The sequence below is a fragment of the Helobdella robusta genome (genome assembly GCF_000326865.2).
Source record: "Helobdella robusta unplaced genomic scaffold HELROscaffold_4, whole genome shotgun sequence".
NCBI classification, from domain to species: Eukaryota; Metazoa; Annelida; class Clitellata; order Rhynchobdellida; family Glossiphoniidae; genus Helobdella; species Helobdella robusta.
Window position 1 is genome coordinate 5,086,086 of NW_008704902.1, and position 72,089 is coordinate 5,158,174.

Consider the following 72,089-nt stretch of genomic DNA (forward strand, 5'->3'; position numbering starts at 1 on the left):
CACACATATATATATATATATATATATATATATATATATATATATATATATATATATATGTGGCTCGCAAACTAGAGAACATCTTTAGATTAAAACGAGATGATGAGACTCGTAGAGCTTGGACGACAGTACTGAAACAAAAACATGATCTGTTCATGCAAAAAGAAAGGATGTATTGGCAGTCAGTTGTTTCATCGAATGTCAAGAACCCTAAGGGGCTGTGGAAAGTTATATCAGCATTGCTCGGGAGGAATGAAACTTTCAAGCCTAGCAAGATTTCTGCAGAGGAGTATTTGAAATATATTATTAAAAAGACAGAGCCAGCACATATCGATGATCTTTGTAGACCACAATCTCCTGTCATCAGAGAAGTTAGCTGTCATTTTGACCAGTTTGAGATTGTCGCACCAGATGAGGTGGCAAAATTAATGTTATTGATGCCAGCAAAAAGTTGTGGTACTGACCCTGCACCATCTTTCTTGATCAAAGAATTTTCTGGTATTCTGATGCCATATCTATATGCATTATGTAATGCATCACTACAATCGTCATGTCTGCCGGAGAGTCAAAAAAGGGCTATCATACTTCCTAAGCTAAAAAAAGCTGGTTTCGATGCGAGTGATGTTAGGAGCTATCAGCCGATTTCAAACCTCACGTTTGTTTCCAAGCTCATTGAAAAATTGGTGGCCAAACAATTGATCGCATACCTGAAATTAAACCGACTTTTCCCTGAACTTCAATCAGGTTTTTGCTCTGGACGCTCAACTGAGACAGCGATTCTAAAGGTCTTCAATGATGTTTATGAGGCTATTGATTCTGGTAGTATCTCTCTCTTGGCTCTGCTCGATGTCGGAGCTGCTTTCGATACGGTCAACCACAAGCTCCTTCTTGATCGACTTGCAAAGTCATATGGCATGGGTGGAATGGTCCTTGCCTGGTTTGAATCCTATATGTCTGACAGATCGCAAACGGTATGTGTTGATGGCTCTGATCCTGCTTCCTCCCCACTGTTGAAAGGAGTTTCACAGGGATCAATTCTGGTCTATGTTTTCTATACGGCAGATATTGTGGAAGTTGTTGAATCATCGGGTTTGAAATGTCACCTTTACGCAGATGATATACAGCTGTATAGTTACTGTAATATCAAAGAAAGACAGGAACTAGCGGACAGAACTCAAACAGGTGTCAGAACTGTCTCAGAATGGATGCTGGCAAATGGATTGAAGCTGAATATTGACAAGACACAATACATCTGGTTGGGTACTCGTCGAAAATTAACTGGTATTCAGGAATATGTAGAGCCAGTCAAAAATCTTGGTGTTTGGATAGATCCTGAATTGAAGGTGAATAAACATGTGAAAAATGTCTGCCGATCATGTTTTTACCAATTGCGCCAAATCAGACGTATAAAAAAGTACCCGACAAATGAATGCTTAATTTCATTGATGCACAGTTTCATTTGTGGAAGAATAGATTACTGCAGTTCAATCCTCTATGGTACAAGCTTGTATCTTCAAAACTGCATACAGTCTATTCTGAACACTGCAGCAAGAATAATTGCTGGTGTAACAAAATAGGAATCTGTTTCATCATATAGAGCTTTACTGGTTGCCAGTTTGTTATAGAATCGAATTCAGAATAGCAATGTTTACAAGAGACAGTTTGATGGGGCTTGGTCCTCGATACCTTCAACAGCTGATCGTGCCTGTCCCTACGGCTGCCGGGGGGGGGCGAAAACTCAGATCCTCTGCCAAAAAGAAACTCGTTGTTCCTAGGTTCAGGACAGAAAATTATGTACGGCGTCGTTTCTCCGTGGCTGCAGCGGAGGTTTGGAATAAACTGCCCGATGATGTCGTTGATAGTATGGATGAAAGAGACATGTTCCGAAAACGACTTAAACATCACTTTTTTGATCGGCAGCTTCTCGAACAGCGCCTCTGAGTTTTACATAGAGGGGTGCTATATAAATTCTCCATACCATACCATATATATTTATATATATATAGATAACGCACAAACATCACGTTATACCGTAATTTATTTTTAATTGACAATAACTAGGAAGAATCCATTTTACTTGATTAAATATTTGATGACTATGAAGCATGCTGCTCTGATTGATTGCACAAGAGCAACACGGTAATTATTGGTTACAATTTATATAACTCCAAAATTAAACATAGTTTAATAATAAGTTATAAATTAAACCTAAAAAAATTAAATGAAAATAAAGAATGGGACAGATCCAAGAATTTGAAATCTGCTGTATCCAGATAGAATCGAAATGATTGATCTGAACAGATTCTTTCTAATCCAAGCTGCACAGTAGTTAAAATTTTAGACATGTCTCTACCAAATATACCAAAGGTTCATTCAAAGAGAAAGAGACACATTCAGGCAGGAGAATTGAACTAATTACTTATAATTAAACTAGAACCATAAAAAATATAGTTTAACTGAAAGTTAATCTTCAGTTGTAAAATATTCATTATATGTATATGTATATCAAATGGAATCTGAAAAGTGTCCAGAAATGAAATGTTTAAAGTGATGAATAATAATAAAATCTGTTCATCAACTGCTCTTGTGAAAACAAATAACCTTCCTTCGAATGTTTTTATTGTTCTCTATTTTTGCAACAAGTTGATGTTAGCATCACAACTAAAATGGCTAATTTGAGTTGTGAATTTGATTAAATGAAAAAAAATTGAAAAGAAACTGATATAAATCCATGTATTCTTGCATTTTTACAAAACTTAGACTTAATTTTTGTTATATAATCTGTGCCTAACAATAATGCTGACCTTAAAGATGACCATGTGCTTAATCAAAGCATATGGTCATTACCCTTTTTAAGAATAGTAAAACAATTTGAAGTGCAGCTAAACACAGCAAGACAGCTCATTCTCTAAAACATTGCATTTCGACACGACTAAGCAGCTGTTGCATGGTCAAATATGTTGATTTTAGCAGAGTGAAAAATCTGCAATTTATGATTCAACTTAAGCCATAGCATCATGTGGTTTATAAAATTATAAATATGTAAATTATACTTCATATAATTATTTATGTTATCTATTATATTGCATAAAGTCAATTATCACTCCAAAAGACTTACCAGAAAGCAATTTTATTGCAGATTGAATATAGGCCAGTAAGAATTCTATGCGAAATTTTGAAATAAACAAGAAGAGATTTGACAAAATCATCAAGAATACAAATTTAAAGTGGGCTACCAGGTCTATGTCCAAAATGTTTGTAAACTCAATCGAAGTAAAATAGACAAAATAAGAGTTGGCCCATTTAAAATTTTTAGAAACATTTCACCATCGATTTTTGAAGTAGACTATGGAAAGAGGAAGAAAGAATCAAACTTTTTTCACATTAATAATTTGTCATTTTATGTACCTTGAAAAGTGACTTGAAGGAGGGAATTGTAAATTATATTTCATATAATTATCTATTTATATAAGTATTCCTTGAATTTCTATTCTTTGTATCTTGACTTTTACTATCTTCAATTATATTATTACTTTTTTATGTATTGTCAATTTTATTATTGTATGTTATTAGCTTGGTATTTGTACCTGGTATGTGTACCTGGAATTAAATTTTTCTATAAATCAGGACTTTCAAAAGCAAACTTATAATATAAATATTTAGTTAAACTTTAGAGTTTGTAACTAAAATTTTTTAAATAAACTATTTTTAATCTAAACTTTTATTGTTTTTTTAACATTAGCTTCGACCTGTCAATCCAATTATTTCAGTCAAAAACAGTTATAAAACATTTTATTTTTATATTTTTATTTAATTTTAGTATATATTATACATTTCATAGTTTTATAAAAAATTTTAAATTAATTAAACCTTAGACTAGAAGTCTCCAGACTGGAAAAAAGAAAGAAGCCTTTGCAGCTTTGCTCTTTTTGTTTTAATTTTAAATTATTTAATTTTAAATCTTAAAAAAATAAGCAAGGTAAGTAACAGGCAACAATTTAACTATATAAATAACAGTTTTAAAAATAATAGTAAGCCATATAAATTATACACAGTAACTATAGACCCGGTCGCCGTTTCTGAACGTAAAAATATTACAGAAACGGCGACCGGTTAATAAATTTTTAGCCCGCTAAAAATTTGAAAAATGGCAAAAAAAATCAAATATATTTATATTTTCTTTAGATATAGTGACAAATTTATTTTTTTAACATAAGTTTTTTAAACATACGCTTCGTAACCAACTTTTACTACGTAATTTTGTGACGCAATATATAGAGTATCTTTGGTTATACATTTCGTTCTCCATTGTTGCTCCTCGTGCTCCGTGTAGAGATTTAAAGTGTTTTAGTAATTTAGTAATTTTGACGCAAATTTTCTTGTTACTTTGTTTATTATGTCGCTTGTTGAAGGAGAAGAATTTGTTAGTTTTATAGATTTTAAGAAAAAATTATCTGAATATGAAAAAGAATCATTTGTTAATTATACTGTTGCTGATTCAACAATAACCCAATAAAACATTCAGGTGAGCAATTTATAATTATTTATGATAATTATTTTAATAATTTTGTTAAAAATTGTCATAATTCGTAACTGGTTGATTTTGTAATTAGCACACTTTTTTATCACAACATATCTTTGTCACTAAATTAGCACTAATTGTATTGTCTATTACACAATGAAAATCAGTTTGAGTAAAACTGCCATATGCCACGTGTGTGCTTATAATTGTAAAAAATCTAATGCTTTTTGTGTAGTGCTGAGTTGTAGTTTTTGGCACAAAGGTTTTGTTTAGTAATTTAGTTTGTTGAAACCAAGTAATGACAAATTGTTGGTAAATAATTACAGGATAAGGAATTATTTACCACAAAAAGATTATGACCACACTGCACTCATTGCTTATTTATAGTATCTAACCTCTCATGTTTTGTGAAAGATTATTATTAGATCATATTATTGTTATAATTATATCATATATATTTTATTTACAATCTTACCTTTATTTATACTTCAGTGATGATCTGATGTATTCCTAAATTAAGCTGGGTTGTCAACACTATGGCTCTTATAAAAGCAAAGGATCGGGTAAAAGGCCTAATCAAAAGTATTTTCATTTTTGAATTTTTTTTTTCATATAAGTAATGGTAAATGTTATAATTTATTTTTCAGTACCATCAAACGTGATTTTCCAGCAAAAATAGTTCTTGGAGCAAATAAGAATGGTGATAAATTAGTTGTAAGATCAATCATAAATGATCATAATCATGTAATAGTTCCAGAGACTTTTCAACACATCACAGCAAAGAAAATTATGCGAGGAAGAGAAACAACAAGCTGAGTTGATGATCGGTATGGGAGCCAATCCCACTAAGGTGAAGAGTATCTTTCGCAGGTATCTGGAAAAGTTGTAACAAGTGCTAATGTTCAAAACATAAAAACGTCAATGAGAGAAAAAAACAAATCGCAAAACCAAGTTGATAAGGTCTTATCAATTTTTCAAAAAATACCAGGAGCAACAGAATCATCATCATTGCCATGTTCAGAGCTTCTTTTTCCCCGAGCTTTTAAATCAAGAGGTTGACCAAAAGGAGCAACACTAACCTGTTTAGGTATGCCTTCAAAACATTGCAAATCTATATCTTTTGCTTTGAAGCCATCAAGAGAAAAGCAAAAACTGATGTTACAATGGTTATTTGGTAGTGGACAAGATTATAATATTAGCAATATTCAATCAGTACCAAGTCAGTTCTTAGATGGACAAGTACAAGAATGTCTATATTTATTGAAAGATTTTTTAGATCTAAATGTTTTGAAAGAAATGATAAATAAATGTTCCAATGAAGAATGGATGTGTGGAACCTGTAGCAATGATCTTAGGGATGTTCGAAGTGTTTCCTGTGATTCCTGTCTCAAGTGGTTCCACTTTTCTTGTGCAGGCATCAAAAGGCCTCCAAGTAAAAAAGAATGGTTTTGTAAAGCATGCAGGAAATAATAGCTGAACAATATAATAAAACATTTTATGTATGACTGTATATTATTGGATATAAACTATATTGTAGATTAGTGTATATATTTGTATTTTGTCGTCGTAATTCCTTTCAATGTTAAATAAATACAATTCGCCTAAAACGTTTTGAAAGTTTAAAAACTCATCCGGCAATTCGAAGTTGTATTTAAAATTAATTGGATAAGTGACATTTCTAACAATTTATGTATTTTCTTAAATGTGCTATAAAAAAATTTAGAAATTATAATTAAAACAAATAAGCAGTACAGATATAATATAATAAATATGTAATCTGTAAAAAAAGCAACCTGTGATTATAACACATAAAAAAACATTCAAAATCAATTAGATTCACTAGAAGCGAATATTTATAGAAAACATTCATTTATTTATGATTAAAAAATGCAATTTAATTAGATGATTTTTGGAGCATACCATGTACCTCCACGTAAAGTGAGCGAACTTTATTGAAAAACGGCCGCCGTGACCACAATTTTTTGCGTAAGGCCGCCGTGTCTATAAAACTTTTTAACATTTAAAATTGGCCGCCGTTTCTATAATTTTTTAACATTTGAAAACGGCCGCCGTTTCTATAATTTTTTAACGTTTGGAAACAGCCGCCGTTTCCATAATTTTTTAACGTTCGGAAACGGCCGCCGTGTCGCTAGGTTCGGCGTAAATTATAAATAAATTATTATAAAAATTGGAACCTTCAAAGACAACTGAACTTGAGTTATTTGCGTTGGAGTTACTTGAGTAATTTGTGTTGGAGTCCATTTGAATTGCAGTTGAGTTGAACCTTCACAATATTTTTTTCAAAATGTTGCAATGATGAGGAGTGCATAAAAAGGTTTATATTATCACTACGACCGGTGACTAAAACTAAAATAGAACCTAATCATAAGCATAGACATTTAAACCGTGCAAATCCGCGCATATACTAATTCTTACATTACATTACAATACAATATATAGAATACAATACAATTCAATACTATACAATATGATACAATGCAATTTTTTCAACCCCAAAACAAATTATTCATATTTCAATTCTTATAATTGCTAATCATCATCTTCATCATCATCATTTCTATATTACTAGATCCGCCACTTTACATATACACTTATATACATAGTACTTCCGCGTATGTTAAAAAAGGTTAGATTGATCACTTCTGATTTTACTTTCTCTCTCTCTCTCTCTCTCTCTCTCTCTCTCTCTCTCTCTCTCTCTTTATATATAGGTATTATATAATTATATATACCTATATTATTATTAATTAATAATAATGATAATATTATTGTGATTATTATTATTGCATTTAAGCAGCGCCAGTTTGAAAAAAATCGTCACAGGCGCTTCCATATATTAAATGCTATTACGAGTCGAACAGATAAGTTTTCAGCTGTCTCTTAAACTGACTTTGAGGGAAATCACCACTGCGCAAAGTGGTTTGAAGGCTATTCCACAACCCTGGTCCAAAACAGCAAAACTTCGAGATCCAATCTTGCCAGGTGCCTATAGGTAAAATTTGTGTTTTAGTTTGGTTAATCTGAATACCATTTTGTGTCATCATACATCTATGTCCGACAAACAATTTGCGAGTCGATCTGCAATCGGTCTAAGCATTTCAGGCAAAGTTCTAGCTACAATCTGGATATCATTCGCATAAGCATCGGTGTTGTATAGATTACTTTTGGAAAGTAATCTGATTACAAATTACAAATTACTTTTAAAATTAGCTTGAGATTACAAATTACAGATTACTTTGCAATGATGTGTCCGATTACAGATTACAGATTACATCATCAAACTTTTTGAAATTACAGATTACATCATAAGAATTTTATTTAATGAATGTCACATAGTTTTATGAATTATTGAATTATTAAATTGTAATTATTCATAAAATAATTTAAAAAATTGCATTTTTTTTAAATTTCATGAAATTTCAAACAAGTTTGAACCAGAAGCGACTTTGCTTATCCTGCTTCATAACGTTCTTGAGCAGTCCAACTTTTTAACATTACATGGGCGGTCTAATTAAAAAGCCTACGACGTCAATGGATAAACTATTTCTTTTGGATAAGTCTTTTTTTTAGTTTTTTAACTTTAAATTTTAAAAATCTTAGGTATTGTTGTCGTTAAAGTAATCTAAAATAAAGTAATCGTGACACCTGTTTAGATTACAGATTACACAAAAAATGTAATTTGATTACAGATTACTTTTATAAATGATGCGATTACAGATTCAAAAAAATGTAATCGATTACGTAATCGGATTACATGTAATCCGATTACTATACAACACTGATAAGCATAACCCTTAAAATCGTACCAATAGTGTACAAAATAAACAAAATTGGTCCAAGAACGGACCTCTGCGGTACACCGTATTCCAGATATTCCTTGATAGAAAGTACATCATTAAAATACACCTACATACACGAATATTTCGATCTGTCAGCACACATAAAAAACACATATGCATTATCCTAAAAAACAGACATGTAAATAAAAAATTGTGGATGACTAGATAATAGAAATGGGAATAAAACAAAATTGAAAAAACATATTTAAATTATGTTATTTAATACACACAAAAAATAAAGCATAAAGCATAAATTTTAAACCTCAGCGCTTCTCAGTGAATTTTGCAGATGGGTCTTGAGATCCGCTTTCAACTTCGTAAATGATGGAGAAGTAATCAGAGAAGGAGGTAAAGAGTTCCAGAGAAAAGGGCTAGAAAAATGCAAACGCTGATTTAGCATAAGAGTGTTTAACACTAGTTAAGAAAAAGTGAGAATAAGAAGACGATTGTGAACCGGGGCGTTTAGGTTCAATTAATATATCTGATAAGTACATAAGAAATAATTTAGATTGAAGCATGTGCATTAATGTGCAAATTTAAAAATTATTCTATATTTGATAGGCAGCCAGTGCAAGGGATCACGTGAAACATAAAAATAGAATGAACGAGAAACTTCATCATTATAAAATATAATAATTCAAAAATCTTCAAAAATTTGATCTTCTAACATGTTTCTTCAAACATGTTTCCTTTCCAATCCTATAATTCAAAAATGAGTGCAAAAATGAGTCATTATAATGAGTGCGGTTTTTGAAACATTTACTCATTCATATTTATTGTTAGCGCGATATGAACATTAAAATTAATAAACACAATTTGAAAAAAATATAAAAAATTTTTTAGAAAATCAAGTTCAGTAGCGTGTATAACCTGTTCTTATGTATTTACAGTGCAGTTATTTGTTTAAGCACCAATGTGAAATATGAGCTATTGCAAACCGGCTGATAACAAATTTTGAAATATTTTGATATTTATTTATTAACTTCGTGGCTGCTTCAACACTTGTGGGCGATGTTAGGTATAAACGTACTGTACGTTATGTTGTGTCGACACATGTTCCATCTCGGCCAACCACACAAGCACACATACCGACACACACACACACACAACACACACACGCATGCAAAACGATGGTGCTTTTATGTTACATAAACTTACAAACATACGTATATATAAAACACATATATGTTTGAATATAAACTTATATATATATATTCATATGTTATATATACAATATATATATATGCGTCAACTTAATTGCTATATAAGACCTGGATTACAACGTAAAACTGAAGGATTTTTGTTAGTTAAGAAGTGGTGACTGCTTTTTTTCTCTCATTTCAGTATCATGGAGAGTATTGAAAACTGTTGTTAATCTTTTAAAATGCACCTAATGCTTAGTTAGTTATTAACAGATTTTAAATTTAAAATGTTATTATCCGTGTTCAATTCAAAATGGATTTAAACAGTTTAATCACGATTTTCCTTGTCTGCTTGCTGGTTGGTTGCCTTCAAATTTTGATTTTTTCATTTTTTGTTACATACATTTTGATTAGAGTGTTTCAACATTTTAAATAACAATTCACAAGCTGTTTGAAAATATTTTATCGAAGTAGCATATCCAATTGATCATGAGTTTATTGATTGTGGTGTGTCGAATTATGAAGATGATGATGACGTCAATGATGATGGTAATGATGATAATAGTGATATGACGATGATGATGATAAGCAGGAAAGTATAGAGCAGTTTCTAAAATATTTGAACTGTATGTTGAATGCAAAAAATGATTTTGATTGCTCGAACTAAACATTTTATTTAAACATCTTGAGCTCTGTCCGTTCCTCCCATCAAAAACCTTTACTAAACGATGATGACACACAGAATTATGAAACCAACATCTTATAAAAATATCAAGCAATGTATTGCATATCAAATTCGTTCCAATGAAAACATTTAAAAAATATATCAGCCTTTTTCGAATAACCAAGTGCATAAAAATTTACTCTTGATTTCAAACTTTACGACTTCTTCACGTTGATTCATATTATTTTTTTCATAACTGCAACAGCTTAGAGTTATGTGAATGTTGTTGTTGCTGAATGTGCTCCCTATTTGTATCATTTGTTTGCGTGAATGCAAGTTAAATAGATTTATTAAACTCGTAGGTAACCGAGAAGTCACTTGTTAAGCTAATTTAATAATTCGTCTATATTGAGATAAATAATTTTGTTAGTTCTATGTTACAAGGAATGACGTAGTTTTTAGTTTTGACCGGCTTTGTCTGAATAAGTTTTGTGGTTTTCACAGCTTCCGTCGTTTTGTCTTCTAACAAGAAACACGTGCTTTCATAGGATGGAATGCTATGGAAAGAGTTTGTGCTTACATAAATGTTTGTTCATCAGACTGGCTGCCTGGTGCAAGTGGCATGTTTACGCTGTGTGCTATTGAAGAAATGAAACATAAACTTGAAAAAAAGAAAATATAAAATAGCTTGACTAAATATGTGAATGAATTTAATTTTTAACAATTTTCGAACACTGTTACACTGCAAATTAAAACAATTATTTATACAATCAATTTAACTACAGATTAAGTTAATTTTTATTCGTTCCCTCTGAATTTTTTACAATTTATTTAATAACAATAATTTGAAAAAATTGTTAACAAATATTCAAGCGGCGTTGAATTACTAAGTGCACAAAAATATTCCCAACTTTACTAAACAAAAGAAATGCAGATAAAAATAAACGTTAAGGGCACCAGATGCTAATTGCACAAAAACAAATAAACATGTGCACGATAAGATAATGTTTTTACTTATGTAATTTTTTCTCCTAAGAACGAACGACATCGTGTCATCAGTACTTATTTTCAAATGGGTTAATGATAAAAAAATTAATCAACTTAATGAGAAAATTTTGACGCACAAGCGGGAAAGTTCAATTTACGTTCTTGGTTGTTCAAACTAATAACAAACCGGCCAACCTCATTTATTCTGCATCGTGGAGAAGATGTTGGGAGTGCGGGTCGATTGAGAGGGTGGTTGACTGTGTTGACTGAGAGGAAACGAACTGAAACGTACGTACAGTGGGGGAAGGCGGCAAACAAGAGCCACATTCTAGTTTTTTCAATTTCAAAAATCGACAAATGGCAAGCAGGCAAATAAATGCTTGAAAATTGTATGTTTCCATTAAATGATTTGTGTCAAAAATTTGTTGTAAAATAAGAGGCTTCAATCACTTTGCTGCTTTATTGAAGAAACGCAGATATAGAATTATTTAAAAAATTTAATATTTTCAACTACATAAACTAGTTTAAGGGAGAAGAAATGAAAACATAATAATAGAAATTGTCAAAAAATGAATTGAATCTTTTAAACGAATATGACGAATGAGAAGTGACAATTGAATGTATTCTTTTGTGACTTGAAATTATTTTTTTATTTTACAGACTTTAGCGAGTCCTCAACATTCAGGTTGTTATTTTTTAATATTACTTTCTAATCTTCATTATTATATTATTATATTATTGTATTATTAACAATTGTTTGACGCAACATCAAATGAACACATAAAATGTGCTAAAAAATTTGTACATGCTGTAAATATGAAATTCAGCAAATTTATAACTTTATAAAATACGACTTAGACATAGAAACGCTTTTAATGTAACATGTTTAGCTGGTATCTATTTTTTGTAAGATGAACGTTTTTTCATTCAGTGAGCCTTTGAAAGAAAGGTTGGTCGCGTAAAAACAAAGAAAAAATTATAAAAGGCCTGTGTATAGCTTCATGTGCTGATTTATTTTCTATGTCGTAACCTTATATTTTCTGATGTTACATCTAAAACCTTCAGGCAAAAAATATTCATTTTTCACCATAAAAAACTATACCATCACGTCATTTTCAAACGATTTGACGATCGAATAATTTTATAATAAATATGTTGAATTCATATTGAATAGCTGATCTAGTTTGTAATGAAACGCGCTGGTTGCATGTAGGACGAAGTAGCAAAAAAGAGATGCATTTACTTTTTAATTTTCAACCAACACTGATTGTTGGTTTTTAAAAAAAAATTTTAAATATAAAATTTTGATAATTAATTTTTTATAGCTAAATAAAAATGTTCGATCAAAAAGTAATGAGAAGCAAGCGTGTAACATTACAGCGTGAAATAAAAACTCCCTGCGCCTGAATGAACACGCCTCATGTTACAGGACTTCCATTGCTTGCCTGTTGTTAGTCAAAATAAAAATTAATCTTCATTCAAATGGAATGTTGTAATGTAACAACCGCCTTGGAATGAAACGTGTTTACGAGTTTATCCTGATCAATCCATCCAGGATCCAGTCTGTGTGCGTGTGTGTACGTGCGTGACTGTTGTAGGAGTATGTTGAAGAAATGAATACTTCCTAAACCAGCCTCTGAATAATAATTATACGAATAAGCTTTCAATCTAGAAATTATTTGAAAGGAGAATTGAAATAATAATAATTAATATTATAAAAATGATGCTAATAAAATAATAAAACAAAATTTGTATTTAGTTTTTTCAAGTTACATACATTTTTTCTCAAACTATGAGCATGTTATTCCGATAAACTTTCTCTTTCAAAATAACCTACCTCACTTAAACAAAAAAATTTCAATTGCAATCGTTCGTTGCTCTCTTCAGTTTTTCATGAATGCGCGTGATTCAAAGAACAAATTTAAATTATTTTTTAAACACGCGTAATCCAACAACCATGCATCCAGTTCTTTCCCGAACGTTCTTTCCAGTATTTCTTACCTCTATTCTCATGGTTTCTTAATGTTTTTAAGTTTCATTTTATTTCATTTGTTTTGACGATGGTAAAGATTAATCAAAATTAAAACTTGAGCGAATATCAAAAAAGATTAACATGGAATGTTAGCATAGTATATATCACTATTTCAAACAGAGTCCTTTTTTGACGCCTAAAGTGTGCTTAACAATTTAATGTTCACCCAGCAACATGTGTCCATTAAAAATATAACTCCACTTTGAACTGCTCTAAATCTAAATTTATTTTAAACTACAACGATGATGATAATAATAATAATATTAATAATAATGTTACTATTATTATTAATGTTAATATTATTTACTACCTTTAAAAGATGAAAGTTTGAAGAAGGCAGAGGTGATCTTCCTGGTAGACTCATCGAACAGCATCTGGTTCAAGGACTTCTCCAGAGAGTTGAGGTTCGTGTCAGAAACTGCAGTGCAGTTCGTTCTCGGCGCCAATGCCACACGTGTGGCCCTCATCACGTACGGAGAGTTCGCGATCGTCTACCATGACTTCAACTCAACCCAGACTTTTCAAGCCTTCAATGAAACTATAGGTAGGGTTCTTTTTACATTTTAAAATTTATTGATTAACTGTGATTGTAATCTGTGAAGATGTCAGATAATTATTACCATAAGTGTTAACCATTGGTTGAAATTTATTTTAAATTATTATTTAAAAAATATGACGAAGATTCGAATTGTTTCAGTATATAAAGTTTTAAAACAATTTTTATGGTTACATATTTATAAAGTGATGAATTGTATTCATAAGTTATGGCAGTTTGATTTTCGCCTTAATTTATTTTTATCAAGTAATTAATCAAATTGTTTTTACAGTTCATTATCGGTCTCTTACTCATCGTTTTTATTTCTACCTCTTGTTTTTAATCATATCATTTGCATGATCAACTGCATTTCAAAATTTGAAGAACTTGTAAAAACGATAACCAAGTGGATGATGATTTTAATTGATTGCTTAAGTGTTTATCTGTAGAAGTTTTTGAATTTGGTGGCATTATCAAATTGTAGGTGTAATACTTTTCATTCAATTAGCTGTTAACAACCAAGTAAAAAAATACGCAATCCAAAAATATTATTTCCAGAAATAAAAAATAAAAACAAAGAAGCCAAAACATGAAAGATCAAACAAACAAAAAAAGATTATCAATATAGCTATTACTTACTATATATATATATATATATATATATATATATATATATATATGCTGGTAATAGACCATAAGTTTTTTTTTATTTTTTTACATAGAGGATATTGTAAATATATACACATTATATATATATAACTATCCAACGCTAGAAATTTTGTAGATTTCATAAATTACTGCATTAACTATGGTCTTTTACCAGTATATATATATATATATATATATATATATATTTATTTATTTTTTTTTTCTCAAAAAAGGGGGGTAAACTAAAAAGCAACCAAATGCTTGTAGGAAAGTCACCCTATCCAAATGAAATTAAAATTGATCAACATAAATTAAAGATTAAAGTAGTTCAACAAAAATCAATGATTAAATTTGTTCGAAATAAATGATACATGGGGAGTATATTCTTTAGTTATTACGATTGTTTCTATTATTGTTAATAATATTTAATGTAAAATAATCAAAACCTAACTATTAAACACAGATAACCGATAACCAATAAAGATAATAAAAATTCAGTAAGTACATATAATTAATAACTTTATTTAAATCCAGTAAATTCAAATAATATCAGATAGAATATTAAAGTCAAAAGAAATTATACGTAGATCCATTCATACAATACATTCAATTATTCACACATACTCACAAACATACATGCACATAACACATAGGGTACATAGAAATAAACAACATAGTTTTATATAGTCGATAATAACAAAAACATATATATATATATATATATATATATATATATATATATATATATATATATATATATATATATATATATAAATTTTATATAAGCCGTCTCTTGACAGGAACATTTTGACAAATTTCAGACTTGTATCTAATCTACCTTTTTTATCCAAAGGAGTGGAACGTATTGTTCACAAACAGCTGGTTCATCATTTGAATCAACATGGGCTGATGCCAAAGCGTCAATCGGTTTTTAAAAAATTTCATTCAATCGAAACTGCACTGTTGGATGTATCGTCTGAAATTTTGATATCCAGATAATTGCTAGCTATGCCGTGACTTCATCTCAACTCCTGGTCAACAGATTTCTTCAGTGTATGTCACAAAATGACTCTCCGATGATTGAGCAATATCTTATATTAAATCAATGTAAAACACAGCTGCTACCTTTTTGTGTGTAGCAGAAGATAAAAAAAACTACATTTTGATTCAATTAACATCGGTAACAGTGAAGTTGAATTATGTCAGTCGACTCGCAATCTTGGAGTAATTTTTGATTGCTCAATGACTATGGACTCGCACATAAACGCTAAAGCTAGGGAGTGTCATCACAGACTGCGCATGTTGAGGCTTATTAAGGGTTCAGTGAATTATGTCTCAATAGAAGCTTAGTCCATGCATTTATCCACACAAATTTAGACTATTTTAACAGTCTATGTTACCGTGTTCAAAACAAGCAGTTCTGAAAGTGTAATCGATTCAAAATCGTACTGCAAAATTAGTTGACGGGAGTTTATGTACGATCATGTGACTTCAATTTTTTGGGATCTGTATTAGCTTCCAGTGGAAAAAAGAATAGTTTATAAAATTGCCGTTTTGGCATTTAAAGCGATTAACGGATTGGCTCCTGGTTGCCTGGCTGATAGATTGACTAAATCTGGCCCACCGTCTGGACGTCCGAGATTGAGATCAGATGATGTGAACTGACAAGTCTGGCGGCCGGCGAAAGAAACTTTGGCGTTGTTGGTCTGGAATCTCGTTTCCTGTTTTCTTCAAACAATTGAAACATTATCTGTTTAAGCAGCATTTCTGTCACGTGATTAATGTAATTGTAATGTAATTGCTGATAACGTGTTCTATAGATAGGTTTTTTTTTCTTTGGATTGGATGCTGTTATGTTAATATCATTTGCCAAATTAGTTTTTGTTACCATGGCTTAACATGTTTTTTTTTGTTTGTAACTGACATCTACCCATAATTTTTGTATATTTATTTGTACTTACTGTTGCCGCTTTTTAAAAAGCGGTTTATAAATTTTCTAATATAAGTAGGATAAATATTTGGCCCAGTTTTTTTGTAACGGCATGTATGTGTTAATGATTAAAGGTTAAAGGTTAATCTCTTTCTTTTGCGTTTGCTTCAGAGGTTTCAACGACAAACACACACAGCGTATATGAATACGCGTGCAAACCACGCATCATACACATTGCATACGCCGCCCGTGTTTATGTACGTGTGTTTGTGTGAGCGTGTTTGTGTGAGCGTGTTTGTGTATGTTTGTTTGTGTGTCTGTGTTGTTTACCTACAAACGCGCACACACGCACACGGTTCATTTTTTGTGTGTTGATACAATTGAATCATCAGAACGTAAAAGTTAGGTTGTCTGACATGCAAATGTTATGAAGAAGTGTGTGGTTAATGAGTTGTGTGATGTCCTTATTTGTCATGCTACATCCTAATTTTTTATTGTATGTTTCTTTATCTTTCCGGACTAATTTTTAAAAATATAAGTCATGTCCTAGTTTTATTTTTTTTCAAAATTTTCTGGGAACAGTTTTTATTATATCATTTTATTGTTTAATCAGAAATATTTGATATGTTACAGCTGAACTTTTATATTTCAGCCTTAGGATATGATGTTGATGTTGGAATTTTAACAAGAACATTTATACTAACACTATTACTTAACCATAGTATGGTTATGGTTATGGTTACTTAACCATAGTATGGTTAAGTAAAATAAATGCATTAACTTTTATATGCTATGCTTATGCACGTTACTGCATCTCATACAACAGCTTATAAATATTGGTAGGAGACCATTATAGACTATACAATACAACTAAGTTATACCAATGTTCTCGCATGATTAATTACTTATTTGTATAACAAGCTGATGATATCCAACATTCAGATATTTATCACAAAGATCTTTACAACATTCACATTACATTTAACACACTTAACACACATATAAGCAACTAAAACACACTCAACACACACTTCAACACATATACACATCAACATTCAACACATATACACATCCAACACATAAACAAATTCAACCCACACACATTCAACACACAAAAACACATTCAACCCACACACATTCAACACACAAAAAAACACATTCAACACACGCACATTGAACACACACACATTTCACACACACACATATTCAACACGCACATTCGATACACACATTGAACACATACAAACACTTACACACACATTCAACACACACACACACATTCAACGCAAACACACACACACATTCAACACACACACATTCAACACACACACATTCAACACACACACATACTCAGCACGCACACATTCAACACACATACACGTTCAACACTCACACTTTTTTTTGTTCGACCCACAGATATTTAGCAAGAGTTAAAAAACAGGTTCTTCTTGACAGATCAGATGAAATTATATTATTTACATCCAGAGTAAATTTACATTCTTATCTATATGTAAATAAGCTTATGCTCTGATGTAAACACTCAGCAACTCAAAAACCACCTACATTTTCAGCCAGACATAATCTGATATATCGATACCAAGGTTTCACTCATTTTTTCCCTGTCGGCAACTTAACACGCCTGTTGAATTCATCTGCAATATGAAGCTCTAGAAACACATGACGACATATGAAATAAAATGAAGCATTTTATTTTTCTACTTTTTTTTAGCCACAATTCACTTTCTTGAGTTTCATGTATCGATACTACGTCACCAATTTACTGAATGTTTTGTCATAAAAGCGAAGCAGCAAAGACCGATCGAATTAATTCTCAATCAATCAATCAATCAATCAATTTTAAAATAAAAAAGTTAGTTTAATTTGTGGATAATTATTATTCATAGAAAAATTAATGGAAACCTTATTTTATGGACAAAATAAAAATTTTATAGCAAATTAAATATTTGCACTTGAAATAATTAGAATCATTTGTAAATGAAACCACATCTCGTTATTTATTTGCTCGTTCGTCAGTTGAAATTTTAACCGGCACGTTTTTTAAGTTTGTTCATTAAAATATCCGCTGCAAATGAACGATGCAAATGTTCGAACCGCAATGAAAATTACGTTGAGAAGAAGATAACACATACACACAACGTTATTTTTTTGAAGGGAATATCCTTGATTTAGTTCATCGGTGTGCTTTCCTACACACACATAATTATTTTTTTAAATGGTTCTCGTGTTCAAAAATTATCTTTTCATATACATCATACACCCTTCTTAGAATTTTAATTGACATTATCATTGAATTTTTTCTGAAACAAATTTTTCAAACAATCAAGAAAACCCGCCCCAACGAACAAATACATAAATCATGCAAAATGTGATCCGCCAGTTCTAAGTTCACTACCGACTGCGTTATCATTCACGTCAATTTAAAAAATTTATTACCAGAAAACAGATAAATTAAAATAATTGAATGCGTTTTCATTTGAATTGCAGCATTGAGAAAATTCTGAAATTATTTGTTGAGTGTGGGATATTCAAATTTTTGTTAAGAATTTCGGTTGCATCTTATTGTGGTTTCAAACATATAAAGTTAGTTGATCAATAAATACAAACAAACGAAAACGAGCAGATGTGACGAACAAACCTGAACACACATGAACAACTGAAGTTGAACAAACATGAACATCAGTGACATTGCAAAGGGCAAGAAAATTGTAACACGCACATGAGATTGAACAACTCAATAATAACAAACACATAAATATGAACAGTTGAACATAGACAACAAACATGTGTAAAAACATAGATAGCAAATATAAAAAAAAAATGAACATAGGTAAAAATACATGAATATGAACATAGATAAAAAATTTATAAACATGAACATGAAAACGAGCGTAGATAAAAAATTTAAGTAGATGAACATAGATAACAACTATAAGTTGTTCAAAACAGATAACAAACGCATAAAGATGAACACAGATGAGCAGAGTATCGAAGAAACACGTAAATGTGAACATCCCAACAAAGCACATGAAGATGCTCCATGCTACACATACATTATTATCATCATGCCAGATGAAACAAACACACACGCCATTAGTATGGGCTCATTAGCAATTCCAGCAGACATTTAAAAATCGTAAATTAAAAGGCGTTGTTTACACAAAGACCAAAAAAATTTTAAATATAATTGTATTAGAAAGACGCGTCTTTAAATTGAGTGATTGTTGGTCGTTGCACATTTCTAAATAAAACTTTGATACGATATTTGAAAAACGAGCAGTAATTCCATTATTATAGACTTGTGATTTGAATGACTTGTGAATTTTGTATTCATATATCAATACTTGTTCACACGGTTGTCACTTTATTCATTTTTATTAAGGCATGCAAAAAGTAAAATACAACTGTAACAGTTTTTATACTACCTTAAATATGCCTAGAGATGTCACGGAGAATGTGCTTAGTGCCTGAGGAAATTTGTGTAGCCTGCAAGTTCTACACGGGGTGATACATTGAAATGAAGACTTGCTAGTGTGGTAATGGGCATAATAGTTACAGAATACAGAAATTATTTTTGTTCGGCTGTTTCCAAAATATTGTAATTCTCTATAGAACAAAAAAGTGGATTATTATGCTCTACTTTTTACAATGAAAAAAATGAAACAATGAAAGCGTCTGAAGTTATCTGGTTATTAGTGATAGCCGTTTTAAGAGCAATACATTTGTGTAATGATATTATGCCTGCAAGAAATATGAAAATTATTAATTAAAAATTTAAATCGAATATTAATTTTAAATTTTCAAATAAGAACGTATCTGTTAATATGCACGCTTACGCTTTTTTGATTTAATTTTAAAAATTTAACCAAGTTTTAATATACTTAAAATTTTTTGTAAATTTTTTAATTAAATAAATAATTTGTAGTATTATTTGACAACATTTGCATATGAATTGCTTCAATGAGTGACGAGTGAGTATTGGTGCAATGTTCTAAATACTTTTTTACATAAACTACTGCATAATTTTTTCATCGCCATCAATTGAAATAAGTTGGTTATTTATAGTGAGTTTTTAAATAGAGTTGAACGTTCAATACACGTTTATATAGACAACAAACGATTTTTGCTGTACAATCACGTAAACACTTGTTAACAGACTCTTTAACCTTTAAAACACTTATTAATAAAATCCCACCACAGATAGGATTGTAAGACCGGACCAAATCCGGACGTATTTAGGACCAGGACTTTTGAAGGCAATGGAACTCTTTAAAATTAACCACACCAGAAAAGTCTTAATGGAATCTCATTTGAAGGGCAAATGTGATCAGTGTGACAACGTTGAAACGCTCTCGACTGATTCCGATTACATACTGAAACTGCTGATCATTCTCGGCGATGGAGATGTGACGGACGCCAGTGATGCAGTCCCCCTCGTCAGACATCTGCAAAACAACAAGGTGAGGTCTGCTTCTATGGATTGTCAATGTTTGTTCAGAATTTTTATACATAATTTTTATGTTGATGCCAAAAGTTTAAAATTAAAAACGCGAGTGCTCAAGTTAACCACATTTTAATTAGGTTTTTGTGTACGGAATAAACATCGGTCTCATTGGATTTCACAATATATTTCCTAGCATAGTGAACAAACCAGTTAAAAGTTTCTATTCCGTAATTTTTTACACGGACAAGTTGGATAGTGCCAGAAGTTCGTGGCAGAGTAGCAACGCTAAACTGATATACGAGCTAATGGTCAAGTTTAAAGCTATGCCTGAAGGTTAGAACATTTCTTCAATTTTTTTAAGCAAACTTTTATGACACCAAATTTTTAGACAACATTTACACGTTTGCTGTTAATTTCTATTCAAATAAATTTTATGCTTCTTTTATGATAGTCTTTGTCTCAACCGCAAAATTGACCATGTTATTTTAGTCGGCTTCAACAAAATCCTTCAGCATTCCTCGATGTTTCCTCCTTCCTTCATGTTCCCGCTTTTTCACAGATGACTTCTGAGTGTAAATAAATTAAATTTACGTCATCGAAACGGTTTTTGATTTTAATTTTTTGAACAAATATAAAAAATTTTTTTGTGTTTGGTTTGTGTGTATTATTTTGTCGTAGCACTTTTTCACACAATTGTTTGTTTCTATGCCATTTCAAAAACATTCTCACATTATTATTTGTGCAAGTTAATTTTTCTAAACTTTGCAAATGAATGTATGGCTTTTTGGTGTATTTGAAATTTTTTCTGTTTGTTAGAATATAAAAATTTATTGAATTATTATAAAAGTGAATTTAAAATCTGAAAGCGAGATTTGAGTTCATTCATCACTCAGAAGTCATGTTAATGAATGTTTCTCATCAATTGCACGTTATATATTTTCATGTAATTACCTTATTATTTTTAAATGTGTTTCATCAATATGAATAATGTAATTAATTGAATTACGTGACACCTATGAAACAATTTTTAAACTTCCCGCGTACGACGTAGAACCAGCCAAAACGGAGGTCCGCTCAAACAAATCCGTCGAAGAATGAAAATTATTTATTTAATTAATGAAACTTAAATTGTTTATATCACTGCTATCGGATGAACTATTGTCGTTAGAATTTATTGAAATATTAAAGGTCTTTTGCAATCTTTTTAGCTTCGGAAAAACCAGCAATTTCCAAACTGCTTGTATGAACGCGTATAAACGACGCATTACGCACGGAGCATGGGGAAGGCGGAAATCTGTTAGTCACATTCGATCCCGGCCACTGCAAAACAGCACCTGTTGTCCCTATTAAAAACATCATGCTAGAAAATTTAATGGTAAATAAATCATTTACATTTGTTTTTTTAACAAATCTATCTTTAACAATTCCTCCATCTTAGCCGTCTTGTTTGCATTTTAATGTTTCAGCATGGCATGATAATTGTTGCAATCTTGGCCTGGCTTATGCACATTTTAAATTTTGAAATTTCGTGTGGGGCAGAGATGTTTATCAATTTTTGTTGTTGATGTTCAACTTTTGGCATGTCCTGCTACGTTACAATGATTGAAAATTTTTAAACAACTGTACTTTTTTATGATTAACATTCTAATGTATTTATTGTTTTATTTTCAACAATTTTACATTTATTTGAAGAAATGAGAAACAAATCGGAAATTGCTTATAAATCGAATAAAACAGCTAATAATCTAACGCCTGAAACAACAAAAAAACCCAGAAATTTCTCAACATTGTCCAAACTAATGTCTCAAAAAGAATCGAAAAAACCTACAAAACCCAAAACACGCAAATCGAAAACCGGGGGGGTAAATATTAAAAAAAAAAACAATCAAAACACAAACACAACGAACTCTAAAACTTCAAAAGATTCGACACCAACAAATCTCCAAGTTAAACGGAGATCAAAACGAGATGCACAAGGTACGCCAAATAAATATTTTTGGAGACCAACTGACCACGAAAAAAGGGCTTTTCATTCAAACAAACCATTTCATGCGAACGACTGTGATGACGAACAAAATTCTGGCCATTCACCTCTATGGGGATTTGATGAAGAAAATGGAATAATTATTCCGTGTGACAAAAATAGAACTTTGAAATATTTCGAAGATAGAAAAATCCGTATGCAAGGACTCAGCCATTCAAATGATAAAAGTGAGGACAAGAATCAAACAAACAGGAAACATTTTAATTTGATATTATTTCCAGGAAACAAAAAAAATTCAAAAACCAGTCGAACTTCTACCCCAACAACAAAAGCCCACCATAAAACCAATTCAGTTCTTAAAGCGACGGCACAGGACGATTCAAAATTGAAAATTGACAAAATAAAGGGCGTCAACTTATTATATAAAATTGAAAAATCGGATGCAAAAAATAAAATGCTGGTTGATAATTCAATGGCGAGATTAAGAAAAAAAGACCCAAAAGGATATGTTCGTCATTTCGATGAACATTCAGACGAGGAGAGATACAAAGGTTGGTTCCAAATGACATCATAATATTAATGACGTAATAACATTTTTTTCAAAATCATAACATTAGTTTTATCATGATATTAATTTTTGTAACATCAATCATATCATAACATAAATTACATCCTTTAATCACATCATAACATTGATCATATCATTACATTTGTCGCATCATTATCTCAACTTAATCTTGAACGAATTATTAACTTAATATTTCACTTTTATAACAACTTTTCAACAGTTTCATAACAAGGCATGCTGTGTTTGAAGTTTTGGTTAACATCGCAACTTTAATTTTATATTCAGCGTCTCTTTGTTTGCTTCGTAAGATTTCCATCAGAAAATTAATTAGAGTATATTTTGTTGCGTATAATTATTTTCTCTAGGTTGTGCCCACTTGTTAATTTGAAAACAAAATCATTCATACAACTTGACAGCAGTCGTAGCTATTAGACTTTTAATTTTCTTTATGGAGTATCTAAATAAGCAACAAAAAAGCACAAAAACAACTATTTAAATGTCAGCTATGTTTTATTGATATAATTATAATTTAATGACAATTATCATATTTTCAAAGTATTTTTAGCAGAAAAAAATTAAGTTTTTCCGATAGTTACTGATAATATCACAAAGATAATGTTTGATTGATGAAAAACAGCACAGATGATAGAATCTTAAAAGTCCGTTGGCCCTGTTGGCGTTGAGTTTGCATGTATCATGATGTTAATCTTTTGTTTTCATGCTAACAGTAAAGATTGATTTAAGCAACGTTTAAATGTGGCTTGTTACAATCACTTTGCATAGTTTAACATATATAAAATACTTTTTGGGTAGAAAAAAGTTTTTGTTTGTAAATTGTTTGAAATTGAACAGTTTTAAAAGTTCAGTGAAAAATCAATTACAATTCGTTAACATGCAAGTACACAAAATAATAATTTTTCAACCGATTAATTAGAGTCGGCTCATTCAATTGAAATATTGCAAAGGTAAAAAACACGCTGTCAACATGTTAACACGTTGTTTGGTCACCGAGTTAGCCGATGGAAGAGTGGAGGTAGAGCCATGTCTCGCGCTCTGATTAGGCGATTGCCTGGTTCAAATACTGTCTCTCCGAAAGATTTCCATACTCGTGTGATGCGTGCGTACATGATGCGTTATAACCGCGGGAATTATCAAATTTCGCTATATTATTCATTATCTGATTATTATTATCTCTACTATATTTGTAATCTTTGGATAGATGATTGTAAAGAAATATTGAATCTAAACTAAAAATATAAATGTCCTACGTAGTTGGGTTTACAGTCAGGTTTCTAGCAGAGAAAGCAAAATCTTAATAGCGATTTATGTAGTTACTTGGATTAGTTTATTGTTGATATTACTGTTGGTATTCAAATAAACGTTCAACAAAGTTTGCGTTTGAAGCAGCTGTGTTCATCTATCGAAAATCTTGAACCTACGAAATAAAGAACACTTGGCGATCGTTGCTACAACACTGATGCTAGAAATATAAAGATCATTGAAGTTATAACAGCGATGTTGGTAGGTGGGAGTGTTCAAGGGTTACAGCAATATATTCTGAGGTGTGAATAGTGTACAGCATTTGTGGCCCGAAAATTTAATTATGAGTATAAAATAACACGTAAGCATTTCCGCGTTTGAAAGTTATGCATTATAAAGAATAAAAAAGTTTGTTTTGTTTCAACGTGTTCCATACTTTTCTGCCAACGTGGAGAGCTCATTCATTACATGGCAGTTGAGTTACATGTTACGAGCAATCACCGCTCGATAAACGATCTCAATGAATAAATAATATTCAGTGATACTTTTTTCATAAGAAGAAGGTCCTTAATGATGAAAATGAAACAAATATACAAACTTTTCCAGTCGGAATGGTTCCTTAAACGTATATATATATATACTGTACTTAAACCATGGTTAGAGTAATTTTATCCTCCAAAACAGGTGCAGTGCAATTTCTCTAGGAACGAAAATATAATTTTCTTAAGAAGCAAGAACAAATAAAAAACTTGAGTTAAATAAAGAAAAACGAATGTGACAAAATTTTCATAAAATGTAATGCTATTTGAAGATCAATTAAAAGTTAAAAGTCAATAAGTACAATGAAGATGACGATACAAATATAATCCCGAGCCATTTGACTCAGTATAGAATATTGTAATTTATGATTTTTCCATGAGTTTGAATTTTGAGATTCCACTTTAACTATTAAGTAATCATCAATTTCATTGTGTTCCGTTCTTGTGATGTCAAATTTTGATGCGCGAAATTATTTATATATATTTTTTTCAAATAATTAGAAAAATGTTTTTTTCGATCGACTCTATCGGCTAGTCGCAACTTGAGCAGATCAAGTCGCGGCTTGAAAAATTTTTAAGCCTAGCCGAACCGATGTGCTTTAAATTCCAAGCCGTCTGAATCGGCTCCATCGGCTTGGCTCGTCACTACTCTGTTTGGACTTAATATCACTAGCTACCAAAATTTTTTTTCATGTTTCACATGTGCTATACATGTTTTGCTCCTATAAAATTTGTATTTAACCCTGCAATTATATTAAACTTTCTGTTTTTGTTTTCACAGTAAGCTTGGAGTTGCTTCATTCAAGGAAGCATGTATCAGGCGTTTGATTCAATATAAGTAAAATAGCCTACAACTTTCAGACTATGCCTGCCAGTAATAATTTCTTAAAGACTTTCATTATCCAATTTCTGCGCTATAATAATATTTTTTAGGTTATTGGCAAAACCAAATTTTTTACATGCTTACATAATTAATTATCCAATCTCTCACTAACGACCTTTAATGTTACTTGATATGACGAAACTGCATCTCAGTAAAAATAAATTTTTTGATGAGTAGTTTTGACATGTCTGCTTTTGGTACAAATGCAAACATCATTTAGGACAACTCTTGTTGTAATGCTGACACTCCCATCACAATCTCTAAAAGCTTGTCAAGAAAAGTAAAAAAAATATTGGCGCAAAACAACAGTCTGGTTTTAAACTATTGTTGCGCCTTTGGAATGGACAGTGTAACGTTTATCTTCATGAAACTAAAAGACAATAGTCGATAATATCAGTGAGCTAAAAATTTATGCTTTTGGATTAAATCGAATTCGTTTAGTTTGCTTCTTTTACCGATAGTTCAACCAGCGAAGGAGATGTAGAGCGTTAGTTGATATGACCCTGACATAATTTCTGAGATGTCGCAAAATGAACGCCATATTCAGAGTGGAATGACTTGAGAAAAAAAACCACACAAAGTTACCGGATAGACACAAGAAGCCAGCCTGTAACAGTGCAGTGCTGAATAGTATAATTTATCTATAGTTATTGCGGTCACCACAATCCCTATTTTTAGTGTCATTATTTTAGCATTGGGCATGTCCTGAGTAATACATCTTTCCAGCACACACAAAGTAGTATGAATAGCAAAAAAAATAGGTTTATGCATTTGAGAATTTTTGACAAGCTCAAGAATCTTGTGGCCAATTTCAAACTATTTTTTTGAAAATCGTTTTTTTTAAAATTAGTTGCCAGTAAATTTATTAAACTTATTAAAATATATTAAATTATAAAATGATTTTTCCTTTAGTAATTTTCATGCAAATACTCATTGTTTAATTATTTTAACTTTTTTTTAACAGATTGTATTTATTTAGGAGCTAACCCGAGAATATATTTTTTATTTCAACTGATTTCCACAAAATCATGGAGATTTCCGATGCTTATAGAAATCGCCAATCAAATCGTTCAACGCTTAAAAGATGAATATGGCACCACGTTGAAGCTAACGGTTGGATACTCCATTGATTTGAAAAAATTTAAAAATACTACAAGCCCCTGTTCTACTCATAAAACACTTTCCTTTAGACACAAATGCCTTGTAAATTATAGTAGAAGTTTGAGATCAAAAAAAAAATTAGGAGGTAAAAAAGCTAGAACAGATTACAAAAATCCTGCCCGCCTTACATCAAGAGAACTATTAACAAACAAACTCAAAAAATTTGATAAATTAGTATTAGAGTATTCGAAACAAATTGTTGTGTTTATGACTGATCGAAGTATTGACGAGAAACCCGCCAATACAACTTCATCATCTCGAGTTATCAGTAAGTTGAAACGCGCAGACACTTCCGCCCATGCCTCACACCAACCTCACGAAATTGTTGCTGTGTCCATCGGTGAGAACTTCAACAGCAACGATAAATTGGCTGATCTGTTAAGAGATTTCAAAGTCAACCCAAGAAATCGATTGTTTGGATTCAATGATTTGAAACTTGCCAACTTTGAATCGACTATGGACAACTTTATAAATTTGTTTTGTGCTAACGGAAAAATAGGAGATAAAACGTTTAAAAAAATATAAATTTATCAATAAGCAACATATTTATCTATGAACTAAATTAGTGTCGAATTATATTTTTAGTATCGTACATTGAATTGCTAGTCATTTGTTTAAGTTCGGTGAATCAAAACTAAATTATTTTTAACAAAACTTTCTTCAACCTGTACTTTTTAATTAAATTTTTATATTGAAAATTTGTTTATTCAAAAACTTTGGTCTATAACTTTTTTAAACAAAATTTTAAAATATTGTTTTTCATGAATGAACATCTGCGATGCTGGTTTTTAACCTATCGCGATATTTTAAGCTAAACAGTCTAACGTGACAGGTATAATAATTATTATGCAAGTATGCATCAGTTTTTCTCAAAAAAAAATTTTTTTTCATTTCTTGCTTAATAATTTTAGCATTTTGTTTAAATACTTTTTTATTACTGAATTTGTTATCTCTATCGTTATTTCTATTACCTATGAAAAGATATCAAGAGCGAACACATGTTTGAAAAGGAATTAAATAACTATTGTTAAATTTAGACAACTTTAATAGAATACTGATATGAAAATATTTTTCTTCTATTTATTTTTTAGTTACTAATTGTTAATTAATAATGTTCGTTTGTGCTTATTTGTAGCAAACGTATAAAAACACATTGTCTCTTACAAAATGAATCATTCAAGATATTCTGGTACATATTGTTAATATTTTACTTTAAAATATAAGTAGGTTCATGCAGTATATTTTATTCTTTCAAAATATCTTTCATGTTAAGGCGAAGCAAAGATCGAAGTATTCAGTGAATTTATTGATCTTAAATTTGAACACTAGAATATTTTTCACAAAAGCCAACTAACCATAAAACAAAGCGTAACAAATAATTTAACAAATCATTCAATTGGTCCTCCTTGAAAACAAAGTGCAGCGCAGACACTTTGAAACATCGAACAAGAAGAGATGCATGCTTGGTAACTCAGCAATGCGGCCATACAGAAATTCAGAAGCTTAGCAATTAGACAAAGCTATTCTTGCCGTTACATTTCTATATTCCATAAAAATGTACACACAAATTATCTAATGCTTCAACGAATTAAATTTACTTATCAGTAACATCAGACAGTTAAATGAACGATCATATATTTGTCTTAATTAAAAAACCTCGGTAAATAAAAACAATTTGTGGAGCAAAGCGTAGAAACAAAAGCTCACTTAGAACGATGCGTTGACAATAATGATGACGTAATGTAAAAGTTGTCAAAAATTTCAGCAATAGCGTGGATTTCATTAAAAATGCCTTCGGTTTAAGTTTCTAAAAACGATTTTTAAAAAATTATTGTAATCATAATATTTGACATATGATTGCGCACATTATATATATATATATATATGTATATATATATATATATATATATATATATATATATATATATATATATTGTTCTTGCAAATCATGTTTTAAAATTATTGAAATTCAAAAGTACTGTATTGTCTGTACTGAGTGTCAGATGGTCGCGTCGGAATGATTTACCGACATAGGAAGTGAATTTTACTTTTTGTTTGGATCTCGTCACGAATAATGTGAATTCTTTCAAGCAATGTTTTGATGAGCTTGTTGTGTTCCTTAGCCGTCATTTGGAATTCATCAAAGTGAACTCTTGCAACTGTGTTTCATAAAAAAATTCATCAGATTTTTCAATGCCATTTATTTGTTTATTTACTGAAAATAAATAAATATAATTGTCATCTATTTATTTATTTATTGAAAACAAATAAATATGTTCTATCAAAATTTAATTATTTATTTAGGCATTCACTGATTCACATAAAAATCTTTTTTACCATACTTTGAGAGAATTATGTAAAAAAAAAAAACCTTCTAGAGCTTGTCGGCTTGAAAAGACATTTTTCTTGATCTCGTCGGTTCGATTTAATAAATTTTTGGTGCTGCTTTTATTAATTTCAAAATTTTGGTCATACAGTTTCCATTTTTCTGTGAGTTGGTCGTTTAACTCGTTGTATGCATCCAATCTCTGTTATTTAAAAAAATCACTCTTAAATGTAACCTTATTGGCAAACAAAAGTAACACAATTTTGATTAGAAAATAAGTGAATTTATCAAATGTTGTTTAAACATTTTAATGTAACCTTTTTAACTTCCACCTTCTTTTTTTCTATTCGTAATCTCTTATCATTTAACAACTTTATTAGAGAATCCCTATCGGCAATTGATTTCTTCACTTTATCCAATCGAGCGTTGATGTTGTACACACGCGGTGTCGAGTTGCTAGACTTGGCACGCAGTTCTCTCATTTTATCAAACAACTGCGGTTTTGTGTTATAAATAACGATTAGATGAAAATAAAATATCAACCGTCATAATATCTCACTCTGAACTAACTTAAACGTCATTGAGTAAACGAAAAGATTTTTGTATTTATTGGCAGTCAGTCCGATGTCTCAGCAACGAGAACACATGGTTCTCATCAGCTAGCCTGCATTCATTACTAAGAAAGACAGGCCTAACATAAAACTCAAGTGTATGACGCATAAATTTGCAGGCATGTGCGGTGCATGTATTTAGAGTGGGTTTGGTGAATGCAAAAATGCCATAAAAATCAAAAAAATTTGTTCATATATTTGAGTTAATGAATTGAAATTATATAGTCAAATGTTTGGCAATAAGTTTCGAGGAAGAGTGAATGAATTGAAATTAGACTAAATTGAAAATAAAATATAAAATTTAATTTTTAAACAAAAACCTATGCTTTTTTGTAAAATAATTTTTTTTAATTTAATTAAATTAGAAACAATGACGACTAAGTTTAACATAATTATTCCTGTGAGAGAAATCTTAAAAAAAAGTTTTTTTAATAAGATTTGCTAACCCAGCGTCATTTGAAGTCTATAGTATCAAAATGAAAAAGTTTTGTTAAAAATATTTCGATTGTAAAATAATGAATTTGTTACTTACAGCATTGACATCTTCTTTAAATTTCATTGAATCATTTGTCAAAGTTTCTACCATAGCTGTCAAATCATCAACTCCCATTAAGTCATTCATGTCTTTCAAACCTTTTTCTAAATCTCCGTGCAAGCGTCTGCTATCGTTTCTGTTCAGATGGAAGTTTTAAAAACATCAGTTATGGAATTAAGTGAATAATTCCAAGTCATTTCTAAAAAACGGAGTTAACTTTTATTATAAATCACTGTGGAAATTCTCTTATTATTTCGACTTTGTAATGAAAATGAGTTAACTTTTAAATTTAGAAGCAATATCAAAATTCATTGAATGATAAACTAAACAAGTTAAAAATTTGAAATTGCAAATATTATGATGAAAATATGAGTTTAAAATGATCATCACAGGATCACAGAGATATACATTCAATGCTAGGGCTCGCAGTTAGAAAGCTGTGAGCACACAAACTATCAAATATAGGTACTTAGTATTGACTGAAATTATATGTTTCTATAAATGTGGAATTTGCTTATCACTAATCATTTATAAATATCTGAATTAAATAAATATGAAAATACAATTAAAAATTAAACGAACAAAACGCGAGAAGCTTCTACAGCGGCTCTACTGCTGGCTTCCTGGTCCTGTTTGGTATCGACGGTTATTTGGCGAACATCTTCGAGACTTTGGGCCGCTGTTTTTATTTGTTCACTTAATTCCTTCAGACGTGGCTCATATATCTCCAGACTGACGGACATCGTGTCGTTGTACACCTTTTGTAACAAAACTCTTGAAAATATTACACCATACTATATGCGTTTCAATTATAAAATAATATAAACATGTATATATTTGTATGTGTATATATATATATATATATATATATATATATATATATTTGGTAGAATTCGTACAATACTGCTTAAAATATGGTCTCCTTCTAACATATCCAATTACATGTATGTATATATATATATATATATATATATATATATATATATATATATATTCAAAGTTCATCTTGACAAAGTCAATATTTCCCTATATATACAACAAGGAGCACTGATGATGATTCATTCGAAATCGAAATATGGCCTTATTTGCAGCATGAATTCGAAAAATAGGTTTATTTTGAATTTCAATAAACTAAACGTTCACCAAAAAACTTTAGTGAGAAAAATCGAAAAAACGAACTACAAACATATTAACGCCAAACATTCGGTAGAATTTATAGAATATTGTAAAAATTATGGTCTATTACCAACATATCTATATATATATATATGTGTGTGTTTGTGTGTATATGTGTGTGTGTGTGTGTGTGTGTGTGTAATGAACTATTTAAGAATTTAAGAAATGTGTAGCCAAATCAATATTGTTGAAGATACTAATCAGAAAAATGGTTAAAAAATGGAATCTACCTTTTTAATGTCATCTGACAATTCCTTTTCTTTTTCCATAAATTCCTTGGCTTCGTTTTGTAGAGAAGTGATGTTTGACAGATTCGATTCCGAGTCTGATCTGGCCTGCTTAGACCTTTCTGCCAATTTTTTCACTTCTTGTTCCGACTTTGTGCAGTTCTTGCTGATTTGACTTAACTGAAAATAATTTATTAAAATAAAATTACATCAAACTTGTGTTATTTAACATGAAGACAATTTATAAAAATTTTATAGAATGGAACTAACATTGAGTGTCAAAGAATTAGCCTGCTTGACCAACTGCCCTAACACACCTTCAGACTCTTTAAAACTTTTAAAAGCAACAACAGATTTAGTGACCGAACCGTCAGTGCATGTATGGTCATTGTCATCTCCGCATGTTTTGCAGTTGGCTCCACCACACTTGTCATCACAAGTTTTACCCTGACCTCCACACGTCTGATTGCACGTTATTACATTCACATTTAAACATTTCAAGCAGCATGTGAGTTTACTTTGAAATGAAATAAAGTTTATTACTCACAGTGGTGAGAATGACTTCAAGTTTTTGAAAATTTTAATGAAAGTGTAAAAAATATTTCAATAATTTTTCGTTTAAAAATAAGAAAAATCAGTTGAAACGTAAGACCAACCTTTTTATATCTTCAACATTTATTTGATGATAATAACCTACTGACCCACCGTAGAAGCATAGTTTTAGTCTCTTTTACTACTACACGATTATGTCAGTCAATATAATAATGAAAAGTTTTGTTTAAAAACCTCAAAATTCAAGTCCAAAATTTGATCCTTAATCTTGTTGATTTCTTTTTCCATGGCAGCCATATGATCGACTTCAGCGGCGTCATCGTAGTCGTCGTTGCCATCTTCAGCGTCAGCTTTCTTTTGATCATCAAAGTGATCGAGACCTTCATTCTTCTTTTGAACCTCACCAGCGTACCAACTGATTTGATTCTTCAGTGACGGCACCTTAGCCTCCATCACCTCCACTGAATTCATACTCTCCAAGATACTTTTGTGAGCTCCTTTCAGTTTAAAATACGTTTGTTTTAATTTTTTGTTTGATTTTTATTGTCTAATTTCAATAAAATAAGCAACTTGAATATAAAATTTAAAGTTTACATTAAAATTATCTTATTAAAAAATGAATATTGTTCTTCAAAATTATAATTTAACGGTAGTTAATAATATTTTTACTGTACTATTATAATTATTATAAAAATTTCATCGAAAGATAAAACAGAGCAGTAGTTTGTTATCATCGTCATCGGCTAACCTTCGACATTTTGTTCTTGTTCGTATATTGCGTTCTCTTCAAAAAACTTCACCTCTCCCAGCAGATCATTGTTATCGTGTTTCACTTTTTCAAAAGTTTGGTTAACCTGAACGAACTTTTCGACGAGGGTCTGGAATTGATGATCATGTGCTTCGTTGTCGCCACTTTTTGCGATCAACATCTTCTCCATCTCCTTCGTTTTGTTCCTTTTTAAATCAAATTTTAAAAATTAAAAATTAAGAATTGAAGATATCATTCGTCAACTAATAATAATAAGTTTCAAACGGTAACGACAATTATGTCATAAAGATAAAAATAACCTACTAAACTAACAGAAATAAACAGATGAGCAGAACATGTTCATTATTGAAAATATTTTCTGTTGTGTCATTAGAAAACTAGACTATTCTAAAATATTTCTATTTAATTTTTACTTTTTAATTTTTATAAAGTTTAATCTTTTTTTTAAACAAATCTTTTCAGTCACATTATTACTATTTTGACTATTCAAAGTAATGGAAGAAAAAATTAAACATAGAAAAACAAAAAACGAATAAACAAAATTGCCTATATAAAAATTATAAATTTTTTTTGCAGCTTAACTGCGTTTCAGCACAATGCGGCTATTTTAACGCCATTGGATCATTATAAACTGATTATTTTGTTGTGACATCTAGAAAACTTCAAATTCTGTTGATCAAATCTATCTCCTCCACAAATGAAATCAAGACTTCCTGACTTCTATTTCTGAAGAGCAATTCTACATTTGATGGAACCCCGAGTTTCTTTCTGATCTGATTTTTCACATTCAGTTAATATATACTGAATAGATAGTTTTTTGTCGCAGGCTTCACAATAAAGTGGCTTTGTTTTGTTGAGGATCCAGGAATGTGTGATTGCTGAGTGTCCTATTTTTAATCTATTGATAACAGACTGAAGATGACGATTTAAATAACTATTTTTGAACTTTTTGTTATTTGCTGATGGCATACTTAATTTTAAAAAATTTGATGTTTTATTCCATTCCTGCTGCTCTTTTTCAACAATAAAATTGTTTGCTAAATTCTCGAAATCACTGGACGGAATTGGAACTCTAGACAATGGCATCGAATGAGCTTGAGAAACCATCTGATCTACCTTTTCATTATCTTCAATTCCAGTGTGGCTGGGAATCCACATTATAATTAATTTTTTGTTGTTATCCAGGATATTATGAATCTTATTTTGCATTTGAATTATTAATGGATTTATGGCTTTGTATTGTTTCAAAGCTAATAGAGTAGACAAGAAATCCGAAAATATTATGAATTTATTTTTCTCTGAATTAATAATAAAATTTAAAGCCATGTCTATAGCATGGATCTCTGCAGTGTATATTGAAGCAGCTCCTGGTAGGTGCATCATTAATCCATGAACACGTTTCCTTTGCTTTAGTAACCAAGGAGGAAATTCAAACTTTAATTTTTCCATGGTCTTTATATTATTAATGTCTTTGATGAGTTCATTTAGTCTTATTGGAAATCTTGAAATTGATTTTGATTTTGGTGCCTTAGTTAGTTTATATGCCGGGTTTTTCATCTGAGATTTTATTTTTAGAAAGTAATTTAAAGCTAATTTTTGGTGTCTTAAATTTAATGGCATTTCTCCTGCCAAAACATGGAAACTTATAGATGGTGATGTTCTATATGCTCCTAGACACCTTCTTAACGATTCGTTTACTATTGGGTGTAGAATCTTCATGTAGGATTTTTGTGTAGAGCCATATACTTGAGAACCATAATCCAATACTGCTCGTATAGTTGCTTGGAAAATTGTTATTAGATGCTTTTGGTCTGCTACTCATTTATTTTGGGATAACACTTTGATTAAATTAAGCGCTTTAAGGCATTTTTTGTTTCCAAAATATGGGGAATAAAATTTAATTTTGAGTCAAATATTTTTTCTAAATATTTGTATTCTTGTGAAAACTCAAGATTATTTTTTTTAAATTTAAGTTCGGAAAAATCCTTTTTTGTTTTCTTGAGAAAAGCATAGCTCTAGACATTGAATTATAAAATTTTATTCTATTCTCCAGTGCCCAATTTTCAATAGATTTTAGCGTTCTGTTTATTTCGTTCTGCATTTTAATCATGTCTTTATTTTTAAAAATAATTGTGACATCATCCATGTAAAGACAGATTATCGTGTTTTTAGGAATTATTTTGGTGATATTATCTAAGCTAACAAAATGGTGACAAAATGCTGCCTTGAGAGATACCGAACTCTGGAGGCATCGTTTCTGAAAGGACATTATTTATCTTGACTTTAAATGACCGGTTTGATAAAAAAAACTTTGAATGAATTTGGGAAGAGGTTCTCTTAATCCGGATTCATGTATTTTTTTAGGATACCATATTTTCAAGCTGTGTCATAGGCCTTTTCAATGTCCAAGAGTTATTACTTGTTCACTCTGTATTAAAGCTTGTCTTATGTGAGTTTCAAGTGATATCAAATGATCTAACGTAGATCTTCCCTTGATACCTCCACGTTGATATTTAGACAAAACTTGATGTTTTTCAAAAAATAGTAATAAGTTAAATTCATGAATAAATAACTTCACCAAATTTATACAAACACGATGGTTCTACAAAAATAATTAACTTGAATTCCTCATCAACACATTCGGCAATGAATTTTTCCGTGTGAGATGCATTGAGATGATGAACCAAGTAATCCAAATCGTTCAGATCGTCCTCGATGTCGTTAAACTCTGCTCTGTAGGCCTTGTTCTTCTCTGACAATCGCATGTCGTACACTTGCTTGTTCACATCTATCACGGCTCCTGTTGAAAGATGATGATGATGATGATGGTGATGGTGGTGGTGATGATAAGATGATGCTGATGATGATGCGGGTACTGACGATGTTGGTGATGATGATGCCCCGAAGATTACGATGATCCGATGATGGTAATAGTATGGTGATGATAGTGACAATGGTGTTCACAGTATGACGACAATAAAATTAACTATAGCTGCCACATTTTATCTCATTTTTTAAAATATAAATTTATGACGCAAAATTTATGAAAAGAAAATTTAAAAATTTTTTAAATATAAAATGTTTAAAACTTAACTTCAACATAAAAAATAGTCATTTTTATCCAGCATTTTCTACAAGCAGAGCAAATACATAAAGCGAATCAGAACAGAATGAACCTTCTAAATCATGGATGAGGACATCATAGTTGTCAAAACATTCGCCACAGGGCTGGCAGTGTGGCAGCTGTCCCGTCGTGCCTCTATCACATCGATCACACTTCAGACCGGTCACTCCCTTCTGACACTTGCACTGACCAGTCAGCTTGTCACACTGCCTCGAGGTGGAACCGTCCGGATTACAACTACATGCTGTTTGTTTGTTTGATTGTTTGCTCGTTTGTGTTTGTTTGTTTGTATCATTGTTTGCTTGTTTGTTTGTTTGTTTGCTGGTTTGTTTGTTTGCTTGTTTGTTTGTTGTTGTTGTTAGAAACATGATCGTTGTGAATAATGTTTTAACGTTATGATAAACAAAATGAAGAAATTATCGTCTTGCGTCTTTTTCGATTTTGTCAATAAATACCATGATGATTATATAAAAATTTTAAAGTAATTAGTTGAAATAAATTAATATATTAATCAAATAAATTTGGAAATTAGTTTAGTCGTACAGCGCTTGTTATTTAAGTAACTTTTCCATCATGAAAATATGATACTAATGAAATTTGTTTTGACGGTATCAGAAATAACCGAACTTAAATTCAACTTATCTAGTTGTAATTGTGAAATTGTAGGCGAATAACATTTTAAAAAGCGCAAAATAAACAGTTTCACTCAAACTCATATTTATTCCCTTACCAGAGCTAAAAAAATTGTACAGAACGATTAAAATAAATCGAGTCAATTCAAAAATTGAAAATTTCAAAATAAAAAAAATTGATGCACATAATTGAAGATATAATAGAATTAATTATGTTGTTAAAAATAGAGAGAACAAACGTTTGCATCCGATGGCGGGCGAGCCCCAGTGGTATGCGGGACATTCACTGCAGTCCCTGCCTCCTCTTCCAGTCTTGCACGGACACTGACCTTGGAACTAAAATGAAATTTGTTTTTGCAACTTCAGGATGAGATTTTTATAATCAGTGATAAAAAAATTAGAGCAGCTGTTGTAAGGCTATTCAATCACGTCAGGGACACGCAACAATTGCGGCATACGTAAAATAATTTTGAAATTAATAGCGTAAAAACCAAAATAACCAACAAAATCTAAGTGAGTATGAATAAAACTATCAAATTTTTTTGGATCAAGCAATTCAGGAATGTAGAGGATGTGACTTTTACAAACAGAATTTTAACATTAATTATGAATTAATTTTTAGCCACAAATTCATTTTTTCTTAATGAAATTCTTTAAAATGAAGCAAATTTTAATATAATTTGTAAGCAGAGAAGTTGTTGAGGCCGAAGTACAAACCACATCACACTGCTCCATCAGCGATCCAGTGGGGTCACAGTCGCAGGGAATGCACCCATCCCCCCCGTACAATCTCCAATGGTTTATTTCACACTGGTCACACTTCCTAGCTACGACGTTCGGCAGGCAATGACATTGGCCGGTCACGTGATCGCAATCATTCGCCAGAGTCTTGTTTGTGCCCAGAGCGCTACACTCGCATGCTTTTAAAAATAAAAAATTACCACGTGCATGGTGCGGTTCCAAGTTGTTCATTCATCAGCAAACATAATTTCTTATTTAAAATTTTATATCAGTTTCAACACAGTCAGGCAAAACATTTTAATATTCAGAGATCACGTCTTTCATGCCGTCATCATCAAAACGTAACTTAGAAGTTGACCAACTCACGTTTGCACGTTTTCTGCACAGCATCTCCGTAATAGCCCTGCCTGCAGCGGTTGCACGAGTATCCGATGGTGTTGTAGAGGCATTTTAGACACTCTCCCGTCGTCGAATCACAGCTGTCAGGTACGGAGAGGTCGATGTTTCCGTTGCACAAGCATTGTTGGCACGTGCCGCCGGAGATCAGAGGGTCTCCAAAGTAGTTTTGTGTGCATCGATCGCATTGATATCCTGGTGGGATTGCATTTCGCTGCTATTTTATGCTATTTTAATTATTAATGCTTGAATAGAATTGACAAAATTATGCTTAGTTTCAAGTTATGAGGTACATTAATAATAATAATAATAAATGATGATAAATATAAATAATAATAATAATAAATAATAATAATGAAGTTTTTTAAAACGTAAGAGCAAGCGACTGAGGCTTAAAATGTTTTTTTAAAAAAAGTAGAAATCATGACGATTATTACATAAAATGACGGAGGATGATCAAATGAGATGCACATAGATTTTTATTTTTCAATAATATTCCATTCAAACAGACTACACGTCACACACAACTTTCATGCTTTCAAGTACAAACAACAGCTCAGCACATTAACGGTAGACATTCCTTGATACTCGAAGGATATGAAACTAATGGCAGCGCAAACACAAACAAGAAAAAAAACACACAGAGAGACAGAAAGAAGGACCAATTTGACCTGAATAACCCTCATCGCAGTGGCAAATGACGGTGCCAGTCGAAGGATCCTGGTGGCACGTTCTGGCGTGCTGTGCGCCACTTCCCGCTCCCCCTGGACACATGCAGGGCTTGCATCCTCCTGTGCGTGGATCACCGTAGTAGCCGTCGGCACACCTGAAATCAATTTATTATTAATTCCATAATAATCTCGAATAACAAAGTATTCAGTCAATTTCTTTGTTGTCACAATTAGCCAATAAATTTGTTTACGTCTGAAAAACGTTTCCGGAAGCGTAACTTTTGTAATCCTGAGTTAATATTTGTAATGTCGGGATATGGACGTTCTGATAAATCATTAATTCACTGCAGAAGACCAAATGTGGCATAAAAATTTCAGAATTCCAACTAAGCGAGAAACAGTCCAAATAAACAACAAAACCTTTCACAATTGTGTCCCCCTGTGTTGTCTCTGCAGGCCAAGCACTGACCAGTCTCCCCGTCGCAATCGTCAGACATGCCGTTGCACTGGCAGGGTCGACAGTGAGGATAACCGAAGAAGCCTCTCTGACATTCACTGCATCTCAAGCCGTAAGCATTCTGAATGCATTTGCACTGACCCGTCGTTACGTTACAGTTGTTGTCCAATGATCCAATCATGTTGCACTTACAACCTGTTTCAACAAATATTTGATGGTTAGGTGAGATGTTAGAAACCTATTTAGTTATAGAAATAATAGGTAGTCTTTTTCATGCATTGAGTATTTAAAACCGTACAATTTTGTTGTATCGATGCGCTTCAATCAAACGAATTTAGTTTATTTATATTGAATAATTCGCTAAACATGTCTGCGTTTGAGCTGGTGGAAGTGTAAACTTCAGCTAAATTGAAAGGCCTGTGTGACATTAAACAACTGTGTTGACGTTCAAATAAACACAACTTGGTGAAAATTATGATGAGAAACTTGAGAAGAATCGGACTAACGAGAGCATCCATTAGGTCCGAAACCGTAGTGCGCATATTCACACTGGTCACATCTTCGTCCGACGACGTTTGGCTTGCAGCGACACTGACCACCGATGGCGTCACACTCCGGATCTTCAGAACCGACCGGGTCACAATCACAGGCTGGTATTTCAAATGTAGTTTTTTGAACATTTCAATAAACGAATAAACAAGACATTTTTTTAAAATTCAATTAAATAAATCTTTCGTTGAAAATACAGTAAATTTACGGTGGCTAACATATAATAATCCTTGCTAATCAGAACTTATCTGCATGCACCAACCTTGGGCGCCATCGTGGATGTATGCCGAAGCACTGAAAATAAGTTTTCTACAGGCAGCTGGCAGTTCCCACTGATATGCTGGTGACAGGTAGTGGTTGATGCATCCGTACCTCTCGTAGTCATTCCTGATGTTGTTCAATTCCGTGAACTGCATTGTCGGGTGCTGGTCAGCGGATGGAACCAGCACAATCTGCCAATTTATGACAATCAATTAATTTTCAAGGTTAAAAATAATTATTACAAATAAATTTTTTTACAAATTTAACTTTATCATAAATGAAAATAAAACTATAAACCTGAAAAAAGAATTAATTTATAGTTAATCGATTAAACACATTTTTTACTACTGAATGTAGTGACACACAAAGATGAAGAGGGACGAAACGCAAATAAGAAACACCCTCTTACAGAATCAACGAGGACGAATTTATCGGGGGATGTTTCGTATGGTGAAAACTTGTTAAAATTAATTCTGATTTTATGTTCGGATCCTTGCTCGAGACACGTGGAGTGGATGAGAATGTAGTGCCTGAAACCTGGGTTGACGGTATTAAAAATTTATTACCAAACATATTTGTAAGTGAGAATTAATCGACAGTCCAAACTAACGATCCGAAATTTCGACAGGAGCATTCTGGTCGGTGTGAATGACGTTGCCGCAGTGAGTTCCCAGTTTTGTTGGTTCTGAGCGCATGACATACAACGTCACATCATGCCATGTACCTTGATCCTTCGTAAATTTCAGACCGTTATTGAACTAACATTATGTTATGTAATTATATGTTATTTCAAACTACAAAAGCTTTGGACAAAAAATTAATTATATGACGTGCAAACAAAAAAAAACAGACGAGACTAACTGGTGTTTCATATCTGACAATGACGTCATAGTGGGTTGAGTAGGGAATGCCTTTGACGTGAAAATCTATTGAAGATCCTTCGTAGACTCTCATGAAGCCCGTGCCAGTCCACGATTTGTAGCCCCCTTCATATATCTCTCTATTTTCCACTTCATACCTCTTTTAATCAAATTTTTAAATGGCTGTGCATAAATATTGATAAATTAAAATTTTTATGAACAAATTTAAGAATATTTTAAAAAGGTTGTGTAGGTTGTTGCATGAAACAATTTTTAAGTTTAAAAATCTCACCCCAATGCCATCAGCGAATTCTCCTTCATAAATCAAATAATCGAGACCAGGCACGAAATATTTGGAGGGCACTTCATTGCAGTAGCGTCCGATGATGTTCGGCCTGCAGGTGCATCCTCCATCCATTTGGTTGCAATTCCAGTCAGCAGCACCACCGATGTCACAATCGCAGGGGGTGCAGCCCTGTGGTTGCTTGCCGAAGTTCCAATATCCGGGCTGTTGAGTTGATTCCAAATGAATTGATTTTAACTGTGCGTAATAAAAAACTTATGTCCCATTTTAATGTCATAGAAACACATATTCAGCAGATCGAGTGAGTGAAGAAACGAAGAAAACTCCTTTAAACCGCTCAACCACATTATAACAAGTGGTCATAACATGAAAAATATTTAGCAATTATACACAATGATTTAACGTTTTATTCAGAGGACGAAATGAGCTAACCCGGCACTTGTCGCATTGTTTGCCTGTAACAAATCGCTTGCATTTGCATTCACCGGTAAATTGATTGCACGTCCCTTCTTCTATGGATGTTCCGATTGGATGACAGTCGCAGGCTGCAAATGACAACAGGAAAGATATTTTGTAAAAACATTAACATTATGAAATGTGTGCCTCTTATCAAAATACTTTAGTAATAAATATCACTCAATGAAATAGGATGATTTTGCGTAAGCAATCTGCTTAACTAATTACAAAATTATTCATCACAACCATCACTATCATTATCGTGATCAAATTAATTGTAATCAATATTATCACAATCACAAATCATCTTCATAATCACAAATCATCTTCACATTCATTTTCACAATCACAAATCATTTTCATAATCACAAATCATCTTCACATTCATTTTCATAATCACAAATCATTTTCATAATCACAAATCATCTTCACATTCATTTTCATAATCACAAATCATTTTCATAATCACAAATCATCTTCACATTCATTTTCATAATCACAAATCATTTTCATAATCACAAATCATCTTCACATTCATCTTCATAATCACAAATCATTTTCACATTCATCTTTATAATCACAAATCATCTTCATAATCACAAATCATCTTCACATTCATCTTCATAATCACAAATCATCTTCATGGCCACAAATCATCTTTACCTACCCTCACACCCTAAAGGATGATCGTCGCTCAGTTTGGCAAATCCCTGCTTGCACGTGTCACATCTGGTCCCTGCGCTCATGTTTGTTAGTTCGTTTGTTTGCTTATTTGTTTGCATTATTGTTGTTTGCAGGTTTGTTTGCTGCATTTTATTGATGCACCGTTAATTTATAACTGTTACATTGTTGATATTTTATTTTTGCATTTTGATGAATTGAGTTGTTGCATGTTGTTGCATTGAATTGTTGCATTGTGTTGTTGCGCAATGTGATCAAATTATTAGTGATACATCAACATTTACAGCAACATTTGTTACTTATGAGAGTAGTGCTCTTCTTAGTTTGCTTGAACATCTTTATTGTGTTTGTTATAAAATGTTTGCAAATGGAAGAAAGACACATTTTTTCATATCAATTCAATAAAATCGATTTTTATTTTGCAAAAATGAATTTGCTCATTCATTGAACAAAACTTGTAACGACGTGTAAGCTACTGAACAAACCCACGCACATTATTAATTTGTTTGTACATGCACATGAACGAACCTTCGACATTTTCCTTGCAGTGGCAGTGACCGGCTGCCAAGTCCAATACAAAGTTATTTTTCGGCTCGCACTCACCTTTGTAGAGGGAACCTCTTGGATCACAATTACAACCTTTTTTAAATTTTGACGTTCAATTAATTTTTATTAACTTTGTTATAAAATTTAGAAAATGTAAAATTTTTATTGTAAAAAAAAGAGGAATCATGATTGGACTGACTTTGACATGCGTATGGATCAGTGATAGGTCTGCCTGGGTCGTGGTAGAAGAAGGGCTTGCACTGCTCGCAGTTGTACCCCTGTTCGAATACGTCGATAACTTAATTTAATTTATATTTAATTATTATTTTATTATTTTATACTATTCATAATGCTTCGTTGTGGTTTCAACTGGTTCAAACAATTTAACATCCAAAGCATCGCAATAAATACTGTTATAAAATAATAATATAAATAGAATAGTTTCAAATCCAGATTCGGATTCTAAATCAAATTCTGGAATACGGATGAGATTTGAATTCGCTGAACAGAATGCTGGAGATTCAATTTGAACAACTTTAAAATTAAATTTGAACTATAGTAGCTAATAAATTTTGATTTTGCCAGCATCCGAAACCGCACGGACCTAACATCTAGACCCGAATACCGCGGATCTCAAATTTTTGGATACGTTGCATTTTTATAAAAACATAAGAAATTGAAAGGTATCTTTTGTATTTTAAATAGTAACAAATTCAAAATTCATTAAAAATATTTTATAACGTTAAAAACTATGAAACAATACCTGAGTGTTGTGCTGGCAATCATCGCAGATCCCTCCACTGGTCAGGTTGGAGATGACGTAAACGACAGGGTCGAAGTGGCATTTCATCGAGTGCATGTTGCAGTTGCATTCTGAAATTATTTCATCGATTGCATGTTAATTGCTGAAACAAACCAATAAAAACAATTGAACGTAATTGTTTAATTCAACATGATGAAACTTAACTGGATAAATATCTAAGATAAATCTCCCATTTTAAATGGTCACTTAATCAAGTTTATAAACTTTCAAATAGCGTTAAAAACATCCAACCGAAAGTGTTGAACCTTTAATAAACTTTGCTCGTTTTGTAATGGAAATTATCGAACAAATCGTAAATTGAAGTCTGTTAAAGAAGTATAGGCATAAATTGTACTTTATTTATCCTCCAATTCTCCATCAGCCGATTTACTACATCGCTGCAGAAGTTCGTAAATTTTTTGAAAAACAGGTTACTTTTAAAATCGGATCCAACCACCACTTGAGTGCATCTTCTCGAAAGAAATATTCATCCAATGATAGTAATAGTTAATAGAAAATAATAATAATAATATTACATTCGTTTTTTATATTTGTTATTGGCATTTGATTGTAATCTGCTTCAGAGCGATTGAAGGCTTTCATGTTACGATGATGTCAAAGGAGGTTATGAAAAAGTTTGCAGATGTAATCTGCTTCAGAGCGATTGAAGGCTTTCATGTTACGATGATGTCAAAGGAGGTTATGAAAAAGTTTGCAGATGTGGACGATGATAAACACGAATTTAGCCTCATACTTACGTTAAAAAATCAGTAAAAAATGAATTTTCAAAGAATGATCAGAAGAAAATTTTTTAGCTAATTTACTTTATCTTTTTAAAACATAGATTATTGTGAAAAGCGTAATTTTCGTTAAACTTTGTAATGTAATGTATCAATGAATCCAACAAAGACAAGTTATCAAAATAAAGTTGTTTTGTGAATCTAATAAAAATTATCATCAATTATTTAAATTTTTAAAAAACATAAATTAATCCTGTGACTCATGCTGCTCCTAGTGGGATTTTGTTGTAAATATCCGTACATTTGCATTTAATGGCGCTTTTTTAAAATTTTGTGAAGAATTTTGAATAAAACGTCGATATGATTGTGGGACTAGTTATGTTTTAAATATGGAGTTTATGATTTCTAACGTTTAAATTATGAAGGCCGACAGTTTTAATTATAATGATGAAACAATATTAGTGTTGTACTTTGTATCAATTTTAAAATCTAAAACAATTTCAAAGAGGAAATAGTGGAAGTCTTCAAAAATGACTGGATTGTGATAACATTTTTGCAAAACCACAAAACGTAGTCTTATCGTGCACTAAAGCGCAATTAAAAGTAAAGCCATGCTCAATTTTGTAAGCTATAATAATGTTATAAAAATGAAAAATTTACTTTGGCAGGCGTTGGAATTATCCTTGGTGGCTGGTCTCCAGGGCAGGTTGTTGTAAAAGTCCATGCACTGTTCGCAGTTGTGACCCGTCGTGAAGTGGGCACACTCACACTTGGCATGCACCTTGCCCTTTAAAGAGTTAAGTTCAAAGTTCAAACATTTTTCACCTCATATTCAAAAAATATGTTAATCAAATTGATATCTTTTTAATTGGTGTTTAAACTAAGCGGACTTTGAAATTTCCGAAGTTAAATGATTGCAGAAAATAATGAGAAATAATTTTTCTATAGAATTTTTTCTTTAAAAATTTAAAAAACAATAAAAAATTGTCAAAAATAGTAGAAAAAATTAAGAAAGATGAGAAAAATAATGTTATGTGAATGGATATGGACGCGTAACGAGAAAAATGCAAAAAATAAAAAATTATCAGAAAAGTCTGAAGTTGTGGAGAGTTTGTCTACATTCAACCAAAATTAGCTCTAGGAAGGTTTTAAAACAGAATTAAAATTTTTCATTTTATACATCAACAGCATGGCTTAATAATAAACCAACTTTCATCTCTAGGTTAGGAAGCGATATCCAACAGCAAATATTGCCCATTCAGTCTATTATGTATGATTGCCATCTATTTAGCAAATGAGTCTCTTACCACTGATTGATCTGACTTTAACATTTTGCTACGTCCAATTTTACTCAAAAGCACTTTTTCGTATACATTCACTTTCAGCATGTCGTATTAGGTTATAATTTTAGAATCAGATTAAAGTATTCCAAATTTATTATATATGGAGTTTTAACTACATTTGCCGTACTGAAAGTCATTTAAATAGAAAAGTAATGTAAAAATGTGTTTGGACATGTAAAGACAAAAAAGATAAAGAATAAAAATTATTAACAGCAAATCTGAGATAGGGAAGACAGCGGATTATAACTCCATATTAAAATAGAGTAAGTTTGTGATATCTATGAAAGTATCTCGTAAATAAATGCGTGAGAACACAATTGGTTGGAAATAATACATCTCAGTGTTGTACATTGCAAAATAAAATATAAGATTAACACCAAGCAGACGTCTGTTAGCAATTAGCGAAACCCACAAAAGAATCTTCATCATGTTAAATGATGAGTCATCTCTCATAATGGTACGCAAATACATGTTATTATACTCTCTACTTTACCTAACTCCATCATACTTCTTTCATATATAATATATCATACGAAAATAAATACCATTACAAGTTATTATATTTTTTTTCCAGTTTTTTATATGATAAAAATTTTTTGGCTCTTCCATTCACTTATCAACTGCTCCGTTACTAACTTAAAATCTTAAAACATTCCATGACTTGTTTTACGTATGAGATACAAGTGAACATACACACATACAAACACACACACATGCACGCACACACACGAAAACATCCTGATGTGATGGGAAGCTTACATTTTAAGCCGGAACAGAAGTTGGACGTCGTCAAAACACTGTTTCAAACGAATTCAGGTAAAGATTTGCATTAATCAAATTCTAATCAGGAGAGAGTTTAAATGTAAAATAAAAAGTCATAAAAATGTCACCAGTACTGCTTGCTTTTAAAAATTTCCAAAATAAATTTTTCTTTGGGCATGCAAATACAAGCAAACCAAAATGTACTTATTTTTAAAATGAGGATATTTATCAGCTTCGAAATGTTGAATGATCCAATTATATGAATATTTTAAAAATATTTAAAATTTATTAGTTATGTGTTTTTTTAAGAATATCAAGATAGATGTGTAGAAATATTGGTTAGTAGGATTTGTGAACATGTATGCGTCGATGCCAGTCTGACTCAGTTAAGATTGTAACTTGATCACGTCTAAATAAATATCTGCCTGACTGGTTGGCTGGATGAGAAAATAATTCACCGTATGAGCATGATTCGAAAGTTATATAAACATACCAGATTATAGTAATATAGTATTAACGTCTGTGTGTCTGTGTGTGTTGCATGTACTGTACATTGTACATATCTATGCAAACACACACCCTATCTCCGCATAAGATTGTATTAGATGCAATTGTTTAAAAAAAGAGAGATTTTTTACTCATTGCTTCGCAACTATCATTAATAGTTTATATGAAAGTTTTTTAATATATGTATATGGTTATTTATATATTTAAACAATATTTAAACAATTGTATGTGCAAAAAACTGCAAATGAATGTGTTTGAAATAAATTTTAATGCATGGTAACTATTTTTTGTTCGTAGGTCAAATTGTGAACTGATAAAATCGTTAATAGCTATTTTAAAAAAATATATTGGTGTACAATTTTATATTACGCATATATTTATATTTAATAATTTTATATTTAATAATTATATATATATAATTTTAAAATTCTTTTATAATTTTTCATTTAAAAACCTATTGTAAATTATTTTCTAAAAAAAAGCGATCTTGAAACAAGCCTGCATTTCAACAGTGCACGGCGAGGAACAGAAGTGATTAAAGAAACTGTTGCAGGTTTAAACCGAAGACACATGTGTAAGAGTATGAGTGTTGTTTTATTATATATTTATGTGTGTGTAGGTATGTGTGTATGTGAGTGTATGTGAATGTGTGACACACACACACACATAATTTGTTTTATTACAAATTTGTTCACGTTGTTATTTCCTATCGTAACAGTTGTTCGAGGTAAAAAAAAACTCAAAAAAATTTTTCTTTCATGATTGTGTTCGACTATCAAATATATCAAAGATAAAGATATATTATATATATACATATATATATATACATGATATATATATATATATACACACACACACATATATATATATATACCTACATACATACATAACAGCCAAAGCTTATGAAAATTATCAAACTTATGTATAATAGAAATTAAATTAGAAAGGTAGAGAGAAATGAGCAATGCAGATCAGATTGCGGAATGCAACTGATTGTGGGACAATGGCAGCCAGGGCAACAACAAACAAACTGCAGAAACGCAAAACTTATCTTCACCAACATGATGCACATAAAAAAAGATAAACGCTCTGCTTTTGAAACACTGTGTAATCAGTTTTTGTTATTTCAGTTTCGCGAAAACAATATATAGGTGATACGAGTGAATGTCTGGTTTTTGTTCAATTTTAAATGAAAATTGCTGATAATTTATTAATGTAAACATTTGTGAGTAACATTGATATTTTGTTTACTCAACAATCTCAATGTACTTCACTTCGTTATATTTTTTCAACAGAATCATACTTATTAAAGACGTTGAAGCTTATAATAATGCATTTATTCGCACCTACAAAATTTTCCTAGATTGTACTTGAAATAACTTTCGTAAATTTGAGACCCAACTGTTGTTTTACGTACCCATATTTAATACGTATTTATAAGAAATATAGATCTCTTAAAAAAATACAGTTAAACTTGCATCAAAAACTTCACGAAAAAAAAAAGTTGTTGACATACGTCAATATTGTTTTTCTCGCCCGGCACTCCACTGCACGTGTCTGCATGTCCGTAGCAGGAACATCTTCCCTGGATGGTAAGCTGGTACACGGCGTAGAAGTGCTTGATGTTTGACTGCGTCGTCAAAAACTGGTCATCTACGAGTATTTTTAACAATTAACGAGTTTTGGGCAAGAATATGTTTACGTTTTGATCTATTTTAGAAAAAAAAATTTGTTGAAACTTGTTCCGACCAAGTGAATGAAGCTTCGTGAAGTTGATCCTCAGATTCGTCACTTTCAGGAGATTCTGCATTTCTTTGCTATAAATTTTGAGGCTGCTGTTTTGGATCGGAGCAAAGTAGATCTTCGGAGGAGGAGACGTTGGTTTGAATATTCATTATTAATTTGAAATTTCGTTGAACATTTAGAAATTAGACATCACATCAAGCAAAATTAAAATTCTTTATAAATTATTACAACAGTTTTATGTGCCATAAAGATATAAAAGATTAGACCTCTCCTTTTGAGCTTGGAAACATTTTTGTTTGTTTTTCATCGCAGTGGTGAGAACGTTGTCCGATGGTCATGTTAGGAAACAAGCGAGTGCAATTGGTTGAGAAGTATTTGTACACCTGAGTGAAAGCATTGCGTAGTGGTTAAACGCGAAACACCGCGATATTGCTACTAATGAAAATTTAATTAACAGCGAAGACAAATTTTTTAGACATTACCTTCCATGTTTTTCCAAAATCATAGGATCGTTCAATGACCATACCAGCGGGTCTGATGGATTTGAACTTGGCAGTCAGAAAAGTGAAATGGAACTCGGCTTCAAGATCTAACTGCAAGGAAACGTTGTGCACTCCATTCTCCGACTGCCACCATCTTGATTCCCAGTCCTTTCTATAACGAGAAATGATGTTCTCCACCTTCAAAAATAAACAAATTATGGAAAAATTAGCATTCAGAATAATTTATTTTTATGAACTTGAAAATTTCCAAAGCCACAATGGAATGAAAATGCTAGAACCGCATTTTGATGACCGATAATTTCTTAAATAAAAATTCTTTACACGTGAATGAACATCTCCAAAAATCTATTTTGGGATTATTCATTATATTCAATGCGATAAAAGTTTTCAGTTTGAACTATTTAAAACTTGTTTTTAATCAAAAAATTAAATTTTCATCCTTATTCTGTCGCCAAAATTGTTAAATAGTCAAGATGCCTAGCTTGCTGTTGTATTGGTTGAGTTCAAATGTAAAAAGAAACAACCTATCCATCACATGCAATGTCTGTTGGTACTTCTTAGTTTGAGATTCAGTCGTAGTCGAATATTTTTACCGGATTTTGCCGAGTCGGATATTTTTCATCCGACTCCGGAGAATGCTGAGAATTTGAAGATGTTTTCAGCTTCTATTTTGAAAATATTTTTTTTTAATCCCTTATTTTAGAAGATAAACTTGTGCAGCGATATGCAATTGTTTTTTATACTGAAAATAAATGTTAATAATGTGAATGAAATTACAATTTTTTCAGTATGTTTTGAAGCGTAAATACAAAATAATTTTCTTTATAAAAACAATTACATTATTACATTGACTGATTTAAAGTATTTTTTATTTGGTAGAGATATTAAGTAAAACTAGGATGCAAAAGTTGAAAGTTTTTTCTGGGAGCCGAACCCAGAGTTGAAGTCAGGGGATGGAAATTTTTACCCGGAGTCGGAATTTTTTGAGTGACCACAGCTGAAAATTAATTAAGAAAAAATTAAATAAAAAAAAATAATTTATAATAAATGACTCAACAGTTTTATTAAATTAAATAAAAAATAGTATTTTTTTTATAAATGACTCAACAGTTTTATTAAATTAAATAAAAAAAAACAAATTTTTAATAAATGACTCAACAGTTTTATACAAACGTTAACTTAGCATACGAACCTCGCGAAAATATTCTATAAACCATGAAGAAACACATTGTTTGAATAATTTTTCAAGAGGCTCTTACATACGTCCCGACCGCAAACCACATGAATACAACGTGCAAGATTTAATACAGCATCAAACAGTTTGTTCGTGACTGTGCTTGTGTGTATTGTGTTTGTATGTGTGTTAACATGTGTGCGATCGTGTACGTGTGTTGTGCGTGCGTCTGTGTATGAAAAACCTCACCGTTCACCCACACATAGAATCTTGCAACCGAGATTCATTTGCAATCAAACAAGGTCATTAGAATTTCTCGCTACGCAGTAAATGGTAAGATTGAAACTGAAGATCGAAAATAGGTATCCTTAATTTTAACCGTTTTAAAGTAAATAATGAAAATTTTGTCTAAAAAAAAAATCAAAATACTGTGCGCAAATTCATTTTGTTTCAGTGAATTGTTTTGTCAACAGATGACCTACTATCAAACTATCTCACAAAAATTTCAATCTGTAAAAAAGTATTTGCTATGAAATTGGAAAAAACTAATTAATACAGAAACATTTTTAAAGCAAGGTTTTTTAAACAGAACCTTCCCAATGTAACCAACGTGAATACGTTGTAATATCACAGAGTTTAGTAACAATAATAATATTTATAATAATTACAAAAAATAATTATTATTATTTCCATTATTATTTAATACTTTAATTAATACTTGCAATATATTGCGGCGCGTGGGTTTGGCTGATGAAGGATGATGAATGACACATTTCTGAACTCATAAGCTACTGCCAAAGTTCTAAACTATACGAACTAACGTGCTACAACGAGCTACATATATTTTTATACACAATATAGAGGAGATAAAATGTTCCAAATATATAGTTTTATAAGAAACATTTTACATATGTATACTGTATGAACGTATGTATACTGTGTGTATATCTATATATGAGTGTGCGTGCGTGCTAGCCTGTGTGTGTGTGAGTGTGTGTGTGATGTGTGTGTGAGAGAGAGAGAGCACGCACGTGTGTGTGTATTACAACTATCATTTTCAAAGTTTACGTTATAGCAATTTTTAAAAAATATATTAATCTGGGAATGAAAATTTATAACGTGTAGGTAAATGGATGAGTAATTACCCGGTGACTCCTCGGATTGTTAGGATTTCTGGAGTCGCAGAGGAAGCATTTATTTCGGTTGACGGTTCTGTCGAGACCGCTGAATATGCAGTAAGTCTCAACCTTCTGCAGGCCACATGTCGAACTTGCCGATAATCTATGCTGTCTGCCAATCATCAAATCTCCATAAGTTGGAAAGCAACCGCCCACATCGCATGACAGTGACAGCTTCCTGAGATCTTTTGGTCGCGACTGCACTTGACTGTAAACTCCTGTACGGTTTAGTACAGTTTTTCATGTATGTGAAAGAAGAAAGTAAAATTATTAAACTCATCTGATATTGAATTTTTGACGTTTCAAAAGCACAATTTATGAAAAAACAATTTTGTCAATTTGGCATCAGCTAAAATGTCAACCCTATGAGAAAACGTAACTTGAAATAATTTTGTTCAAGTTAAATGTGTCAAAATAATAAAAAATAATAAAAAACTGTAAAAAAATAAATTAAAAATTTTAAAAGACTTTTTATAAACACAAACAAGTTCCAAAAAATAAATTATTTTAACATAAAGCCACATTTTATAAATTAAAATATTTTCAACAATAAATTGAATTATTATTTAAAAAAACAACACCAACATTAAGTTCCAGATAACAACTTTGATGTCATTTGCAGCAGCGTTTTAATCAAAAAATTTTTCTGAAAGGACTTGGAGTTTTTATGAAAAAAGTTGACGGCCATTTTATTTCGCTTGCTCCACATATGTTTAATCATTTTTTATTAGTGACAAATGAAACTGTGTGGCTGTAACAATTTGAAATGTTTCTTTAAATTTTAACCCTAGTTAAAATATTGTAAGCCCACAACTGTTGAAAATTTATACAAATTATCTAATACTTTTAGACCTGCCTATGTCTATCTATGATTTCATTTTGTGCAAACAACCGTGCGAGCAAATAATTATAAGTCATATTATTATCGAGCGACATGTAGGTGTAATCTGGCAAAAATGAATTGTGAGATTTCAAATTTAAATACACACAAAAATAAATATCACACCACTGCTTCACCATTTAAAACTACTGGGAAAAAAAGAAAAAATCGCGCTTAAGAATAATAAACTTTGTTAAGTAGTTAACTTTTGTATGCATTTTAATGTGCACACTTAGGAATGATGTTTAAATGCGAACTCTTTCAAACTGTCATATAATGCATCATGCACGCACGGCAACTAAATATATAAAATGGGCAACGCCTTAGGATGAAATATATTTATTTTTTCTAACAATATTTTGGCTTTAATTTTAATGAAGCCCCTTTGCTAAATTTTATGATGATTTTCAACGTAGTTTTGATTTTCATTCATTTATAAATTAATTTTTTTTAATTTACATATGAAATCAATTTCTTAATACGTAACTGCCCCCAATTCAAACAGAATTTCAATTTTTTTATCAAAGTGTTCTCACAACGTTTAAGCTTCTGTCTTGGAAAAGTTCTCACGTAAAGAAGTTTAATAACTTTGGCAAACTGCTAAAAAAACGTAGTAATTGGTGTTAAAATAAATAAAGTTATAATATTTTCACTGCCTACAATTTTCCTTTGATGGATTATCTTTTTCACTATTCACATTCGTGAAATAACTTCCCAGCTTTTCAATCAATCAATCAATCAATCAATCAATCAATCAATCAATCAATCAATCAATCAATCAATCAATCAATCAATCAATCAATCAATTAATTAGCTTGTAAAGCGCTATTTTCGCGATGTTCAACAGCGCTCCTCAATGAATTTTGAAAACAGATGGGTTTTGAGATCCGCTCTGAACTTCGTAAGTGATGGAAAAGTAGTCAGAGAAGTAGATAGAGAGTTCCAGAGAAAAGGGCCAGAAAAAGCAAAAGCAGATTTGGCAAAAGAGTGTTTAACACAAGTTAAGAAAAAGCGAGAACAAGAAGACGATCGTAAACCGGGGCGTTTAGGTTCAATTAATATATCTGATAAATACTTAGGAAATAATTTAGATTGAGACTTATCCATAACTGTGTCAATTTTAAAAATTATTCTATATTTTATAGGTAGCCAGTGCAAGAAAACAAAATATGGAGATATATGAGAAAAGAAAGGGGCACGAGCAACTAGACGAGCAGCAGAGTTAAAAGCTTTACTTAAAGGATAGAGTATAGAATCAGGAAGACCATGGTAGAGCGAGTTACAATAATCAATCCTGGATGAGACTAACGAAGTAACAAGAAAGAGAATAGTAGGATGTTGAATGAACTCTATATAGAATATGTGTTGTTCTCAACTTATTTTCACAGCTCATTTTATTCTTTTAACATCAAAATTGCTTGTTGTAACGCTTCAATTCCGCATTTGAATTGTTTAAAAAAAAAGAAAAATTATTTTGCTTTATCGTTTTATGCCACTCTTATATAGTTAACACGGTTTTACAGAAACTACAGAAAATCCAACATTTTGACTTTGTCTAACAAATTTTAAATTTTTACATGAATTCCCTTAAAAAAATTTAACATGTCGAATGGAACTATAGACCATATTAACACAACTCCTACTATTTTGATGCCGTCCAGCTGTTCAATACTGTGGACCAAATTGCTTTTAATGCTTGGCTCGTTCGTTCGTTCATGCGTTCATTCATTCATTCCGTTGAGCGTTCCTAATTTTAAACTCAATTTGTTAAACGACGGGTGATATTTAATATTATTTGTTCGTTTATATTTTAAAATCAAAGTAAACTTTTGGTCTTTAATTTTCATGTGGCATTGGTTGTATTAGATTTTTCACTACAAAACATAAAAATAGAACAATCTACATTCTGCTCTCTATAACAACGAACGCACGTTCAACTTGTAAAAACTTGTTAACAACCAACAGTTTTACTCTGCGGTTATCATTGCAGAATTCATATGCATTGATGGAACATTTGATCCAAACAACCAAAAACACACACCTCACACACACACATACACAAAACACACACATACACAAACAAACATACACAAACAAACACACACATACACAAACAGCACATTGCACACACCTACGCCATCTCCACGTATACATGGATGTGTACTCGCTATCATATATAAGTATATAGACAATCATACAACACGCATATTTACACATAAATTCATCTTCGTTCTGTATGTGTGTTACATAGAACGGGAGCATAGAGATTATCACGCACAAAACTAAAATACGAACAGAACATTCGTAAATGCTCATCTTAAACCTACATATATATAGGTATAAATGTATATCCGTATGTATATGTGTGTATATTTCATATATTTATATACATGCACATGTATACAGGCCTCTTCAAAAATATGTATGTTTGCATAAAATATATATGTGAAATTTATGCAAAGCGTTAACGTGCTAAAGTAAGGATGGTTATAATATAACAAAAAAAAGGATTAACAAGGTTGATGTTATTTTAGTTATTTGTGTGTAGTGTATTTAGTATTTCATGTTAGATAAAATGAGTAACAAACAACTCACCACAAATTAGGATCGTAAACCACAGCATCAACGTATTCATATTCATTGTAAGATTTTTGCAGTTGAAGTTCATCCAGTTATAATAATAATTACTATTGTTAACTAAAATATTTTTCCACTTGCCAAAACACTAAGATGCGGTTATTGCACGTTCTGATGATGACTTGAAATTCCGTTTTTTTAATTAATTAAATTAATCATGTAATTATTAAAATAATAAAATTGAGTAATTTATTCAAAATAAAATTAAAATTGAGCATTCAAATGAACCGCTCCATCTGACGATGAAGATCCACCAACATGGAAGGTTCACATACAACTAATGAATAAAAGATGCTACAGCCCAAACTTTTAACAACTCTAGCTGCGCTTTCGTAACTTCTTCCACAATCATCCTATCGTATATAGATATGTAGATAACATGCTTGTACAACTGACGATATGTGCACACATATATGTGTGTACAACACCTATGTATGTACGTACACATATCTATATTTATAGTGTGTGTGCTTGCGTGTAGTGTGTGTGTGTTTGTGTTATTGTATGTATATATATGCGTATATAACTTAAACTTGTATGGCCATATTATTAGTATTCAAATGCACGAATATTTGAAAATCAGATATGAACCTATCTAAAATTTGTTATAAAAAAAAATAATTAGAATGAACTATATCCATGCATCCAACTAAAAGCAAACATAGCAAGAATGCACATATCTTTGATTCCCTTCCATCAAATCTCATGTCCCATGTATATCATAAAATATCTATACTATCATGCAATTATATATATATGTTATTAGATTAAGACTGTCAGAAATGTAATTATTGATGAAAATCACAGCATGTTCGGCGTTAGTTAACTTCCTGTTTAACTTTCCGATTTTTCTAATGGTTGATCGTAAATCATTCTCAAGTTTCTTGAGTTCAAAACCAAAATTTTTGTTTATTTTATGCATGATAGAGCAAAAAAAAGGTTTTTTCGGTATTTCTATACCATATTCGGTGTTCGAATTGATACGATGTGTATGTGGCCAGATATATTTATTTATTTATATATGTATATATATATATGTATTTATATATATACTGTGTCTCTACTTTGTTGATTCCTTGTTTGTTCAAACAGTCTCAATTTTGACCAATAAATATTTATTCTCCTTCGTTGATATTTTTATATAAAATATAGGCAAATTAATATTTTGTTGCGTACAACGTATATTTAATTCAGATTTCAAACGTGCAAACGGCTGTAGAAAATGAAATTACTTGCTATGAAAAGATAGAAAACTAATATAGGTATTGTATTCGCATTTTGTTCGTAGAGGTCCTATCCATGAATATATTCATGGTCCTCGAACTTGGAAATTTATTCATTCCTAAAAATAATTTTCTTTAAGATACCCATAACCACTGAAAATGATGTTTTTAAATCTAGGCTTAGATTTTTCATTTTAAAAGATAATTTGTTTATTTAATCGTTTTATTTGAACATACCTATACATGAAAATTATATTTAGTAGAGTAATACATATTTTATGCGTTTTATGCATTTCTTACAACTTATCTTTTATTGGTGTCTGAAATGATTCTTACTTTTCATTAGTAATGTCTTGTTCATGTTAAATTACTGATGAACTCTACAGATCTACCATTACTAACAACTAACACAAATTAACATAGTTCGGCCATCATATTACTAACGATTATTAACAACTAACATGAATACTATCTCAGAAAAGTGAAGTTATTTTTATTTTTCAGGCTAATTAAGATTAAGCATCTACGTTTCGTAAATAATTTAAAACGATACGATACGAAAATTCTGTCTCGTTTGAAACGATACAATACGAGACGCCAAATATAGCGAGAAATAACGATACGATAACGAGATCTCGGTTTAACTCATATAATCTTAATTTAAGATTATAAGAATTGGGGCTGTGTTGACAATTACAGCAATTACTTCTGAGGTTGAGAAAAAAAATCGACAATCGTAATTTAAAGTAAAATAATGTTGTAAAAATATTTGATAACAAGATATGTTTAGAAAAATTGTTTAAAATGTTTTCATTTCATTGTCCATTATGAGACATGTAGTTATTATTATTGTTGAATGAATTGTATGAAAGTTTAGGTACGGCACTTGACTCTTGAGTTTCAGTTCATTATTATAAGTTATGTTATGTTAAGTGGGTTCAGGCAAGAAAACTAACATCATTAGCGCAAATACTCCAAAAATCTTGGTTTCCAATAAAATACTTGAAATCGAGATGTAAAAAAACGCAAAAAAAATATTTTCTAATAACTCATCTACATATGCTGCTCCTCGCTTATACCAAATGTGTTGTTGGACGACACTTTGCTGCCTAGAGGAGATGAATGATTGAAAAACGTTTACGAAATTGTCGTAAAGACTCTTCCAAATCTCTACGGTAATTAGAGTTCATCTACCCGAAAAAACTCATGCCACACCAATTGAACTTTTGAAGGCGGAAGTGTTGAAAACAAAACATTTTAAACCCAATAAAATTAACGTAACGTAGATTGGTTTTGCGGAATATGGCAAAACACACGAACACAATAAAAAGTTTGGGATTGTTTTTTCTGACGAGAGCAGTGACGTGGAACATTCTTTGTACATATAACGGCGAACCATGAAACAAATGAAAATCACATATCACAGATTGTTAATATAGATATAGTGAAAATTCGAAATTTAAGAGAGAGTAAGTTATTTGTACATAACGGATAACATTTCTTCACGTAACATGACCATTAGCAACTAGTTAACGATCACGATCTATTAATTATTATATGAATTTAAGTTAGCCCCAATGTTATTAATTACATCAATCTTGAAATTTAAAAAATGTAAAAATTCTTAATGCACAAATAAATTTGAAAATGATATACATGCATATATACGTCCACACTTACTTGCTTATATACAAACACACGCAGAAATTGACCTAAAAAAATTCAACAAGAAACTAGAGAATTCTACAAAAATTGTCCTCACCTAACATTAAAAAAATATGTAACACACATTTATAATAAACCGATGTACAATGTACAAACGCAATACAGTAAAAATCAACTTTAAAACGAATGAATATCAACCGGTTGTTCATTCACACTCTATTTTCTTCATTGCATAACTTTCGATAACTGCCTCATAGTGACAATGACGATGATGTTCTTCGAACGCCTCAAAACAAAATAAAAGGAAAATCACTTCTTCAGTAATTTCTTCCCTACATCTAAATTTCAATACTTTTCCAGCAAAAAATTCAAGAATAACAATTTTAAAAATTAATTTCTGCATATTAATATTGAAAACAATCGCTACTGAGTGGAATTAATAATGTTTTAATATTTCGTCAAATGGACGTTAGTTACTTGGAGGGCGAACTAGAAGAATCTCTTAATAAACATTAAACTGCGTACATTGAAAAGCTTTTGGAATAGTTTCTGATACATTGGTTATAGAAGTATTAAACAGGCTTTAGTCATTGTGTCCTGATTCATATAAGTACAAGATGGTAAAAACAAAAATAATTTACTTACAAGCTGACCTTCATCTTAGGATCATTCTAAGAATAATTAATATGTGCGGGTGTATGTGATGCGTTTGTATTTCTTAATATATTGTCTAAAACCGTAAGATTTGCACACTTAATGATAAAAAAAGCACCATCGTTACCCCAACAAATGACATCAGCGCAATGCGAACCACCCCTTCTTTGTCCCAACATGTATGTTTGGAAAACAGTTTAGTAAAGATTTAAATGTTTTTCTAACAAATGATGTGCAATTCTGCTGTTGAAAAAATGTAGGAGTAAAATGAAGTTGATAACAAAGATACTACGAAGTAATGAAAAAATAATATTCCCTAGCAAAATAAAGAATTTTCATAAAACAGTTAGTGATGTGAGAATATTAGATCATCATTCAAGTCTTTCATTTCCAAAATTCTAATTGCTTCTTTTAACTGAATTTAAAATAAAATGTAGACTATGAAAAACCAAACCAGTGAATTCTCAAATATCAAAAAATAAATAAAACCTTTAGAGCAAACATATATATAAAAAAAACATTACTATTTGACTGACAACTTAGATAAATCAGGCCATGACCTTAATATAAAAACATGATCCGAAAATAAGTTATAATTTATCAACTTAAATTTTAATTTTGAATAGAACAACTCATGTATATATGAAAGATATATATATATATATATATATATATATATATATATATATATATATATATATATATATATATATATATTAATAAAAACATTTATGTCATCATCGTAACCATCACCCTCTCACCCTCAATGCTTGGAGCACTTTGACTAGAGGTTTTATGCATGCACCAGCACCAGCTAACTTACATGTCAGCCAGAGTTCGCTAATTCGCGCGGTTGCACGTTTTGAATTCTTTAAAAATTATTTTTGACTCAGTCTTCAAGTGCTGACAAATCTGGCAATATTGAGTCACGACTTTTTCTCAAGCTCTTGACTTCTGAATTTTAAGCTTACTTAATTTATCAGTCATCACAAACTTTTTTCTGCACATTCAAATAATTCGCTAAAAACACACGCACGCATGCCGGACACACAAGCAAGTAGACATACACGCATAATTTTCATCAGGCCAACAAGCTCTATTTCAATTATAAAGCACGTTTATTGAAAATAAATAGTATTATAATATAACGTTAAATGGTTCTATTTATTAAAACTATGTTTTGTTGGAAAAATAAAAAAGGCGATAATTACTGTCAAAGAATGAGTCAGTAGAATAATGAAAACACATTCAACCACCATTTAAATATTGAAACATTTAGGTTTAACAGGCCAACATGCTTTCATTACACCAATTGAACTGCTCACAAATTTGTGCCAACAAAAGAATAATAATGCAGAACTCAACTTTTAAACGGCGTATTTACAAGACTTTGTACACTTACAATAAATTAAATTAAAACTTTCAAGATGGAAAATTAAACTGCTATAACACTGTTATAACCATTTACACGTTATAACTTATTTACATGAAGTTAAGACAAGAACTAATATTTACATTTATTTAAGTATGAACACTATATTTTACATGGACTTATTTCGGTTATGATGAAAAATAAAAAAAAACTGTAAAAAAAGATAGAAATTTATAAGTCTGAGAACTTTATCGCAATAATGTACAGAAAATTTTTATACAGGCTATCAACATGAGTTATCAACCATGTGACTGTCAAAAATATTTCAGTTTATAAAATTTGCACAAATCGTGCTAATGACCTGACATTGAAAGTAATACAATTACTATCTAAACTTAATATTGAAACTTGGATTGTGTTGCGGATTGAGTAGTAGAGTTGTTCGTAATCGCTGTTGCTGTAGAAGCTGTTGTTGCTGTGAATACTGTTGCTGGAGTGACTTGTTCTGTTGTTGCTGTTGCAACAATTGTTGTTGTTGCTGCTGCTGCTGTTGCAACAATGGTTGTTGTTGTTGTTGCTGCTGCTGCTGCTGCTGTAAATGTGTAGACTGAGGTCTTAGTTGCTGTTGCAGTAACATACGACGTTGTTGATTCTGTTGGAGGTTCAATAAATTTGATGCGCTGTGAAAATTGTTGGGCATGTTGTTCCTGACAGACATCATGGACAGAGATGCAGATGGTTGGTGCTGAACCGCTGGCAAAGCTGACTGCTGATGGTTGTCCTCTATCCTGCCAGATGACAGGAGTTGAGTCAGTGGCTCGATGGCTGCTGGATGGATCAGCGTACCTGTGCAATGAGTTTTTATTATTTGCAAAGTGGATTTAATTCATGCTATCTACTGTTTGAGTGATATCTCAATCTTAAATCAAAATCTTCAAAAATATTATTTGGTTTTCAAAGATGACAACATGTTTGATAGCATGTATTCAAAAAATTTAAAGATAGATAAGTTGAAATAAACTAATGACTGACCAACAATCCTTCTATTGTTAGTGGTTCGCAAACGAATGATTTGCATCCTCGAGGCCTGCCCAGTTGGCAGAGAAGCAAGTACACGCTCAACACTGGTCCACACACTCAACACACTGCCACTAAGCACATGATATATCCTTGATCTCCTACCTATCTCACAAGTCGAGGCCTTGTGACACTGACCATACCTTGTTAAAAATGGTAGATATTTTTGAAATTACGTACACTCATAAAGTATGAATTCGTGTGAATGCAGTGAATGAAAATTATGAATGATGCAAGAAACATTCGAATAACTGACTGGAAAACATGAAGGCAGTGGTGTTCTGAGAAGTTGTACTGTTCCTCCCACGACTGCTTGACTCTTTCAGCATCAAACACCTATTCACCATTTCAACAAAGGTTTGAAAAATTTTATATGCTACAGAAAATAATTTCAAGGTCTGATTTTGTTAAAAAAAAGCGCTTAAAAATTTATGTAGACATTAACAGAAGTACCGACAAACCTTGTTGAACTTCTTCTTCAGCTCTTGCAGAGTCCATAAATTAGATTGTAAACCTGTGTTCGCTTTGTAAATCTTGAACAACAGTTCCTTTTTATGTTGATAAGAATGATGCTGACGCTTTGTCGAGAGCGCCAAGACGTACAAGCGTCGGTTGTCAACAAAACTCTGCAATAATATATAATTTACAATATAAAATTACAATACAAAATTATGATAAACAATTTTACACTGGAAGGGTTAGGGTTAAGGTTTAGATAAACACTTTAGACTGCAAAAACCAAATAAACTAAAATAGCAAAAAACTAAAATAGCAAAAAAACTAAAATAGCAAAAATACCTGTTTAGACTCATAGAAGCCATCTTCATTTCCAATATGTAACTCGGAGAGTCGCTCTGCATCAGCCCAGCTCAAACCTCGCTCAACACTGATTTTGTTCAAGGTCACTTTTGTCTTAAATCCAGAAAATAATCCATGAAAATCTCTGCAGGACTGTTCAACAACTTTTTCTCCCGATGAGCCTAAATCTGTTTTTTTAACAATTTTACAGTAAATTAGATGGAACATGGATCACATCCTTTAGGCTCCCCTTTTTAATAACGAACGAGTGTCTATACATCCATTAAACAAACACATACACACACACGCCCACATAGGTTTTGCTATTTGTAAATAATGAAGAACTAACCAAGTATGCCAAGATCCCACTTTCCATCTCTTTTAGCCTTCATCACAATGGCTTTCATCGTACTTGTGAAATATTCAAACAATGCATTTTGAGTTTCAACTTCAATTCCAAGAATTCTGTTCAAGAACTTGCTGATGTTGTATGACTCTGTGAAAAATTTGAAGTGAATTTCAACTGCTGTATATTACATTTCATTTCGTTCGATTAATTAGCACAGCAAGTTAACAATCTACAATGCAAGAGTGAAACATCGAAATTGATACCTTTGTCCAATGAAAACCCAGTTTGAGCAGGATTTAGGAGTCCAACACCCACAAGGCTTTTTTGAACATCTAAAAATAGAAATTAAATGCATGCAAAAGATTTTAAATTTGAATAGACAGCAACCATCAACAAAATTTCAGTGCGTAACAACAAGTATGTTATGAAAATTTTGACAAACAACCACAGCAAACACATGGCCACCTACCATGGAAGAAATTTCCAGAATAATGACTAGGCGTTGGGACGAGAGCATTGTCATGACTTATGACTGATTTCATCACGGCTTCCAACGCTGTCTGACCATACTGCACAGTATAAAAAGAGTTAGCCAAAGCATTATAAACAAAGAAAACAAACAGCACAGGCGAACCTTGTTGTCAATATTGAACTGACTGAGATCTCTAGTTTCGGCGGCTCTTCTATCTCCTTGGGTCAGCGCTCCCTGAATAAAATACATTCGATGTATATTATATTCACATCAGCAGTGCATCTATGATTTCACCATTCAACAAGGGTAAAAATGTTAGAGAGATTAGCAAAACCACCCTCTATTTTCTAATCTCTGATCTAGAACAATCCCACCAAATAAAGTCAATTAATTTTGCTAAGAGCCAGAAGTGATTACAAGAAAATTATGTTAGTTTTTTAAATGTTTATAATTTATTTATTTGTTTATTTATTCATTAATTTATTTAATTATTATTTTTCCTTCAGCAATCATTCCCTATTGTTGATACAAAATTTCTTTATTTACTCCGACAGCTCAAGTCAACCTTGCCTTACTTGACTCCTTCTATACTAATGACATACTATTTGAATTTAACATTACTTAACCAATCTCTGCATTTCATTAAATGACATGTTGTTTTAAAAGCAAAAATATCTTTGTATCGGTAACATAGCAGCACCACACAACTAACAAGACACTCAAGTCTTTTTGCCACAGTGGAAGCAAATCTCCTTTCCCCTGCAAGCTCTGAAATGAGGAAGATATACTCTGGAGCGCTAACTTGATTGGATCGATGAGTTCGCCCTAAAAATATTTAGAAACAAATTTTGCTTAAAAAGAATGTAACATTTATAAAAATTAAACTGATAAAAAGTATGATGACATCTTAGAGTCCATTATTTGAGACTGATTATTTCTTAATTAAAAAATAAAATGTAGATGGTATAGGAAATACAATACCAAATTGTTGAATGGCACGATCGGCACTCCAGGGTAACTCTAAAGTAATGTGGACTCTCCGTTTTTGGTTGGCTACCCTTCGATCAGCCTGCAGGGAAATGCCAGAACTGGCTGCCTCCGATATAATGGCGATATCCTACACGAATTGGTTTGATTGATTAAATTATGTCCATTAAAATAAAAATATTTTAATCACTGTTAGTGTAAAAAGCATTTCTAGCAAAATTTATAAAAAAAAATTATAAATACAAATAGATAAAAATTGAATAAAGGAATGAACAAAGAAGCCAATCCAATGCTAATATTTAAACAACGCCTGATCACCTTAATTAAATGTCCCTAAATTTAATCACCTTAATAATACGTTCACAACACAATTACAAGTACAACATTGTTCTGTATTTGCCACAAAGTTTGAGACCAACCTTCTCGCCATCCATGAACCTCTGCTTCTCAGTGAGGTTGATTATCTCAAGTGGGACATCCATCTCACTCCTCCTTTCGTATCGGATTGTTCCATCTTTCAGACACACAATGCGACCCTTTCGACCAGTCATCTGCAAGAAATGTTTTACATTTGCTTGATGATTTTGTTCTGTTATCTTATTCATTTGAAACTAAATCAAGTTTTTTTTTATTATTATTTTTTTTAAATCAGGATCTGACAGATGCAGAAACTGTAAGATTAAGTAAGATAAACGAGCAGAAAAAAAAACAATCCAAACATTAAGCAATTAGATCTGTAACCGTGTGAAAATTCAATATTTTAAACTTGACATGGTAAATACCAAAATCAATCTATGTGGTTACATATTAAATTTTATTTGAATAATGTGCAAACACTTCAGACCTCGGCAACATGAGATGTTCCTCCCAACTTGTCAATAAGATCATCCAGTGCATTGGCGGGCAAAACTCTTCCTAGAAGTTCTATCTTATCCAACAGTTGTTGTTTCAATTTCAAGACTTTTTCAACGTTAGCATAATTATCAACGCTGTTCTCGCGTTTGACAGCTGCAAGCAATTGTTTAAAAAATTTAATACAGCAGCTGCATTAACAAATATATTTAATCAAAACTGAGAATAAAAAATGTTAAATAATTAATGAAAATGAAAAAAATAATTTTATTATTATTAATCAAAATATATTATCACAGTAAACTGGTTGAAATATAAGATGAGAAATTTTTTAAACAATCAAAAAACAAGATCAGAAGTAAACATGCTCACATTTAAAAAAAATTTACATACCAATTTATAAAACATTTTATAAAAAAAAAAGAAATGTTCAACAGATTTTAAAATATAAATGAATTGAAAATCATAGACAAAAATATGATCGCATATTTTACCTAAGTTCAGACTGGTATTCTTATGGTTTAAATTTTTGAAATTTGAATCCATTAGAAGATTGAGTTTATGAACACAATATATACAACGTGTATACCGTATATGTAATACACCAACACACAACGTAAAAAAATCTTTTTAAAATTAAATATTAAAACTTTCAGAAAAAGAGATGACATATTGATGAGATGACATAAATAAAAAAAAGAAATACAAATGAAGCTGAACCACTAACAACTTTTTTGTAGAATTTCCTTTTTCTTGAATGCTTCAAGGATCCTGTCAACATCTTTATCATAATCCTCATCATCATCTTCATCGCTATTTTCATCCTCACTCCCAGAATTATCCTCATCATCATCACATTTGCCGTTCGATTTGCCTGAACGTTTTTTCTTCTTTTTATTTTTTTTCACCTTTTTCTTGTTCAACTTCTTTTTTTTCTTCTTATTTGACTTCCTCATCCAAGGAACATCTGTAAGTATGATTAGTTTGAGTTAGAATGTTAGCACCTTAAGTAAAACAATTACACATAATATACTGATGTCTAATACTGCATAAGTTAATCAATTTAAGATTACTTAATAAGGAATGGTTCTAAGTAAATTGCAGCAACATATATTTTTAATAAATACTAATTCGTGCTATCTCTGGTCTGATGGAGCACATATTATATATATATATGTAACATTTAAATGTTAAATTGAAGAAATTAAATGTTAATTTTTTTTTAATGAAAGCAATTCAGCACCATCATCACTATCTGAGGCTCTTGCAAAGGGATTTGAATCACTTTCTGATCTGTCACTATCATCCTCGTCTTCGTCTTCGTCGTCGTCATCGTCATCAGATGATGATGACTTATCATCGTCATCTTCATTCTCATCTGAACTGTTTATTTTCATCTTCTTTGAACAATATGGATCTGTATAGAAAATTTGTATTTAACATTTTTAAAATGTATAAAGAAAGTTGATATTAATTAAATAATTTAAAAAAAACTAATTTGCAACATTAAGGAAGAAATTATTTTTTATTGTTCTTTGAAGAGAAAAAAATACTAACCAGCATCCACCTTCCTCTTGTTGCTGGCCATAACTGAAGGTGAAGATGTTCTACTGTTCACATTGTTTACTGTGCTTGACAGGGGCAATCCTCCATTCGTGAAGTACTCCACAGCTCCTTGTCTATCGGGGCTCGGAAAATGAGACTCAACCAACTTCTGGAATACTCCTCTGTTAAATGAGTAACAAAGTGCCAACTTTGTGTCATCGTTTAACATAGTTTTTATAAAATTCTCATATAAATTTAATGTTTGCACTGCACTGCTCTTTGCAATATAAATATACATCTGCTCAAATTACAAGTTAGTTGTAAAAAGGTTAGATGCTAAGATGAATAAAGGTTAATTAAAAATAGAAATACTTGGCAGTGGAAACAAAATCATTGAGCTCGTCTCCCTTCTCATCTACCATCTCCAGCGTCCGACTCTCACCTGTTGACTGCAATCCTATCACCACACTCTGAAACATTTTATGTTGAAAAATTTGAATCATCATTACAACGGCAAATGTTCAATGTTCAAACTATTTCAAACTGTTTGCACCTACTTCAAACAAACAAAAATTCAATTATTCAAAATACTGTTACAATCAAATAAACAAAAGATCAAAAATAAATTTAAAGAATGAAATTTTACAAACTTTGCCTTTGGCTATTGCAGCATTGGCGAGACTGACACAGTGTTGAACTTTGACAGAAATGCAGAGGTACTTGAAGAATCTCTGATGTGATGACCAGAACTGGCCCCACATTGTTTTGTGGACTCGATTTTCTATTCCCAACAATTCAGCTGCTTGTTGGAACTTATCCCGAGCTTCTACCCACTAAATAAATTACATCACCCAACGTTGTTATATATCTAATAATGTTACTATTAAATTTAGTAAACTCATTCATGTTTTACAAACAATGAAAGCAGATTATGAATTAATAAAATTCATTGCAAAAACACACACGTGAAAATTTGATAAAATATGGGTACAATTTGAGACAAGGACAGGGTAACTCGTGGATCATAATTAGCAAGTAGCAGTTACCAATAAGTGATAGCAATGTGGAAAGCCATTGATTAAATTAACATTGCTATTTTCTAAAATTTATTATAAGTTTTTATATAGATAACTTGAACAATTAAAAAAAGTAATTTTTGCGTAGTTGAAATAATTAGAACCAAAAAACTGTATAAAAAGAGAGAGAACTAACAAGTTGTACAGATTTATTGTAGACATTGATGTACTCCTCTGATATCTCCACTTCCTCAACATGAAATGAAACCCCTTTAAAGCTCAGCTGCCTTGCTACGTACGTGCCTCTCTGCTTCATTTCCATGGCAACCATCTCCATGGCACCAACACCTCTGAGCAATCAACCAATGAAGCAATGGGTCATTTATTTTATTGCAGTTATTTATGGAATACAGTGTTGTAAATAACTAATGTTTAATTAAAAAATTTGACAATAAGTAATGATTAGCTGTAAAAACAATAATTTAATTTCTGTTCAGTGTGCAACATTCAATGTCAGAATGTCATTTGAAAAAATGAAAAGAGATAAATATTGTTTTAATAATTAACCTTTTCTCAACTGCCTGAATGTAGTCACTGAACTCCCTGAAAGGTGTACCAGGTCCCCACAAACCCAATCTCACCATGTAGGCCATGTTGCGTGGTTCTGACGCACCTGCATTTGCACAACAACACCGGATTGAATCAAATATATGCACACAAACAAAGAAAGGCATGGAACCATTATAGTGTTAACAAAAATCAATCGTAGTGTGAAGTTTCACTGTTTTTAAAAAAGGTGAAACTCACCAGTTGCACTTGCATAAACAACCCTTGACTTGGGCAGTTTGTTTTGCAATTCAACAACAGTTTGGCCTGTCTTTGTTGGCTTTGAAGAGCCATTTGGAAACAAATTTTTAGCTCTATGGCACTCGTCAAAAATAATCTGGAAAAATTTAGTTACAATATCTAAATATGGATGTACATATAAATAAAAAATAAAAAAATAAAAAATATTATTGACCAAGCCATCGAACTCCTTGCCGAGCCACTGTATGAGTTGTTTTAACCTGGTCCTGTACTTGTTGTTTATTTTGCTTTCTCCAATAAGAGAGGAATACGTCGCAAATATTACTCCCTTTTTAACTTTTCCATTTATTCGAGAAGATATTTTTGCGTATTTGAACTTTAAAAAAAATAACATTTATTTTTTAAAAAATGTGTGAGACAGCACAAATTTTAAGAGCTTAATTTTAAAACAAAATATTGTAAAAAAGGTTGATCAAGTTAATTCACTGAATGATGTTAGAAAATGCAGTAAAAGTGTATAAAATGAAAATATTCTCACCTTATTTAGCGAATGAACCTCAATCTCTGAAGCTCCAATATCTCTCAAGTCTCTCTCTGCATCTACTTTCAAGTCATTTGATACACTTAACCTTTTTGTTAAAAATAAGCCAATATTTTTCAAATAAGCCTAAAACAATCTATCAGCATATAAAAAAGTAAATTTGCAAATAAACATACTAAAGACTTGTTCTGTCTTTTTCACAAAAAGTCAGCAGAATAAATATTCAGAAATAAGAAACAGAACAAACCAGAGCGATCTTCTTCGGCCACAAAGGTAGTTTTCATAAATGATGCCAGCAATCATTCGTCCCTTGCCTACACCGGCACCATCTCCTACGAGAAAACCAACTCTTTCTCCATTAGGCAACAAACTTTCGTGTTTCTGGCAAGCATAAGTTATCGACTCCAACTGCACTGCAGAAAGCAAACCTCTTTCAATGCATATATCAGGAATTGATAAACAGTATGTGACATCAGGAGATTCGACGCTTGACAGGCTTGCTGATTCAACTACTGGGTCAGGGTGCTTGCAACCCATTTTCACTAAAGTTGGGAGGATTTTATTCTAAATCACACAATATAACGAAGCAATGCACAACTACACAAGTAACAAATATCAGTTTCAGTGAATGACAAGCAAAGTGATGCACAAACATTTCGTTGGCATGTAATCAGAGTATGTTTCAGCATGACCCAACTCTTCCTCTTCTACCTCTTCATCAAATAGGTTCATGTTCATTCTTTGTAAGTTACTCTGAAAATAGGGCAATATTCATAAAATCTTGTATTCCAAGCAACCAAAAGTTCAATAAAATGAAAGATCTTTAAAACACAACAAAAAATGACATAACATGCAAAAATAATAAAAAGATAGAGACCCTGTTTAATAAAGCACTCCTTGCTTGTCCTAATGTGTGATTTGCATCTTGCAGCAAATACTTTCCAGATTTCTCGACAACATACAACGATGGACTACTGCTGCTCATTGACAAGTTATTATTGTTGTGCAGTTGCAAAGGATTACTGAAGCCAGGGCCTATTATTGGACTTTGTTGAGGTAAATTGTTCTTGAAGACTGCATTGTTAGAATTTATCGCTCTGAGGCCAAATCTCTGCGTGAAGCAGTCAATAAATTTCAATGGTTTGCTAACATCCCTTGTTAAATCAATTTGATTTTCGAATGGTGGAGAAATAAAAATTTTCGGACCATTTTTTTCACAATTTGTAGAATTTTGTTGGGTAATGTCGTTTACAATAGGAAATGTTGATGGAAAATTGGTGGAAGGAGTTGTTATCACAGTTGAAGACATAGTTGATGAAGAAGAATTTTTTGAAGGCGATTTGTTTTTGGATGGGGGAATCAGAACATCTTCGCCTAATAAAAGTTGTAATCTCTTCTGCCGTTCTTCTTCTTCCTTTTTTGCTTTTATTTCAGCCTCATAAACCACTGCCTGTAATAATAAAAATAAAGATGTGTTTTAACTATAACAAAACATAGTAAAAATATAAATAAATTAACAGATTAAAAACAGACTTTTTCATTCATTTCATTGAGTTCTCTAATTGCTTTAAAAAGATCGCTATCCTCATCAACTTCATCTTCTTGTTCTTCTTCTGGATGATCTGAACCATCAATTTTTGTATCACTTTCTTCCTCCTCATCTGCTCCGATTTTAAACTTGACTTGAGGTGGGCTTGTTTTCAACTAATTTAAAAGTAATAGATCCATCAAGATAAATAAATAAACTCCATCAATCAAACATTAAAAATAAAATAACATTTTGTCACTTAGTTTATACATTTCCATTGGTTTGAAAATGTGATGAGCACCCTATTATAATCCAAATAATAATAAGCTTTCTAAATAAGTTGAATAAATGGAAGTTTGCAGTGATAAGATCAGTAATTTTTATCATATTTTATACGAGAAGCATAAACAAACACATATGATAAAAATAAAACAACAACTGCCAGAGACACAAATCAACTCAAAAAAAAATGTTTTAGCAACAACGTAAAATAAGATTGTACTGATATATAATTATGATTGATATATAAAATTTATACCCTATAATTTTATTATATTAAAAATAAAAATCTATGTAACCTCCTTATCATTAGAGTTTTCAACTTTTTGATCAAGTTTATCGGCATTATTTCCTCCTACAACATTGGGTTGCGATTCGATCTTAAAATTCAGTAAAGTGGGGCTGTTGACATTTTGAATGAAATGGTTGAATTTCAGTGGCTCAGACTTCAGCACAACTTTCTTGTCTGTCGCTGGCCCCGTAATTTTGTTATCATGAGGAGTTAAAATAACCGAACTCCCATTTGGGTTGCTACTCTTAAGGTTAACTAGTGGAGTGCTGCTATTTCTTTTTATTAAATTGCCAGGATTTAACATAATCTTTTGTACATTATTTCCAGTTACGTAATTACCAAAATTTTTATTAGGAGCTATTATTATTTGTTTATCACATTTGTTGTTGACTATATAATTATTATTTTTACTATCACCAACACTGCTTAAAACATTAATTGGGACCAATTGATTTGATGGTAATCTTGGTGAAATTTGCTGATGCGACACTTGGTTGTTGTGTAGATTAAATTGTTTGACAGACACATTATTAGCGGTAGCACCATTGTTTGCAACAGCTGCATTGGGTTTACTGTTAATGATAATTTGATGTCCGGCTTGCGGCTGTACATTAGATGCAGGACCTTTCCATAACAATTTCAATACTTTTGGTGGGTTGGGTAGATTGGGTGGCTCTGGTGCTGGTAAAAGCCTTTTCAAGACTACTGGTGAAGATGATCTTTGGTTTGCCGATGTTACCGGTTTTTGAATATTCACCAATTCATTAACTGGATTACGAATTATATGTGAGGTTTTTATAGAAGATAATACAGGACTGGCTTGGCGAATGGTAATATTTGGCCTAACGGGGTTCTGGAATACTAAAGGAACTGATGGTATGAATTTATTGTTATTTAGGACTAAGGGCTGTAGACTAGCATTTACTGAGAGAGTTGGCAGTTGAGAGTCAGAAATAAATTGAACTTTTACTGTAGAACTTTGATTCTGTGGTTGGTTTATGTTGGACGTTGAAACAGGATTTTCAAACAATTTTTGATCATCAACAAAATCTTTAAAATCAACTCCACTAGCTTGCAAAGCAGCTTCTACTAAATCTTCTGACATCTAAAAGCAAAATTTTAAAAAATTTGTTTTATTCAAATTTAATAGAAAGCAAATTAACATTTATACTTTTTAAAAAATATAATCTATAATATCATTACATTCGTCATTATATTATAATGATAGTAAGTAATTAGCAATTAGTATGTCTAAGATAACTACAACTTTCTAACCATAATTTAAAATTGTTTACCTTCATCATATAAT

At 31.4% G+C, this 72,089-nt stretch overlaps 5 protein-coding genes across 5 annotated transcripts; 3 read left to right on the forward strand and 2 right to left on the reverse strand.

Moving 5' to 3' along the window:
- Positions 1-5,058: 5,058 nt before the first annotated feature.
- HELRODRAFT_162605 (hypothetical protein) lies at positions 5,059-5,992 on the forward strand (the record flags this gene model as incomplete). The annotated part of the gene is made up of 3 exons (XM_009024766.1): positions 5,059-5,085; positions 5,301-5,372; positions 5,654-5,992. 3 exons carry the CDS (start codon positions 5,059-5,061, stop codon positions 5,990-5,992), a joined length of 438 nt encoding a protein of 145 aa, XP_009023014.1.
- A 13,312-nt stretch (positions 5,993-19,304) lies between these two features.
- HELRODRAFT_162606 (hypothetical protein) lies at positions 19,305-21,345 on the forward strand (the record flags this gene model as incomplete). The annotated part of the gene is made up of 4 exons (XM_009024767.1): positions 19,305-19,338; positions 20,539-20,798; positions 20,920-21,115; positions 21,272-21,345. The coding sequence occupies 4 exons, from the start codon at positions 19,305-19,307 to the stop codon at positions 21,343-21,345; spliced, it is 564 nt and encodes a 187-aa protein (XP_009023015.1).
- A 1,131-nt stretch (positions 21,346-22,476) lies between these two features.
- Positions 22,477-27,702, forward strand: HELRODRAFT_162607 (hypothetical protein; the record flags this gene model as incomplete). Its single annotated transcript, XM_009024768.1, has 2 exons — positions 22,477-23,317; positions 26,981-27,702. 2 exons carry the CDS (start codon positions 22,477-22,479, stop codon positions 27,700-27,702), a joined length of 1,563 nt encoding a protein of 520 aa, XP_009023016.1.
- Positions 27,703-28,226: 524 nt separating this feature from the next.
- Positions 28,227-51,968, reverse strand: HELRODRAFT_107164 (hypothetical protein). Its single transcript, XM_009024769.1, has 33 exons — positions 51,774-51,968; positions 49,434-49,631; positions 49,218-49,334; positions 48,955-49,066; positions 48,722-48,858; positions 45,254-45,380; positions 43,815-43,924; positions 43,251-43,329; positions 43,034-43,144; positions 42,492-42,560; positions 41,801-41,913; positions 41,357-41,572; positions 41,066-41,224; positions 40,815-40,935; positions 40,614-40,741; positions 40,206-40,395; positions 39,901-40,044; positions 39,358-39,589; positions 38,938-39,092; positions 38,237-38,461; positions 37,847-38,049; positions 37,369-37,465; positions 36,550-36,741; positions 35,993-36,173; positions 33,353-33,558; positions 32,839-33,101; positions 32,323-32,514; positions 32,056-32,232; positions 31,232-31,407; positions 30,647-30,785; positions 29,821-29,997; positions 29,549-29,705; positions 28,227-29,336 (listed from the first exon to the last, which is right to left on the reverse strand). The coding sequence occupies exons 1-33, from the start codon at positions 51,927-51,929 to the stop codon at positions 29,200-29,202; spliced, it is 5,196 nt and encodes a 1,731-aa protein (XP_009023017.1). The 5' UTR covers positions 51,930-51,968; the 3' UTR covers positions 28,227-29,199.
- An 8,436-nt stretch (positions 51,969-60,404) lies between these two features.
- HELRODRAFT_107165 (hypothetical protein) lies at positions 60,405-69,413 on the reverse strand (the record flags this gene model as incomplete). Its single annotated transcript, XM_009024770.1, has 25 exons — positions 60,405-61,083; positions 61,270-61,457; positions 61,571-61,650; positions 61,776-61,940; positions 62,113-62,300; positions 62,462-62,608; positions 62,725-62,793; positions 62,931-63,030; positions 63,096-63,167; positions 63,646-63,758; positions 63,915-64,050; positions 64,340-64,471; positions 64,765-64,914; positions 65,552-65,739; positions 66,016-66,172; positions 66,340-66,499; positions 66,690-66,787; positions 66,968-67,150; positions 67,530-67,683; positions 67,901-68,006; positions 68,141-68,276; positions 68,355-68,516; positions 68,679-68,763; positions 68,920-69,223; positions 69,335-69,413. The coding sequence occupies 25 exons, from the start codon at positions 69,411-69,413 to the stop codon at positions 60,623-60,625; spliced, it is 3,813 nt and encodes a 1,270-aa protein (XP_009023018.1). The 3' UTR covers positions 60,405-60,622.
- Between the last annotated feature and the right edge of the window lie 2,676 nt (positions 69,414-72,089).

Coding starts and splice junctions, on each gene's coding strand:
- HELRODRAFT_107164 (XM_009024769.1), bottom strand. CDS start 51,929: ATGATTGGCAGACAGCATAGATTATCGGCAAGTTCGACATGTGGCCTG. Junction 41,573..41,800: donor AACAATGCGACAAGTGCCGG/GTTAGCTCATTT, acceptor TCAACTCAACAG/CCCGGATATTGGAACTTCGG. Junction 39,590..39,900: donor CGGACCTAATGGATGCTCTC/GTTAGTCCGATT, acceptor TTGTTGAAACAG/GTTGTAAGTGCAACATGATT.